This window comes from Theropithecus gelada, chromosome X, assembly GCF_003255815.1.
Source record: "Theropithecus gelada isolate Dixy chromosome X, Tgel_1.0, whole genome shotgun sequence".
NCBI lineage: Eukaryota > Metazoa > Chordata > Mammalia > Primates > Cercopithecidae > Theropithecus > Theropithecus gelada.
The window spans coordinates 133,035,856-133,093,031 of NC_037689.1; the positions used below are offsets into that span (position 1 = coordinate 133,035,856).

The 57,176-nt window shown below is 45.1% G+C and overlaps 1 protein-coding gene and 2 pseudogenes across 1 annotated transcript; 2 read left to right on the forward strand and 1 right to left on the reverse strand.

Annotated features, from left to right (window-relative positions):
• The first annotated feature begins 25,266 nt into the window (after positions 1-25,266).
• Positions 25,267-29,152, forward strand: SMIM10L2A (small integral membrane protein 10 like 2A). Its single transcript, XM_025372741.1, has 2 exons — positions 25,267-26,107; positions 27,024-29,152. Exon 1 carries the CDS (start codon positions 25,519-25,521, stop codon positions 25,753-25,755), a length of 237 nt encoding a protein of 78 aa, XP_025228526.1. The 5' UTR covers positions 25,267-25,518; the 3' UTR covers positions 25,756-26,107; positions 27,024-29,152.
• A 2,401-nt stretch (positions 29,153-31,553) lies between these two features.
• Positions 31,554-31,671, reverse strand: LOC112616797 (annotated as a pseudogene).
• A 4,445-nt stretch (positions 31,672-36,116) lies between these two features.
• Positions 36,117-41,921, forward strand: LOC112616201 (annotated as a pseudogene).
• The last annotated feature ends 15,255 nt before the right edge of the window (positions 41,922-57,176 follow it).

Here is a 57,176-nt window from a genome sequence, read left to right on the forward strand (position 1 = left end):
TTACACTGGAAGGGGCTTCTGTTCATCCTAACACACAGTGCAGGGGTGCTCAGACACAGAGCAGAGGGTGAGATCATGTTGCACAAAAGATGTCCCCCACCATCAAACTGAAAAACACTGTGAAGTCGTAGTGATGTAGTACTTGGCATTCAAAGAGCAAAGAGTCTTCTCCCTAGCCATTTTGGAGAGACAGCCCCGGTGTTCCCCTCTAAAACCTAATGCTTGTCCTAGTGAAAAGACATTGTTTAAGAGCAGACCAACACCAGGGCTGGGAGTGTGGGGTATGCTTTAACATTGCAGATATCATGTCCACAGAGCCTACCAGAGGCAATTGCCCTGCTCACTGTCCCCAGGAAAGTAGAATGTCCTGGTGGCTTTTTTTTTTTTTTTTTTTTTTTGCATGTCAAACAAACCTTCAGGCCACAGCCATTCAAAGAGAGTTAATTTTCCTGAAGGGAAGCCATCCAATAGTTCAACAAAACATGTGAGATGGCTCCCATTCAAAAAGCTCTGTCCCCAAGGAATGTGCTGAGCAAGTCAGATACTCACTCCAAGAAACCTGAAATGGGAATTATATGGGCAATTTGGTCACTAAGAAGTGACAGCTAAAGGTGAAGTGGGGACAGGGAGAGCAAAGAGGTCAGAGCAATGGTGGATATTGGCAAGCTCAAGTTAGGAGTAAGATGAAACTTACATAAGGTGAACCACAAAAGTGTTAACTTATGTAAAATCACAATGTATAAATTTATAAAAGGAGAGAAAGAGACTCTGTTTCTTAGAAAGGGTTGCAGCCTACACAGCAGCCATGCCACAGGCTGGGAAGAGTGCCTCTGGCCAAGACCACAGACTGGCACTTGGAAGGAGGAAGGGTTGGGGCAGGAGCTTTATGCTGAATGGGTTGGCTGAACATACAAATTCTACAAGTTACAGGAGGAGCTATGAATATTCACAAGGAGGATCTGACACATTCGTTTTCAAGAAACATCCCTGTAACATACCACCCGTGTTCACCTTGGAGTGCATTTAACTGTATCACATTTAGGCCCTATACAGCAACAGATCTTTCAGGGCACGTAGGCACATAAGTGCTCAATCTCTATAATCCAGCCAGAGCCAGTCCATGGTCAGTGGTTTCTTATTAGGAGAGAGTTACTGCAATCAATCTATTGCCCAGTGAAAGCTGTAGTTATGGCTATGGTACAGGAGACTGAGGGTCAGTTAGTCAGCATCTGGCAATAAGTGAGTTGCAATTGTTTCAATATTGCTTATCTCTAGGTCAGTGCTTGTTTAACTGCTAGAGAAAAAGAAAAGCTTGTGGCAGTGGGAACATACTTTATTCTTTCAGCGTAAGGGTGCATGACTTAACCCTTGCCTGACATCCTTCAATCCTATTTATAACTTTGTATCTTATTGCCTCAAAAAGTCTGTTCTGTCCTTATTATGATGTCTATTTGAACATTAATGCTGATGAGTTATGTCTAAACCATAAAAGAGAGGGAGTATAATGAGGCTTGTCTGACTACAATCTACTCATGGCCAGGAACTCAGTTCTAAGGTTCTTCTAGGATCCCCTTGGCCAAAGGAGGGTTAATTTTGTTGGTGAGGGCTTAGGATTTTATTTTATTTTATTTTTATTTTATTTTTTTTATTTTTTATTTTTGAGACGGAGTCTCGCTCTGTCGCCCAGGCTGGAGTGCAGTGGCACGATCTCGGCTCACTGCAAGCTCCGCCTCCCGGGTTCCCACCATTCTCCTGCCTCAGCCTCCCGAGTAGCTGGGACTACAGGCGCCCACCACCTCGCCCGGCTAGTTTTTTGTATTTTTTAGTAGAGACGGGGTTTCACCGTGTTAGCCAGGATGGTCTCGATCTCCTGACCTCGTGATCCGCCCGTCTCGGCCTCCCAAAGTGCTGGGATTACAGGCTTGAGCCACCACGCCCAGCCAGGATTTTATTTTTACTTTACTAAAGCCATCACAAATTCTAAGCATCTCTCTTGCCCTTTAATGTCCTTTAAAGATGCAAAATAAGCCTGTGAGCAGCCCTTCTGTCCTCACTTCCTCTCCTCTCCAATCCCCTGTGTTCCCACAGCCTGTTCAGCATTCCCCAAGGCCCTTCCTGTGTCCCCTCCCCTACATCTAAGGCTTAGGCTTATTGTTATCTTGCCCCTCAGTCAGGTCTCCTCCAGATTTTTTTTTTTTTTTTTTTTTTGAGACACAGTCTCGCACTGTCGCCCAAACTGGAGTGCAGTGGCATGATCTCGGCTCACTGCAACCTCCCATTCCTGGGTTCAAGTGATTCTCCTGCCTCAGCCTCTCGAGTAGCTGGGATTACAGGCACCCGTCACCACGCCCGGCTAATTTATTTTGTACTGTTATTAGAGATGGGGTTTCACTATGTTGGCCAGGCTGGTCTCAAACTCCTGACCTCGTGATCCTCTCACCTCAGCCTCCCAAAGTGCTGGGATTACAGGCGTGAGCCACTGCACCTGGCTCAGATTTTTATGGGGTAGAAAATTTAACCCCTCTATGTCCTTTTCACCCTCCTCTCTGTCCCTGTCGCCTTCTCTGTCCCTGTTCTGATTCAGCATTGCCGAAAAGGAGCCACCAACCTCTCCTCAGAGGATGCAGCTGGCTGTAGGATGGAGGGGATGAGTTAGAGGTTGCCAGGTAGAGGGGCCTGCTGGGTGCACTTTTGTGGGGAATGCTGCCTGGACACTCCTGCGTTGGTGACTGTTTACCTGCAGTCCAGCATCAAACAGTGGCTGTGAGGTGGAGAAGAGGTGGGGAATGGAGGCTGAAAAAGCAGCAGGTAAGGCAAGAAGGAGCCAAAGCCACAGGAGCAGAGGCTGATAACAGTCAACCTCCCACACTCCATGGCCACACAACAGAAGAGACAGAATTTAGGATACAGAGTTACATGCAGATAAATCTCACTATTATACTGAGTGAGAAAACAAGTAGCACAGAATTATGTACCAAATAGTTACTCAACTGTGCCAAGCAGTACTTGGATATATACATAGTCAGTAAAGTTATCCAAACTAGAGCAGCAGCACATTCAAGTGAAACTCTGTCCAGTCTCAGACTTGGCTAGTGCCCCAAAACAATTGATACCAACTAACTCCCATCTTGCAAGGAGTTGCCTAACAATGGAGCCCTGGTAAAGAAGGCAATCATAAACAGTCATGTGACCTCTGACCACTCACCCACCTGCGGGTGTCTACTCACACTGGAAGTCTGGGTGGGTTGGAGATCAGGAAGCCCACTTCACAGGAACTGCATGGTGTGCTGAGTTCTCAAGAGGAAAATCCACTACACTTCAAATTTACTGGAAGGTTGTGGCTACTCAGCATACCCTTAATGGGCTTGACTTGTGTCCCCAGAAGTCAGACTCACAGATAAATTTTAGAAGGGGAGTGACTACAGGAGAGCGATGAGATTTGGCCAGATTCTCCTAAAGAGATTTTTCTCAGATCTTAGTGGAGGCCATACGTAGCCTCCTCAGGGGGAAATCTGGACGCAGCTGACTGCCAGGGATTAGAGGCTGAGTGGAGAGTGCGCACACGGTGTCAGGAGACACTCTCTTCTTCTACTCTTTCATTTCTGGTTGCTGTCTCTCATTGCTCAAATCATCTACTAACCAGAAAGCAAGGAAGCCAAAGTGATGCGGTCCATGGTATCAGCATTCTGGAACATAGCCTTGTAGAGAAGCATATATCTGGTTGAACAAACTGAGAATAACCTAACCAATTCACCACTTTTTTTCCATAGCCAGGACCCACTGTTACTTTGATCAGAGAAAAAAATACTCTTGCATAACACACAGTTTGAGGTCGATTTGATTATAATAAAACACGGGTCCTAAATTGTAACTTTAGTGGTTACAGTAAAGTTTCCTACACATTCTCATGGAATGGGTGAAGGAAAAGTCATCTTATCTCCCTATGAAACTAATTTCTTATACTCTGTCAGCACCTGGAAATGTTGGTGGGTGGATGTGTACCTGGTGGGAATAACCTAGGAATTTGTTGCTGAAATATATGAATTTTTGGAAGTGATACCATTATGGAATTGCATCAGTTTTCTGTGGAACATTACAGCTCGACACGGAAGTGCTAGGTGGCTCCTCAGTGAATCCCCTCAGGTGCAGAACGAATCATCTTTCTCACATTAGGAAGCAGCAATCCAAACTCCCCTTGGTCACCTGGATCACTCACCCATTCAGGACAGTGACCTCTTCTCAACCCCAATTTTTGTTACCCAAAGACTTGAAAATGGACAGGGGACAAGAAGTAAATGTCAGTTTCCAAGATAATGGAACTGTGGATATTTTCCAAAGAAGAGGCATCTTAGCTCAAATATTTTAGCCTCCAAACTATCCAAGTCCTATTTTTGGAGAGAAGAAAGGGGAAAAATCTGTGAATCATTTTTTGGGGGGCATAAGAGTGGGGAGAGTCATTCTGTATCCCATCCTGGCAATGGAGAATGGCACTATAGGTTGCTTACAGGTCCAGAACTAGAGCCATATCCTATAGGACAGCCCTCCAACCTTGAAGATTTCTGCTTCCTACATAATGCTACAATTGACTTTTCAACAGGCCATTCCAGCACTGTATAAGGCCAGATGCTTCTGGGTGATGGTAAGACTGGTAGATTACATGGGCCGGAGCTCATGTACCATCTTCAGTTGCCATTAAAAGAGTTATTGGACAAAAGTGATATTTTTGAAGAAACCACGGTGTTGGGGAAGTAGATCAGCAATACAGAAATGTATAGGTAACAGTAGAGGAACTGCCTGTTTACTCACCTCCCAGCAAATAAAATGCAACTTAAAACTAAAGGACTTCATTTGTTCCTCACGTAAGCTCAATTCTGAATTTTGGACTTGTCGTTCTCATGTCTGTATGGCTGTTGTGTAAAATAAGTAGAGGCCAAATTCAAATTATTTTGTCCCATAACTCCTCCCAATGTCCAAACCACATCCATTCTGCTGGGTTCTTTCATCTCTGCTCCCTATTATCAATCCTAGAGTCAGCCCTACACATTGTTTGATCACTACTAGATAAGAATATGTCTTTTGTGACCTTAGTATTCCACTTGGTCAGTGTTCAGTAATTTGTACACCCTGTCCAAGATAATCATCACAACTCTAATCTTCCAATATCAAAGCTTCTCGCTTCCCCCAGCTCAGGCTGGGTCCGGGCTGCAGCCTGCAGTAGGAAAGGGTGGTGACCCTTCCACTTGTACTCAGACAACATCTGCACCCCTCCCCTTCAGCAAATACTTGTCCACCAGAGTCTGTTGAATAGGGGGAAAGGCAAGAGTTCCAGGTCAGTAAACATCTCCCTTATCTGGATGGAGTTTAGCAGCTGTTTAAATCTGATTTTGTTTTCTTCAGTGAGTGCTTTAATGGCTGTTCAGGGACTAAATCGCTAGGTCGCTAGGTCTCAAGTCCCTACAGTTCCCTGACATAAGGCCTCCACACAGATCTCTTGAGAAAACTTCCTTTAGAATACTCCAGACCAAACCAAATACTATTTTTCTCTCTCCCTTTCTCTTCCTCTCTCCCCTTTCTCTCCTCTCCTCTCTTTCTGCTATCCTACTTCCTGTTTAAATTTCTTTGTGATTCTATCTTTTGAGAAGATGATCCAAGGCCTTCTTGTGGCCCCTGTGAAGTGCCATCACTCCAGGAAGTTTGAGGTGAAGAGTATTTTCTTCCTGTAAGCTGAGGACACTGTTCAACCTCTGCTAAGTGGGCCCCTCTGCTCTCCAAGTCACCCAGATCCTCTAATGTGAGTACACACTCACACATGGGTGAGTGGTCAGAGCTCACATGATTGTTTGTGATTGCCTTCTTTACCAGTCCTCCACTGATAGTCAGGCAACTCCTTGCAAGATGTGAAGCACTTGGTACCAATTTTGGAAGCATTAGCTAAGTCTGAAACTAAATAGAGCTCCACTTCAACATCCTGCTGCCTTTTGGATACCTTTGCTATTCACGTGTGTGTGTATCCAATATATGCACACACACACACACACACACAGCTTGACAAGTTTTTCTTACTATTTGGTACATACTTTTATGCTACTTTTTTCCCACTCAACTATTATAATCATGAAATTTACCTACGTTGGTGTGTGTAGCTCTATATCCTACACTTCAGTTTTTCTCTTGTATGTCAATGTACTGTAGCAGGTTGGATATACCCATCTGTGCTTCACTGTATGTGTTGTCTGCACCTGTTACATCATTGGAAAAAAGAAGCTCAGTGATTGGTGGGTAAGTTTTGGATTTTGTAGGCAACATATACTACACTGGAGTGTGCTATGTTATCCCATAATCCCAGAGGTCTAAGTAAGACTACTACTTTTCACTGGGGACATTTTCTGTGCATGACAATCAATCTAATTGTCCATCTGTCCCACCTCTTGCACAATGGTCTTATGGGCACAGAAACATGGACTTTCCGTAGTGAAGGCTGATCTGGCTACCATTACTGGTGAGGTCCTAACCTGACAAATAGCAAAGAACAACACTATGCCCCAGATATGGCAACGTTCCCTGGGCAAACCTGCCAGCAACTTGGTGGCAGGACAGTTACATTGGACCTCTTCCACTGTGGATGTGTGTCACAGTCCATTCAGGCTGCTATAAAAAAATTCAATAAACAAGGTAGCTTATATAGAACAAAAAATATTTATCATAGTTCTGGAGGCTGGAAAGTACAAGAATAAGATGCTGGCAGATTCGGTGTCTGGTGAGAGCATGCTTTCTGGTTCAAACATGGTACTTTCTCACTGAGTCCTCACATGGTGAAGTGAGCAAGGGGACTTTCTTGGGTTTCTTTTATATGGACACTATTCCCATTCATTAGGGCTCTACCCTCATGACTTAATCATCTCCCAAAAGACTTCACCTCTTAATATTATTACCTTGGGGATTAAGATTTCAACATATGACTTTGGTGAGAGGGATGGGACACAAACATCCAGATTATGGCAAGGAGGCAGATATTTGTCATCATAATAGACACATATTCAGGGTATGGATTACCTTCTCTATCCATAATGCTTATACCAGCATCACCATAGGTGGACTCACAGAATGCCACATACTTCATTATGGTATTCCACATAGCATTTTTTTGATCATACAATTAATTTCACATCAAAGGCAGTTCAGTACTGGTCTTATATAATCCATCACCCAAAAGTGCTTGATACAATTGAAAGGTGGATAGACTTAATGAAAAACCAGGAATCCCCTGGATGACAACACCCTGAAAGGATGGAGTTCTATCTAAAATGATGCAATATATGCTTTAAAACAGAGACCATTATGTGGTGCTGTTTCCCCCATAGATAGAATACATGTGTCCAGGAATTAAGGGGTGGAAGAGGGAGTTACTTCTCTTACTAGGACTTCTTAACAGCCAACTCATAGACTTTTTGTTTCTTCTTCTTGCCACTTTTAGCTCTGCTGATTTGGAAGTGTCAGTTCCCAAAGGAGGAATGCTTCCATCAGGGATCATATGAGTGGTTCCACTGAATAGGAAGATAAGACTGCCACCTGGCCATTTTGAATACCTCATGCTATAGAAACAACAGTCAAGTAGGGGATTATGTTACTGGCTGAGGTGATTTACTCTGATTACTAAGGGGAAATCAGATGCAGCTACATTATAAAAGAGGGAATGGGGGAGGGCTATATTTGGAATCAACCCAGGATTTTCTTGGGTTCCCCTTGGTGCTTTTATGTTCAGTACTAAAAGGTAATGAAAAGCTACAGCAATTAAAATGAACAGGCAGTACCATGGATGACTCAGACCTCTCAGAAATGAAGATCTGTGTCACATCATCAGGCAAAGACCCCCAACAGCTGAGGCATGGGAGGAAAAAAGTGATGGCTAAGTAAATAAGAAAATTGTAATTACTTTTAAATGTGTCTGAACCTAATAATATTATATCCTTAAAACACACAAATGTGGCCGGGCACAGTGGCTCACGCTTGTAATCCCAGCACTTTGGGAGGCCAAGGCGGGTGGATCACTAGGTCAGGAGTTCAGGACCAGCCTGGCCAAGATGGTGAAACCCAGTCTCCACTAAAAGTACAAAAATTAGCTGGGGGCAGTGGCAGGTGCCTGTAATCCCAGCTACTCAGGAGGCTGAGGCTGGAGAATTGCTTGAACCCAGGGAATGGAGGTTGCGGTGATCGGAGATCATGCCACTGCACACTCCAGTCTGGGCAACAGAGTGAAAGTCCTTCAAAAAAAAAAAAAAAACAGATGTTGAGAGCATAACAAGTAGAAATATACAAATCCACAAATACAACAGATTATAAGACAAATATCTTGGGAAATGGAGAGAACAACCAGAAATAAAATATCAGGAACAGTATTAAAAAATTTAATGCACCCCAATCTCTGAGCACTTTGAACTTTAAGTTTATTCATTTTAGTATCCTGATTCTAACACTCTTTCATTCCCACTGCAAATTCCCATTCATTGATTCTATCACATTTACTCAAACCTATGATGTCCTCTCTCCTCTCCTTACAGGGCTGAAATTCCATGTTAATCATTGTAATCACTGGGTTGCTGACCATCTCAATTACTGACCCTTGTCTTTCTTGGTCATAGACCATTGACAAAAACACAACTCTGGTCAAACATAAGACACTACTTTTCTCTGTACCTGTATTAGGTAGATGAATTTGGAGGGGAACTAGCAAAAGAATATGCAGACTTGCCACTAATTCACATAGATGAATGCTTTTACTCCTATCTAAGGTCAAATCTCTAACTTGCACACTAGATGCGAAATCTTACCTTCTCAAGAGCATCACTCCACCAATTCTTTTTTCTCTGACTCTTTAGTCATCTATTCTTTTTCCCCTTTGCACCAAAATTTTCTTGTCTACATTTTGTGTCCCCAATTAACTGTTTCTCTTTTTTAAATTTCTTTTTGTTTTTCATTTTTAAAATTTTTCATTTCTTTTCTATGAAGCCCCATGCATGTAAAATTTAAATATTACACACATTTTGATTTTGTATCCCCAGTTATCTCTTTCTGTTTTATTCGTTTCTTTTTTGTTGTTGCTTTTCATTTCTTTTGTTTTCCTTTTTTATTGTTTTAATTTCTTTTCTATGAAGCTCACACACAAGTAAAACTTAAAGTATTAACATCAATAAAAACTGCAAACTTTTTCTCCTGTTTGCCTGTCTTTTGTCAGTTTAATTCACAGGCCCCAAAACAGAACCTAAGAAGATAAAAGAAAAGTTTGTCTTCCTCAACAATATCAATAGAACTTGAAACACATTTGACAAATTACAGCATTCATTCATGATAAAAAAAAATTTCAGCAAACCATAAATAAAAAGGAATTTTACCAACTTGATAAAAAGCATCTATAGAAAACCCGCATATAACGTCAGGCTTAGGGAAATGCCAGTTAAAACCAAGGAAATACCACTTTACCACAGTGAAATGGTTAAAGCAAAGGGACATTAAAAAATTTTAGGGAGGATGTGGAGAAATTAGAATCCTCATACACTGCTGGTGGAGCAACCACTTTGGAAAACAGTCTGATAGTTCCCCAAACAGTTAAACATAGAGTTATCATATGACCCCAAAATTCCACTCATATGTATACACCCATGACCAGTAAAACATGTGCACACACAAAAACTTGTGTAATAATCATAGTGTCATTAATCACAATAATATAAAAGTGGAAACAACCCATAAGTACATCAACTTATGGATGGACTAACGAAATGTGATCTATCCATACAATAGAATATTATTCAGCAATAAAAAGAAATGAAATAATGATACATGCTGCAACATGGATGAAATTTGAAAACAGTATGCTAAGTGAAAGAAGCCAGACACAAAGGACAACATGATTCCACTTGCACAAAAAAATCCAGAATAGGCAAATCTATAAACAAAAAAAGATTTATAGTTACCTAGGGCTGAGTTTACCAAAGAGAACCAGGGAAAGAAATAGTAAAGAAGATTTCTCCTGGGATTAGAACAAACCTCAAAGGCTTTCCCTAAAAACTACATTTCCAAAGGGACTGAAATTTAAATGGAACCTAACAGGTGTGATCATAGAAAAAGATAGTCAAAGATAGCCCTACTAAAACCACTGTCATCTCAGGATGACTGTGCACAAGCTTAAGTTCATGTGCACATGCTCAAGTTCAAGAACAGCCTCATGGGCTTTCTGCTAGGGGGTGGGGGACAACTTCAATAAAATAGTCTAGCCAAGTCACTAAACAATCAAGCAAGCAACACCAACGGTAAGTCCACAGGAGATCAATATTCAGTGTTACTACAATATATTATCTAAAATGTCTAGTTTTCAACATAACATAACATAACAAGGAGGGTGATGTCAGTGAAAATGGCAGAGTAACAACCACCAAAAGTTCTCTCCTCCAAAATATCAACAAGGATAATGGCAATAATGGTTAGAATCAACATTTTCAGAACTATAGACATAACCCAAAGGCTTATAGCTAGCCAGAAAATATTTATTCAAGAAAACATGGCTGAATCAATAAAAATAGCAAGCTTTATGGCATTTTAACTTGCCCTAGTTCCATTCTCCACTCTCTAGCTCTGGCATAACTTAAGAAACTAATGGGTCATGTTGAAGGTGAAGCCTGACAGCTGACAGAGTTGCAGAACAGAGCTGGAGCTCTTACAAAGCTTAATTCCCAAAGAATTGTCATTATTGGACCCATCTGTTGGCTCCCTGGAAGATCTCACTCACGAGACTCCTTGTTTTTGAACTGACTTGAGGTTCACCTAGTACAAAAAGCTTTTTCTCTAGTGACATTTGTAAGGGATGTTTTATAATGATAGAAGTGTCAATCCGTCAGGAAGATCAATGTATAAAAGCAATTTTATTTCTTTTTTTTTTTTTTTTGAGACGGAGTCTCGCTCTGCCGCCCAGGCTGGAGTGCAGTGGCCGGATCTCAGCTCACTGCAAGCTCCGCCTCCCGGGTTCGCGCCATTCTCCTGCCTCAGCCTCCCGAAGCAATTTTATTTCTATTAACTAACAATGTATCATTGGAACATGAAATTAAGAAAGCAATTCCATTTATAATAACATCACAGAGAAGAATATACTTAGGAATAAGTTTAACAGAAATGCAAGAACAAAGTTGAAATAATTACACTACCTGATTTCAAGTTGCAGCAATCAAGATAGCGTAATATTGCTTTAAGACTACACAAAGTTGTTCAACAGGAAAAAGAAAGTCTTTTCAACACACGCTGCTGAGATAACTAGATTTTTAAAAATATATATTTAAACAATGAAATGAACACCATCTCCTATCTCATGCCATACACAAGCATTAATTTGAAATAAGTAACAGACCAGAATGCTAAGCAAAAACTATAAGACTTCTAGAATAATACATGGGATAAGGTTTTGGTAACTTTGGAACAGGTACAGTTTTATTACAGAGGACCAAAAGACATGAACCATAAGGAAAACACTGATAAACGTCATCAAAGTTAAAATCTTCTCCTCTTTGAAATACAACATTGCAAAAATTAAAGGCAAGCCACAGACTGAAAAAACTATTTGCAAAACGTACATCCAACAAAGGCTTTGTATCTGAAATATATAAAGACCTCTTATAACTCGATACACAAACAACCTAATTGTTAAAGGGAATAAAAGATTTAAATGGACATTTTACAAGAAAATACATGTTGAACGGCAAAATATGTAAAGATACTCAGCATTATTAGTCATAAGGGAAATGCAAAAGAAAATAACAAGTTACCACTATGCGCCCATTATGATGGCTAAAATTAAAAAGACTCACTGCCAAGTGTTGCTGTTAAATGTCTTATAGTTGGAAACAAGTAATTAATGATGGCCCACTTTCAATGCCGGAGATGGCTCAAGGGAGTAATACCAGGAGGTAGGGATCACTGTGGGCAATCTTAAAGGTTCCCTACCACAATAAATACATGAGTAAACAAATTGTGGTGTATTTCTACAATGGAATACTCCTTAACAATAGAAAGGAACTAAATATTCATACATGCAACAACATGATTGTATTTCAAAAATGTTATTCTTAGTCGAAGAGGCCAAGCATAAATGAGTTCATTCTGTATGACTCCACTGGAAACCAAAGGGTTAATCTGATTAGGTCTGCCAAACAGCCTGCCCTACTTGCTTGTGGTTGCTTGCTTTTTGATATTTTTTCATAAAGCTGAAGGTCATGGTAGCTGAAGGCCACACTGCTGAAGGCTAAAACTTAACTTTCACTGGCTACCTTGTAGATAACATTTAAAAGTCACCATGGTAACGGTTGCTTCAGTTGTTTTTCAGGAACTTGGAGCAGCTCCTGTCCGGTTCAAACCAGTTGAAACTACTGATGCTTTAATTGGGCCTATGCAAATGCCTGAGAGGTGGCCTTTTTGACTTTTTTGTCAGAAGGCCAAAAACTCCAGCTACAGATCATGCTAACAGTAACATTTTCTGAACATACGTCCTATGAAATTCCATAATCCCCAAATACACTTGCATAGATCATTGATTACTTCATTTTTTCCCCACTACCAATCACCTTTCCCCATGCCTTAGACCACCTCGCTTCTCTAACCCATAAATATCCCTAAGCCTTATCTTTGGGGAAGTGAATTTGAGACCTATTCTCACACGTCTTCACTTGGCTGCCTCATGAATAAATTCTGTTTTGCAAAATCTGTCACCACAGTGATTGACTTACTGCACACAGGCAGCATGAACCTGCATGTGAATGATAACAAATGTATGTGAACACCTAGGAAAACAAATCCAATCATTAGTGACAGAAAATAGATAGGGGTGTCCTTGGCCTGGGTGCAGAGGAAAGGTGTTGATTAGGAGAAGCACAAGAGAACTTTCCGTTGTGATGAAAATGTTCTGTATCTTGATTGTGGTGGTGGATACACAAAGGTACAAATTTGACAGAACTGATCACAATATCTACTTGATATGGTTGCATTTAACTGTATTGTTATACCACAAGCATAGGGAAACTTTGAAAGGTGTGTTAAAGCAAAATAAGCAGGATGCCACTAGCCTGAAGTTGTCTCTGTAACCAGAGCTCTTATGTAAGCAAACTGGGACTTAGAAACATTTCTTCTAACTGACTTAAAAGAAAAACAAGCCTCAGCCAATCACAAACAGCCAACCAGCTGATTGGCTATGTAATTAGAGACTTCCCATCAGCCCATACTCAAATAAGACAAATACCTAACTGTATAGCCAATCAGGTGATTTCTCTACTTTGAGTCAGTGATCAGGCTATTAAAAACCTGCTGCTCACATTGCTGGGCAGAGCTCTTTGAACCTTTTCTGGTTCTAAGTGCTGCTCAATTCATAAATCATTCTTTGCTCAAATAAACTCTGTTAAATGTCATATGTCTAAAGTTTTTCGTAACAGTTGGAAGTAAGGATTGCCTATGGACCTTGGGACTTGAGGAAAGACATGGTAGCAGTGAGTTACCTGGGTGTTCTTTTCTGAGACAAGGTCTCACTCTGTCACCCAGGCTGGAGTGCAGTGGCACGATGTTGGCTCACTGCAACCTTCCCTCCTGGGCTCAAGTGATCCTCCCACCTCAGCCTCCCAAGTAGCCGGGACTACAGGCACATGCCACTGATATGGTTTGGCTGTGTCCTCACCCAAATCTCATCTTGAAATGTAGCTCCCCTAATTTCCATATGTTGTGGGAGGAACCCAGTGGAAGATAATTGAATCATGGGGGCAGTTTCCCCTGAAGGGGTGGCCTGCCCCTCCACACCTGTGGGTATATCTCATCAGGTGGGATGAGAGACTGAGAAAAGAAATAAGACACAGAGACAAAGTATAGAGAAACAACAGTGGGCCCAGGAGACCGGCACTCAGTATACCAAGGACCTGCACCGGCACCAGTCTCTGAGTTCCCTTAGTTTTTATTGATTACTATTTTCATTATCTCAGCAAGAGGAATGTGGTAGGAGAGCAGGGTGATAATAGGGTCAGCAAGAAAACATGTGAGCAAAAGAATCTATGTCATAATTAAGTTCAAGGGGAGGTACTATGCCTGGATGTGCACGTAGGCCAGATTTATGTTTCTCTCCACCCAAACATCTCAGTGGAGTAAAGAATAACAAAGCAGCATTGCTGCCAACATGTCTTGCCTCCTGCCATAGGGCAGTTTTTCTCCTATCTCAGAACTGAACAAATGTACAATCGGGTTTTATACCAAGACATTTAGTTCCCAGGGGCAGGCAGGAGACAGTGACCTTCCTCTACCTCAACTGCAAGTGGCTTTCCTCTATTACTAATCCACCTCAGTACAGACCCTTTACAGGTGTCGGGCTGGGGGACGATCAGGTCTTTCTCATTTCACAAGGCCATATTTCAGACTATCACATGGGGAGAAACTTTGGACAATACCTGACTTTCCAAGGCAGAAGTCCCTGCGGCTTTTAGCAGTGCATTGTGCCCCTGGTTTATTGAGAGTAGAGAATGGCGATGACTTTAACCAAGCATGCTGCTTGTAAACATTTTGTTAACAAGGCACATCCTGCACAGCTCTAGATCCCTTAAACCTTGATTCCATACAACACATGTTTCTGCGAACACAAGGCTGGGGCAAAGTGGCTGGGGCAAAGTGACTGGGGCAAAGTTACAAATTAACAGCATCTCAGCAAAGCAATTTTTCAAAGTACAGGTCAAAATGGAATTTCTTATGTCTTCCCTTTCTACACAGACACAGCAACAGTCTGATTTTCTTTCTTTTCCCTACATTCCCCCATCCCGTTCTCATGGTAGTGAGTAAGTCTCATGAGATCTGGTGGTTTTATATGGGGTTTCCCCTTTTGCTTGACTCTCATTCTCTCTCTCTCTTTTTTTTTTTTTTTTGAGACGGAGTCTCACTCTGTCGCCCATGCTGGAGTCCAGTGGTGCTATCTCGGCTCACTGCAAGCTCCGCCTCCCAGGTTCATGCCATTCTCCTGCCTCAGCCTCCGGAGTTGCTGGGACTACAGGTGCCCACCACCATGCCCAGCTAATTTTTTTGTATTTTTAGTAGAGACAGGGTTTCACCATATTAGCCAGGATGGTCTCGATCTCCTGACCTCATGATCCACCCACCTCAGCCTCCCAAAGTGCTGGGCTTACAGGCGTGAGCCACCGCACCCAGCCTGCTCTCATTCTGTCTTGCCTGCCACCATATAAGACGTGACTTTTGCCTTCTGCCATGACTGTGAGGCCTCCCCAGCCACGTGGAAATGTGAGTGCATTAAACCTCTTTCCTTTATAAATTACCCAGACTCAGGTATGTCTTTATCAGCAGCGTGAAAATGAATTAATACAGCCACCGTGCCCAGATAATTTTTGTATTTTTCATAGCGATGGGATTTTGCCATGTTGCCCAGGCTGGTCTTCAACTCCTAGGCTCAAGCAATTTGCCCAGCTCCTGGGCTCAAGTGATCCACACGCCTCAGCCTCCCAAAGTGCTGGTATTACAGGCATGAGCCACTGTTCCTGGTCTTCTGAATGTTCTTTTCGCCTCTCATATATCCTTGATTGGGCACTGGAGAAGCCAGCAACCAAGAACTGCCAACAAAGAAAACCTCCAAGAAAAGCTTATTTCCTCTAGCCAAAGGTTTTAGAGGAAACGGTGGCTTAACAGAGCAGAACATCTTTTTGACAAACCCACCTCACTTCAGTCAAAGTGACCCACTCCTCTGTGCAGTTTCAGTAGGGCTGAGTGGGCAGCTAATATTCAGTCCCCTACCTCCCATGTGGAAGTAAGTGGTGGTGCTCTGATGTCTCTGATGACTGCACCAGGAATCCAATCTTCCACTCCAACTCCCTACCCAATAGAAACAAGCAGCACTCTTCTGGAGTTGTGTCAACAAGGTCTAGAGGGAGTGGGACTTCTTCCACAAATCATCACCAAAGAGGGAGATGAGAAAGTCCAAGGGAGAGCTAGTTAGTTGGCATTCAGCTTTTCCATTCACCCAAGTGTCACTCCCATCTGGCACCAAGGAAATTGAAGGAGGTGGTTCAGTTGCAGACAAGACTAGGCAGCCCTCCACTTTCCCATCCATTGTCAACCACTAATTCTATATCTAGCAAATATATCCTTCAGGAATACAGAGGAAATAAAGACATTCTCAGATTAATAAAACCTAAGAGAACTGGTGATTAGCAGCCCTTAAATAATGGTTAAAGGAAATTATCTAAACAGAAAGGAAATGATAACACAGGAGGTTGGAACTTCCGGAAGGAAGAAAGAATAATGGAATGAGTAAAAGCGGGGGTGAACATAACAGGATAACTTTCTCCTCATGAGTTTTTAAGATCATGTTTGATGGTTAAAGCAAAACTTACAACATTAGCTAAGGCAGGTTCAATGTACATAGAGGAAATGCTTAAGCTATTTATATTTAGATGGAAGGAGGGTGAAGAAAGCTAAATGGAAGTTAAATTTTTCCACTTCACTCAAAGTGGTTTAAATGTTGATGCCAGGAGATTGTGATGTGTAATGTATATTGTAATACATAGAGTAGCCAACAAAAGATAATAATATAAAGAACTATATTAAAAAACACTACATATAAAGCAATGGCAACAAAAGCCAAAGTTGACAAATGGGATCTAATTAAACTAAAGAGCTTCTGCACAGCAAAAGAAGCTATGATCAGAGTGAACAGGAAACCTACAAAACGGGAGAAAATTTTTGCAATCTATCCATCTGACAAAGGGCTAATATCCAGAATCTACAAGGAACTTAAATTTACAAGAAAACAAACAAACAAACAACTCCATCAAAAAGTGGGCAAAGGATATGAACAGACACTTCTCAAAAGAAGACATTTATGCAGCCAACAAACATATAAAAAAAAGCTCATCATCACTGATCATTACAGAAATGCAAATCAAAACCACAATGAGATGCCATCCCACACCAGTTAGAATGGCGATCATTAAAAAGTCAGGAAACAACAGATACTGGAGAGGATATGGAGAAATAAGGACACTTTTGCACTGTTAGTGGGAGTGTAAATTAGTTCATTCCTTGTGGAAGACAGTGTGGCAATTCCTCAAGGATCCAGAACCAGAAATACCATTTAAGCCGGGCGCGGTGGCTCAAGCCTGTAATCCCAGCACTTTGGGAGGCCGAGGCGGGCGGATCACGAGGTCAGGAGATCGAGACCATCCTGGCTAACATGGTGAAACCCCGTCTCTACTAAAAATACAAAAAAACTAGCCGGGCGTGGTGGCGGGCGCCTGTAGTCCCAGCTACTCGGAGGCTGAGGCAGGAGAATGGCCTGAACCTGGGAGGCGGAGCTTGCAGTGAGCCGAGATCACGCCACTGCACTCCAGCCTGGGTGACACAGCGCGAGACTCCCGTCCTGAAAAAAAAAAAAAAAAAAAGAAATACCATTTAACCCAGCAATCCCATTATTGGGTATATACCCCCAAAACTGTAAATCATTCAACTATAGAGACACATGCACATGTATGTTTATTGCAGCACTGTTCACAATAGCAAAGACTTGGAACCAACCCAAATAACCATCAATGATAGACTGGATAAAGAAAATGAGGCACATTTACACTATGGAATACTATGCAGCCATAAGAAAGGATGAGTTCATGTCCTTTGCAGGGACATGAATGAACCATCATTCTCAGCCAAGTAACACAAGAACAGAAAAGCAAACACTGCATATTCTCACTCATAGGTGGGAGTTGAACAATGAGAACACATGGACACGGGGAGGGGAACATCACACACTGGGGCTTGTCAGGGGATAGGGGGTTAGGGAAGGGATAACATTAGGAGAAATATCTAATGTAGGTGATGGTTTGATGGGTGCAGCAAATCACCATGGCACATGTATACCTATGTAACAAATGTGCACATTCTGCACATGTATCCCAGAACTTAAAGTATAATAAGTAAATAAATAAATAGAAATGAAACAAATGACTATAATGACCACAGAAGAAATAGAGACAATGAAAAGTTACCTTTACTGAACTTTATATATATTTATACCAGTATAAAAAATAAAAATAGGCCAGGCGCGGTGGCTCAAGCCTGTAATCCCAGCACTTTGGGAGGCCGAGATGGGCGGATCACGAGGTCAGGAGATCGAGACCATCCTGGCTAACACGGTGAAACCCCGTCTCTACTAAGAAATACAAAAAATAGCCGGGCGAGGTGGCGGGCGCCTGTAGTCCCAGCTACTCGGGAGGCTGAGGCCGGAGAATGGCGTGAACCCGGGAGGCGGAGCTTGCAGTGAGCTGAGATCCGGCCACTGCACGCCAGCCTGGGCTACAGAGCGAGACTCCGTCTCAAAAAATATAAATAAATAAATAAATAAATAAATAAATAAATAAATAAATATTATAGTACAAAAAAGGAAAAAAAACACTACATGTGAATCAAAATGGAATTTTTACAAAATGTTCAAATATCCTACAGGAAGGCAAGAAAAGAGAAACAGAGGGATAAGAAACAAAGTGAACAAACAGAAAGCAAATAATAAAATAGCACACTTAAGCCCCAGCATATCAATATACTTACTTTAAATGTAAATAATATAAGAATAGCAATGAAAAGACAGAAATTGACAGTGGATTAAAAAAATAACCCAACTCTATGCTACAAGAACCTCACTTCAAATTTTTACGACATTTCAAAGATTTATTCATTTTCAAGCATGGTTTTATGCTTCTTATAAAAAAATATGTTTTCTGAGGACTACACTTAATTTTATTTTGTATGAATAAGCCAACTACAAAAAGACAAATATTGTATGATTCCACTTATATGAGGTGTCTAGAGTAGTCAAATTCATTGAGACACATAGTCGAATAGTGGTTTTCAGAGGATAAGGGCAGGAGGAAATGGGGAGTTGTAATTTAATGGGTATAGAGTTTCAGTTTTGCAAGATAAAAAGAGCTATTTTGATTGGGTGCAGAACAATGTGAATGTTCTTAACACTACTGAACACTTAAAAACAGTTAATGTGATCAATTTTATGTTATGTGTATTTTACCACAATTCTAAATTTTTTAAATAAAGGAAACAAAAAATGAGACAACAGAGAAACTTCTTTTTCAAAAAAACAAACAAAACTCCCTACAGTTAACATTGTATCTAGTGGTGAAAGACTGAATGCTTCCCCCCAAGATCTCAAACAAGGCAGTGATGTTAGCTTTTCACCACTCTTTTTCAACGTAGTACTGGAAATTCTATCCACTGCAATAACACAAGGAAAGGAAATAAGGATTGGGAAAGAAGCAATAAAAGTGTCCCAATTTGCAGATGACATGATTATCTAGTTAGAAAATTCCAAGGAATTGACAAAATACTCCAAGTGATACTGGTGGGCTGGGGGAGGTCCCCAAACACTGGTTAGACTTCAACCCCAGCTAGTGTCCAGGCTCTTGACACCATTGCGAGAAGGAATGCAAGGATAAGTCAGAAAAGAGTGGAAAGTACAGTGATTTATTGCAAAGCAAAAGTACACACTCAAGAAAGGGGAGTGCAGGCATACTCAGAGTGAGTCATGCAATGGAATTTGGGGCTTCTACCTTTGCAGGTTTCTTTAATCAAGGGGTGGAATATTCACAAAGTTCCTAGAAAAGGTTAGAGATTTCTTAGACCTGTGGCACCACCCATTTTTACACCAAATATGGGTGTTCCTGGAACTGTCCTGGTGCTAGTGGGTGTGTGATTTACTATGTTAATGAGGGTATAATGACATCCTAGGTAACACCTAGGTCAAATCCAGCACCATGTTGTGTCCAGTTGATCTTATCCAGCTTGGTCCATACCCTGGTTTTTTAGGTTCTTATCAGCCCCTAGCTGCCGAGACCAGCTCCGTCAGGGAGACCCTAACCCAGCGGCGCTAGAGGAATTAAAGACACACACACAGAAATATAGAGGTGTGAAGTGGGAAATCAGGGGTCTCACAGCCTTCAGAGCTGAGAACCCTGAACAGAGATTTACCCACAAATTTATTAACAGCCAACCAATCATTAGCATTGTTTCTATAGATATTAAATTAACTAAAAGTATCCCCTATGGGAAATAAAGGGATGGGCCGAATTAAAGGAATACGTTGGGCTAGTTAACTGCAGCAGGAGCATGTCCTTAAGGCACAGATCACTCATGCTATTGTTTGTGGCTTAAGAATGCCTTTAAGCGGTTTTCCGCCCTGGGCGGGCCAGGTGTTCCTTGCCCTCATTCCCGTAAACCCACAACCTTCCAGCTTGGGCGTTAGGGCCATTATGAACATGTTACAGTGCCGCAGAGATTTTGTTTATGGCCAGTTATGGCGCCAGTTTATGGCCAGATTTTGGGGAGCCTGCTCCCAACACCTAGCTTCTGCTGCTATTTCAACAGTTTCTTTTGCTAGTCATCTGAAACTGCTGTCTGGAATTTTCTATTCTTCTGCAACCACACCGCATTATTCCTGTCTCACAAGAAATAAGAAAAAAAGTTCAGCTAGGTTGCAGGATACAAGATGAACACACAAAAAAATTATCATATTTCTACATACTAACAACGAACAAGCATGTGGAAACTGAAATTAGAAACATAAAATCATGTATAATTGCTTCAAAGAAAGTGAGTTCTTAGGAGTATATTTAACAAACATATATAGGATCTGAATGCTGAATATTCTACAGTTTTGATGAAATAAAGAGTATCTAAATAAATGAAGAAACATACTGTGTTCATGGGTTTGAAGAATTCACACAGAAATTATGTCAATTTTCCCCTAAATTGGTCTGTAAATTTAACACAATTTTCAGCAAGACTTTTTGTACCCATAGACAAGTTTATTCTAAAATGTATATGGACAGGCACAAGCCCTAGAGTAGCTAAAGAAATGTTCAAAAAATAGAGAAAAGTCATGCTACCCCATTGATATGGTCTGGATGTGTATCCTCACCGAAAACTCATGTAAAATTGTAATCCCCAATCTTGGATGTGGGGCCTGGTGGGAGGTGATTGGATCATGGGGTCGGTTTCTCATAAATGGTTTAGTACCATCCCCTTGGTGCTGTTGTCATCATAGTGAGTGAGTTCACACAAGATCTGCTTGTTTAAAAGTGTGTGGCACCCCCCAACCTGTTCTCTCTCTTTCTCCTGCTCCGCCCATGTGATGTGCCTGCTCCCCCTTTGCCTTCTGCCATGATTGTAAGCTTCCTGAGGCCTCCCCAGAAACAGAAGCTGCTATGCTTCTTGCACAGCCTACAGAACCGTGAGCCAATTAAACCTCTTTTCTTTATAAATTACCCAGTCTCAGGTATTTCTTTATAGCAGTATGTGAATGGACTAATACTCCCATATTAACATGTACTATATCCAAACAATAATAAAGACAGTGTAGTACTGTATAAAGAATAGACACATAGGCCAATACAACAGAATAGAGGACACAGAAAGAGACCCAAGTCTGATTTTTGACAAAGATGAAAAAAAAATTCAGTAGAGGAAGGATACCCTTTTCAACAAATTGCGCTCTAACAATTAGACATTCATAAACAAAAATTGAACCTGGACCTAAACCTCAAATATCATACCAAAGTTAACTCAAAGGGGGGCACAAATTTAAATGTGAAATATAAAACCATAAAACTTCAAAAAGAAAACACAGGAGAAAATCTTTAGGACCTAAGGCTTGGTAAAGAGTTCTTACACATGACATCAAAACCATGATCCATAAATAAGAAGGACCAATAAACTGTATTTCATCAAAATTTAAACCTTTTGCTCAGATAATACCCTTAATAACAGAATGAAAGGACAAACTACAGAATGGGAGGAAAATATTTACAGACCACATATCTGTTAAAGGACTCGTATCTAGAAAATATAAAGAAGTCTTGAGATTTAACTGTAGAAAACAGTCCAACTAGAAAACGGCAAAAAACACTTTACCAAAAAGGATATACAGATAGAAAATAAGCACATAAAATGATTTTTCACCCTCATTATTGGTATTTGCCTAATCAGATATCACTATATGCCTATCAAAATGTTTAAAATAAAAAATAGTGATAACATCAAATGCTGGCAAGGATGCAGAGAATCAACATACTCATAAATTACTGGTGGGAATATAAAATGCTAGAGACACTCAGGAAACAGTTTGGTAGAGTCTTACGAAACCTAACATGCACCTTATGACCTAGCAAATCACACTTAGACACTTATCCCAGAGAAATGGACATTTATCTTCACACAATAAGCTGTAAATTAGTATTCATAGCAGCTTTATTTCTAATAGCCAAAACTGGGAATACCCTGAGTGAATGTTTAGACAAACGGTGGTACAACCATACCAAGCAGTACTACTCAGCAGCAAAAAGAAATCAAGAACTATTGACACTTCACACCCCCTACAACTTGGATGACTCTCTAGAGAATGGTATTGAGTGAAAAAAGTCAATTCCCAAAGGTTGCAATGCTATATGGTTCCATTTGTTTAACATTCTTGAAATGATAAAATTACAGAAATAGACAACACATTAGTGGTTGCCAGTCATTAAGGAGGGAGAGCGGGATGGAAGCAGATTTGGTCAAAAAAGGGCAGCTTGAGGGAATTCTGAATAGGATAGATGGATTGTGTCAATATCAATATCCTGGTTATGTTACTGTACTATAGTTTTGAAAGATATCAACCAGTGGGACTGGTTAAAGGGAACATGGGATCTCTGTATTTTTTCCTAAAATTGCATGTAAATCTACAATTATCTCAAGATTAATAATGTAATTAAAATATTAGTTGCAGTTCTATAAATTAACAATGAACACATGGAAACCAAATGTTTGACATGTAATCAAATTCACAATACCACTAGCAGTCACTCCAAAGAGGATGAAATAAATCTAACATAATATGTGCAGAGTGGCTGAAAGTGAGTGCAAAGAGGTAAGCCAAAGGAGGTTTTTTTTTTTTTTGGGAAATGGAATATTTTTGTATCTTCATTGTAGTTGTGGTTACACAAATCTTTAGATGGCGTAAAATTGTTAGGACTATACATGTACACACCCACACATTAATGAAGGTTTAAAAAAATATTCCAAGCGAAATCAGGCCTGTAGTCTGCTGAACAGTAATGTATCAATTTCAATTCCTGATTTTGATATTATATTACATCAACAAAAAATGTTACTGTTGAGGCAAGCTGGATAAAAGGCACAAGGTCTTTTTTGGTATTATTTTTGAAATTTCCTGTGAGTCTATAATTATTTACAAACAAAATGTTAAAAAGTAAACGAGATGAGGCCAAGGAGAGGTTTCAGAAATGGCTGGAAGCAATAGGGTCTGCAAATGAATGGGTTTCTATGTGGCTTAAGTCTATATTTCTGTGGCCCTTTCTTTTTCAAATATTACTAATTTTTTTCATTGTATTATACAAGGAATATGTATAGACATACATTTGGATATACATACATATACAGCGGAGTAAAAAGTTTAAGTCTCCCATTGTCTTAACCAGAACAATATGAAGCAATTTGATATATCTGCCCTGGCTTTTTCCTTTTTGTAGTAGAGGCAGTCTCATTCCATCTCACCCCATCATAGAGTGGCAGCATCATAGCTTACAGTAATAACGAACTCCTGGGCTCAAGCGATCCTCCCACCTCAGCCTCCTGAGTAGCTGGGACTAGAGGCATATGCTACCACACCCCACTAATATATTTTATTTTTTGTAGAGACGAGGACCTTGCTATGTTGTCTAGGCCCAGCCTTAAGTGATCCTCCCATCTCGGCCTCCCAAAATGCCGAGATTGCAGGCATGAAATACCGCACCCGGCCGGGGCGCAGTGGCTCACGTCTATAATCTCAGCAATTTGGGAGGCCGAGGCAAGTGGATTACCTGAGGTCAGGAGTTCCAGACCAGCTTGGCCAACATGGTGAAACCCTGTCTCTACTAAAAATACAAAAATTAGCCAGGCGTGGCGTCCCGCGCCTATAGTCCCAGCTACTCAGGAGGCTGAGGCAAGAGAATCGCTTGAACCTGGGAGGAAGAGATAGCAGTGAGCTGAGATCATCAGCCTGGAAGACAGAGTGAGGCTTAGCCTCAAAAAAAAAAAAAAAAAAAAAAAAAGACTAGAAAACAGAAAAAGAAAGAAAAGAAAAACCATGCCCGGCCTCCTGCCCCAGCATTTTTTTGATGCATGTATACCCATGCATGGATGTGTTGTGTTGTTGATAAAATCGTGATGTCCACACAATAACCTAGTGACTCTGGAACTGGCTTTTTTTTTTTTTTTTTTTTAACTCGACCATGTAGGTAGGACAATTGCCCAATCAGTGCATATGGATCCGCTGCGTTCCTTAAACAGTTAGTGGGATACCACAGAGATGATCAGGCGTGACGGTGAACAGGTATTTTGAGAGTTCTTAAATACCCACGTCAATCTTTGTTGTGAAAACTGGGATGGGGTCGGGTGAACCTACTTCTTGCTGACAGTTTTTCAAAAGTCATGACCATAACGGAGTGCGAGCATTTCCCCACTTCATTAAAACAGTCTGAAAAAACGCTACTGGGTTTTGATTGGGTTACCTTTAACAAGCATTGAATGAAACCACGAAAGGGCTTTTAAGCACACCGGCAACAAACAAACAAAAAGGCCATAAACAAGAGCAAATGAAAACCCGAGACGACCTTGTGCAACCACCGGGGCAAACAATGGATTAAGAGTGCTTGGAAAGGGAAGGACAATGGGGAAATTCGCCAATAAAGAGATATACGTGACCAGCAAATATACCAGAAAGGGAAAAATGCACGCGTGTGGGCTTGATGGCACTCTGTAGCGCAGAGTTACTGCACCATGCTGATTAAAGGTACAATGGCTTGGCTGATCAGTTTTCAGGGGAGACCGTGGGAGAAGGGAAGTGATATGAACAGGCAGAGGCTTCTACATGTGCTTTCTGTACAGAATCAGCGTAGCGGTCCAGATTGTCCTCCTCCACTCCCGCTCCACCCTGGGAAATGGTATCAAAGCGATCCCTGGCAGCTCCACCCTTCAATCCACTCCAGCCTCGGGAGGTGCCCGGAAAGAAGCGGGGCCGTGTGGGCGGGACCGGGCAGTGGGAGGAGCTGAGCCTGCGGGGCCTGTCTAGTAGGCGGGGTCGCGACGCTGACGGCCTCTCTGCGGCTCCCGCTTGCGGGTGTGGCTACGCCCGCGGCGGAGCTATGGCGGGGGCGGGGGCGGCCCACAGTGAGGAGGTGTGGAGGGGGCGGAGCTGTGCGGGATCGTGGAGGAGGGGCCGAGGCAGCGGCAGCCTGAGCCCAGCTCCGCCTGGGGAACACGAGGGCGGGGCGCGGGAGCGGGCGCGGGGGCGGGGCGGACGGGGCTCCGGGCGACCCGTGGGGTGCGCTAGTGCTCGGGTCCCGGTGCCCTGAGGCTAGCGCTCGTGCGGGTCAGTCGGTCGGCGGGGCCTGCGCGGGGCCCGGGCCCATGGCGGCGTCGGCGGCTCTGTCTGCGGCAGCGGCGGCGGCCGCCCTGTCTGGCCTGGCAGTGCGGCTGTCGCGCTCAGCGGCGGCCCGAGGCTCCTACGGCGCCTTCTGCAAGGGGCTTACGCGCACACTGCTCACCTTCTTCGACCTGGCCTGGCGGCTGCGCATGAACTTCCCCTACTTCTACATCGTGGCCTCGGTGATGCTCAACGTCCGCCTGCAGGTGCGGATCGAGTGAGCACCCGCGGCGGTGGCGGAGGCCCGGCTGGAGGGGCGCCCGTGTCCCCGCCCGCCCCCGGCCGGGTCGCCGGCATGAAGGACAGCTGGGCCGCTGCGAGGGGTGGAGGCGGGGCGGCTCGGGCCCCTGGACTCTAGACCTACGCCGTCCGGGCAGGACTGCCCAGCCCTGGCCCCAGCCGCTGTCTCAGCCTGGGGAGCCCGGATCGCGCAGAAACGCACTGAACGGGCATCGGGCTCCAGAAACTACCTGGGCTCGGCCTACCTGTTGCCTCACATTGGCCAAAGAGGGGGAAACCAGAAGGAGGGAATTCTGCTGCGGCGACTTGTCTTTCCAGGCCCCGAGCAGAAAGGTAGGAGGCGACAGGTTGGAATGGGGGAGGGGCGGTGGCTCTGCCCTCCAGATGTCAGGGCGCCTTGGCGGTCAGGGGGAAATATAAATATGGAAGGCACCGGGGCAAACCAGCCCAAAGAGCTGTGGAGCGCAGCTGAGGAAAGGAAAAGCAGCCGCAGGCTCTCCCCTCCTCCCCAGTCATGATTGCTGGATAGGGTGAGGGGCGGACCCCTCCCGCCCACGTCCCAGTGCCTGCCTCCCTTTCCACAGAGGCCCCCAGGGTGTCCCCTGAACCCTGAGGAATGGAGGGTAATGGGCTGGGGGCGGCCCCGGGCAGGCCCTAGAGGAGCAACGATGCCCCCACCCTTCTCTTCCCCACCAGTCTGTGGGCATAGGGAGGACTGTTCTCTTCTAGGCTGAGCCCTGTGTCTGGTCTGTTCTCAGCCCTCAGCCCTGGGACTCTCTGCAGCTCCTGCACAGCCCTTGGCAAAACTGCCTCCTGCCCTGTCTTTGGGGCCAGGGGACTGGTCTCTGCCTGCTCCTGCTGTCCCTCATGTTCTCCTGCCCCTACCTGAGGGCACCCCGCAAGCTCTGTATTTGGAGACAGGGAAGAGTGGGAGAGACGCATTCCTACCGTCCCCTCCCCCACAGTCTTGCTCTTCCGCCATGTCAGCCCATGCTCCCTAAGGCCCCTAGCTAGCAAGGCCCTCCCAGGGCCAGAGTCGCATCCTCCAGCCCCAGACGGCCTCTAGAAGCCTACCGTGTACTGAAGTGATCTGGGCAAAGGAAACCTCCCTGAGCACACAGCAGCTCTCAGCCTGGGGTGGGCAGAGCAGATGGAGAAGAGGGTTGCAGAGGAGGCCATTCCTAGGGGAAGCAAGGACGTGTCTGGTGGCCAGGCAACTGAGGTCCCCATCTCTTTTTTTCTCTTTCAGGCATTGGCGTTTGTAGGCGGTGACCTGCCCCTTCTTTGGCCTTGCCAAGAGTCTCATCCCTGCCTGGGGGCACCTCTGGCCCTGGACTTGCCTGGGAAGAGGCAGCGTGAAGGACGTGAACAGAAGAAGAAGGGCCTTCCTAGTAGAGGCACAGCATGGACAAAGGCTCACGGGTGGGGGTGCCCAGGGATCGAGTCCTGGCTTGGGAAGGAAGGTCTGAGTTCCCTGGGAACTGAGATCTGCTGGCAGCACTGTGAGAGGTGTATTTCCCCCTTCTAATGACAGAGGAAACTGAGGCTTGGGGGGGGGGGTTTACCCTTGACACGCAGATAGGAGGAGGAGGAACTGCATGTGCCCCTGGGCCTGCAGGCCCCCACACCCCTCCCCAGTCTTCTCCAAGACCTGGCATGGTGGGAGGAGGGAAGGGGAAGTGGAGAGGGAAGCATAGGGCTCCTGGGGCACCAAGGGAGAAAGGGGCCTAGGGTATGGAATCTGGGGATCTCACTTTCTTTGGAGCAGTACGGAAGGTCACAGGGAAGATCAGGAGGACAGACAGCTGAGATGGGAGACAGAAGAGATGGGCCCCAGGACCCCTGGGGAGCCAAGCTCTCCCCCACAGCCTAACTTCCCCACCCCACCTGGAGCTTCACCAAGGGCTCCTCAGCAGTGCAGTGGCACAAGCCTCCCAGTTTGGTGGGCAAGTGGGGGTGATCTTGGTGTTGTGGCTCCTGGAGACACACATAACCAGGAGGGTGAAAGGATAAACTTGGGGTGTGCTGGGGCTGAGACCCATGGCATGACCCCAATTCTCTCTCCTCAAGTTCGACCCCCCATCCCCAGGATCACACAGGAGAATCTCATCTCACGGCTTGGATTGGTCCTGGGGGCCCCCGGGTGTGCTGCTAGCCCGTGTACAATGGTCAGGAGCAGCCCAGAGGGGAGCCAGGAAGAGACCCTCGCCCTCACCCTCTTTCCCCATTTCCCCATCTCTTGCACTGGTACCCTGAGGGCCACGTTCTTAGTTCCTGGGACTGAAAACTGCAGCAGTCTGGCCAGCTCCAGGGACAGAGTGGCCCAGCCACCTACCATGTACCCTCCTCAGCTGCCCACTGGACCCAGGTCCTGCGTGAAGCTGTCCTCCTGCCTCACCCCAGAAGAGGCTGGACAGTGGCTGCCTTGTGCCCCTTGCAGTCTTCCACATCCAGGGCCTGATGACGTGCCTCCTTGTCCCAAGTTTCATGGGAACCCCTGACCCTGCTGGCCCCTCTCATCTACCCCAACCCTGTCCACCCTGGACCACCTCCGGGGGCCTGTCAGCCTGCTGGTCCCCCCAACAGATCTTTGGGGGCAGCCTCTATAGGACAAGAGTGACACAGGGCTGGAGGAGAAGAGGAGTGAGGAGCCTCCTTTTGTCTGATGCACAGATGTGGCCCTTTCAAACCCTGGTGTCACCCTCTGGGTGACTGGATCCCCAGCTCCACCCTCTTCCTGGACCAGCCAGGAAGGATGGAGGAAAGCTCTTTGCTGAGTGCATGTGTGGGAGTGTGGGGGGTGACTGAGCCCTCCCCATGCAAGGGGCTCGGCCTGGGACCCTGGAACCTGCTTCCCTACTGGGAGAAATGTGCATCAGAGTTGCAGGGGTCCCTACCCTAAGAGACCCCCGACTGCAGGGAGCCCCACCCCATAAGAGGGGCACGGAAGTCCATGTCCACCCACCCCCGGTGGCTCCTGGTGTGGCTGTATTGGCCTAGAGGGGCTGGCTCTGGAGGGGCAGGGCCAAGCCCTCAGCATCTGCTCCTGTCCCTGCTTTTTCACCCCTGCTGCCTGAAGTGGTAGCCCCGCCTGCTGCTTCTCCACCTCCCCTCCCCACCTCTTCTCTCCCCGATGGGGCCCTTGCTGCGTGATGGGGTCTCCATGCACTTTATTTATTTGCAGTCTGTTTTCCAGGCAGTGGAGCTTCTAGACACCGACCGGAATGACATACTTTTCTGTGCGTGATTCACTGTGTACTGGTCAGCACAGGCTGGCCAGAGACATGTTCTTGTTTCTGGTGTTGTCACGTCTTCTTGTTTTCTCTAAGTTAAAAAAGAAAAAAAAAAAGTCCTCGGTTTAATACACTAAAATCCCAACTGGAGGCCTCCCGTGTCTGGTGGGGGTGATGCAGTGGCCCTGCGTGGAGAGAGGCCCCATGGTGAGGTCACCGGCTCCCATGGCCAGGAGCTGGCAGGGAGAAGCCTCTGGAGGCTAGGGCTGGGGGAGGCTGTAGCAGGCTGTGGCGGGGACCATGTTTCCTGTTCAGAGGCTGTGCTGAGACCCGACTTGACCCGGGCCACTGCCCCATGAGAAGCAGGCAGCAGCCTATCCTGGCCCCGAGAGGTAGCTGCTTGTCCTGTTGACAACCTTTGTTCAAACGATCCAAAACATAAGTCCCCTTCCGTTTTAGCGTCTGGTGATCAAAAGTGTCTAAGTCAGTAGAATCCTGAGGGTGGACTAAGGTGAAGTGAACTGAAATGACGCAGGTCATTTTGTGTAGCACTGAGACTCCTCTCCTTGCCTGAGGCCACCTCCCACTGCCTCCCTACCAGCAAGGTTACTTCAGAATCTTGGAGAAGATAAAGGACCTGGCCCTGGAAGCCTGCTTCCCTTTCCCAATGTTGGAGGCAAACTCTGGCCCATCAGAGCCCCCTTTCCTAGTGGCTCCCACCGGAGAGCGCTTCCTAGTGGCTGCTATAAGCGTTGGCAAACAGGCAGAAGGCGGGGGAGGAAGGGCGGAGGGTAGTATTAGAGGAAGCCCCACAGGGCCCCGGTGGGGAGGCATCCTGAGGACACAGGGCTATGCTCAGATTCAGGAGTAGCCTGGGTTTACAGGCCCTGGGGGCACTCCTGTTGCCAAGGGCTACCCAGGGGTCAGAGCACCCTGACAAGGAGGAGTCGTCCAAAAGCACTGGTGCTAATGCCCTATGGCATCTGCCACCACAGGAGAAATGGACCCCAGTCCTTAAGCTTCCCTCCCCTTTGTCTAGATGGTCCTCTTCATCCCCACTGCATGGATCACATGACTTGGCAAACCAAGATGGGAAATGATCCCCCCAGAGCCTGACTCCAAGGCCTCTTGAAGAGGGAGGACCACCCCTCCCATCCCTCCTACAGAGGAAAAGAAGGCAGGAAGGCCAGTTCTGCTCCGATGGGACCCCAGGAGACCTGAGCCCTGAGCCCAGCTCTTCCACTTACTACTGTGTAGTGCCAGGCAAACAGCACAACCTGGAGTTTTTAGTAAGGCTCTGTTGGGATGCTTGTAAGCAGTGAATACAATGTCTGTTCATTGTCATCAGGTCTCACCTGGAGCAGCCTTGTTACTGTGGGGAAAAGGAACCAAGTGAAGGGAACCGACCTCTGATGAGAGCCTGTCATGTGCCAGGCACCATTCTAGGTGCTTTGCATTCCTAATCTCATCATAATCCCACAACTACCTAACCGTTATCTCCATTTTACAGAGAAACCAAAGACAGTAACCAAGTCTGAAATAGAACCCCAAGAAGAAGCTCTTTTCCTGAGCTACCAATGCCCCCTGGAGAGGCAGGGAATTGGGCTGGAAGAACGGTGGAATGGAATAGCAAAGATGGAAGATGACCCTGTCCTTTCTGGGTGGGGTCCAGAAGAAATCCAGGGCTTGGATGAGGGGTAGACCTGGGAGCCTTCTCCAAATCGAGCTCCCCAGTGGGAGCAGCTGGGGCCACCCTGAGATGGGTCCACCTGTCTTTCTTCCATTCCACCTCTAGAGATTGATTGGGACCTAAGAGACTGAGTCAAGAGAGGGCAAGAGGGCAGCTAAGTAAGCGGGAAGTTCCAGGGGCAGCAGAGCAAATACATTGAGAAATGGGAAATATGAAGAGCATGCAAAATCCCATCCTACTCCTACCCACCCTACTCCCAAGGGAAATTGCTGGGTTTTGGACGAATTTTCACTTCGTGTGCATCTTTTATGTATGTAAAACTACAAACATACTACTTTGAAATCTGATTCCACTATTTTACGTTTGTCTTACCGTGTTATTATGCATTTTCCTACATCCAAAGCTACCTAGTATCTCTTTTGTATGAAGGTTTCATCATGTATCCCCCAGTGCCCTTTGGTTGTTTTTCTTTGTTGTCATTTATTTTGGTGGGGGTTGGTTTGCTTTTTATTGTTGTTTTTCCTTGTTTTTATAAGTGATACAGTGACAGATGTCGTTGTGGATAAATGCTGTGGCACAGTCATGATCAATTCCTTGATACATATTCCTAGAAAGTACACCAAAGGGTATGCATGGCTTAGGGCTTTTGATACTCTCCAGAGTTGGGATACCAAGTTACACTACTCACTCCAGTCAGGATGAGAGTTTTTTGAGACAATGGTGGCGATTCTGATTCAATAGATTAAAAAACTTATTACTACCTTTCATTGCCTCAAACTGGGTGTATTTCCCTTCCTTCAAGATCAATATAATATTTAACCCATCACTTTTCTAAAATGTTTCCCTTAAAAAAAAAAACCTACAGCACCTGGTATTCCTGGCAGTTTCCCCTCCAAGCACTAACCAGCCCCAACCCTGCTTGGCTTCCAAGATCAGACGAGATTGGGCACATTCAGGGTGGTATGGCTATAAATGCATATTTCCTTCTTGACCATCTCTATTTTAAGGCTAGAGCTAACTCTTTTTTCTAGGAGAGAGAACTTGATCCTTTCCTTCTACTCTACTTTACCTATCCCTGAGTCTCACAACGGGTTTGTCAGTCTCTCAGTTTGATAGGTTAAAATAGTTTATTTTGATCTTTTATTTTGTATTCCTTTGAATACATAATGAGGATTAAATATTTTCATAGGCCTATTGCTTAGTTGTCCTTCTGTTTTCAACTATAGAGAGTAATTTTTTTTTTAAAGGAAACGAGATATGCCTTTTATCATTCAGCGATGGGTAGCAACTTCAGGTGAGGATGTCAGTTTGAACTAGCTTGAAAGAACACCACCCTAATCCACTGTTTCCCCACCTTCTTTTCCAAACACACCATAATGATGGATAGCATATTTTAAAAATATTTTAAAAATAGTAGCCATTCTCAAAAGTGTAACAAGAAACCTCTAAGACCCAGAAGCAGAAGGAATGCAGAGCAGTAAATGGGACCTGAAGCTTCATAGCCCTTGGAAGCTAGCAAGGGAAACAGGTCTGAGAAGCTAGGAAAGAGAGCTAAACTGTGGGTAGGTACTGCATGTGATAGCGAGCCAGAACTAGGTGTTCTGTATGGGTCTAGGTGGTAGGAAAATGTTTCCATCATGAATGAAAACTAGAATATCTTGATCTATCCACCTCAGGTCTCTCCTGAAAGTGAGTCCCCTGCTTAAACCATGGTTTGAAATGAAGTGAAACATCTAGACTCTCAATTCCTAATTCTGCACTGTGCTCAGTGCAGGGTCTGGATTTGTACCAATATGCCAAAAAAACAAACAAACAAAAACAAAACCTAAAGTGGTGAGTAGGATATGTATATACACAAAATATACCGCTGGGCCCCTTCAGTTAAATTAAACAACACTGAAGACAAAGGAAATATCCTGAAAGTCACTAGAGAGGAAAGACACATTATCCATAAAAAGAAAAACAAGCATCATCCACAACAATGGGTGCCAGAAGACAATGCATCAATAAGGGTTCAGTTGCAGGAAACAGAACTCACTGTAGCTGTTTTAAACAGAAGTTCAATTGAACCATGGACCAGGTCCTTACAAAATTATTTCAAGGCCGAAAGAGAGAAAGGTAGGTTGGGCCTCTAAAACCACTCCCAGGGTACCACAGCAGAACTGGCTCATTAAGGTAGGTAACACTTGTACTCAATTCAGATGGTAGGAAATTGGGAGCCCAACACTGAAGCTATTAACTTCAAGAAGACATTCCTGTAGCTGTGATTCAGAGATCAGAAATCTGCTGTCATATCACAACCACCTTTTGACACCATGAAGCTAGTTACAGCACAAAGGAACACTGAAGCAGGAAAACATAAAGTCTGCATGACTGTGTTCACAAGCAGAAAGACCCAAAGAAGCAGGAAGGTGGCTGCTGCTTCCCATCCATCATTTCAGTTTCACCCAAGAGTACCTAACTGGTGGGATATCATTCATATTCAGAACCTCCTACTACAGGGTAATCTGAGAAATACAGATTTGGACTTTTCTGACTGTGAAGTCCAGGAAGGTACATTAGGGGATTGGGATGGTTACTTAGTCTCGATTTTCCATGTGTCACAATGTCTTCAAAGCATGACAAGAAATCCATAAGCCTAGAACTTATGAAAAAATGTGAAATGAACACCTTCGGACACATAGAAGAACTTGGACATTTTACTATCCATCAACTCTTGCTGAAACAATTACTGAAAATATGTATGTTAGCAATAAGAACAAGAAACCCACAAGGAAGGAATGGAAGTCAAGAAATAATAGCAAGTAAATGGTAATTAAAAGGGGTTTAAAAATATCAACATACATTGATGGTTAAGCAAACAAAGAAGGAGAAAAAAATAACATATTTATTGAGAACTTACTTTGTGTCAGGTACTGCTCTAAGCACATTACATGTACTAAATAATGTAATGCCATGACCCTAAAACAGAAACTTACATTATCATTCTTTGTAAACATGAGGAAACTTGGGCTCAGAGCAGTGAAGAAACTTGCCCAAGGTCACACACCTGGAGGAGCAAAGATTTGTACCCATATAGTTTTTCTCCTGAGTCTGTACCCTCAGTGTGTACTCACACTTATAAAAAGAGGGATGGGTAGAAGGAAATGTATGGAGAAGGGGAGGAGAAAAGTTTTCTGTGCACTCATAACAAGCTTATATTAAAATTCAAAACAATAACATGAGAATTGTGGAGATAGAGTGCTGGGGGAAGATAACATGGGTAAGGCTTTTGTTTTGTCAGGAAAAGAATTGAGCTGCTGAATAACTCGAAAAAATATAATTTTTAGTGTGCATGTTTAAAATTTAAGGTTAGGAAGATCCTGGGAAGGTGGTGGAGTAGGAATCAGTCTCCCCACTGAGATAAAAATTGCACTGACAGACCCCGATATAGCTATTTTGGAACTCCTCAGTATATTGAAGACTTGCAATTTCCATGGGAAAGTTTGGAGGTAAAGTGTGTTCTTGGTCCACTAGCAACTATCCATCCAGCAGCCCCAGCCCTGTGGCAAGCACAGTGCACATGTTAATGGAACAGTTTCCACATAGCTTACATGAGCAAGAGTGGGCAAAAAGGAACTTGCCCTCCCAATATTGCACATCTGTACTCAGATAGCTGATTGCTGCTCGTGATCACAGACTTGCAGACAAAGAGGAGGGTGACCATTATTGTTGCACCTCTCTTCATTGTTGCAAGTCCCTCCCGCTCTGGCTGAAGCAACTTCCCAAGATTTAAAGGGTTAGCACCACTTTTCCTTTTCCTTCCTTCATTTTACCCTTTTCTCCTTTTGGAAGCCAGAGATTAAAGACTAGGACGTTCAAAAACAACTGCACATATGGGGGAAATCAGAAAGTGACTGCACATGCACAGGGAAAGCTGCAGGCTCAGAAAACACCTGAGAAGATCTTAAGTTTACACCCCAGGCTAATCTTTGGCAAAGAAAAAACCTACAGCAATAAAAAGAAACACAATAAATAAAAACAATAACAAAATCAGCAAACACCAAGGAAGGGGAAGAATCTGGTTTCCAAAATTCTCACATTATTAGATTCAAATGTCTAATTTTCAACAAAAAATCACAAGGCATACAAAGAAACACGAAAGTATGGCACATTCAAAGGAAAAAAAATTAAATCAATCAACAGAAACAGTCCCTGATCTAGTATATATGACAGCAGATCTACTAGACAAAGACTGTAAAACAACTCTCTTAAAAATGCTCAAGAACTAAAGGAAGATGTGGAGAAAATCAAGAAAGTGATGCATGAACAAAATGGAAATATCAAGAAAGAGATAGAAAGCCTAAGAAAGAAACCAAAAATAAACTGTGGAGCCAAAAAGTACAAAAGCTGAAATTAAAAAATCAGAAGAGGGGTTTAAAGGCAGACTTGAGCATGGCAAAAGAAAGAATCAGCAACCTCGAAAATAGGACAATGGAAATTATCAAGTCTGAGGAACAGGTAGATAAAAGATTGAAGAAAAGATGAACAGAGCCTAAGGAACTTGTGGATACCACCAAGCCCATCAACATATGCATTGGGGAAGTCCCAAAAGGGAAAGAGAGAGAGAAAGGGGCAAAGGAAATGTCTGAAAAAATAATGACCAAAAACTTAACAAATTTTATGAAAGACATGAATATAAACCTCCAAGAATCTCAATGAATGCCAAGTAAGATGAACTGAAAGATGCCCCAAAACCAAGGCACCTTATAATGAAATTTTCAATAGACAAAGACAAAGAGAAAAATCTTGAAAGCATCAAGAGAAAAATGACTCATCATATACAAGTGATCCTCAATGAAACTGTTAGCAATTTTATCTTCAGAAACATTAGATGACAGAAGGCTGTGGGCTGATATATTCAGCATGCTAAAAATATGTTGACTAAGAATGCTATATCTGGCAAAACTGTTCCTCAAATGTGAGGGAGAAATTAAGATATTCCCAGATAAACAAAAGCTAATGGAGTTTGTTACCACTACACCTGTCCTGCAAGAACTGCTCAAGAGAGTACTGCAAGGTGAAATGAAAGGATAATAGATAGGAACTCAAAGCTGTATGAAGAAATAAAGATTCCCCCCTTCTTTCCTCCCCTATTCCCTCTTCTCTTTTCCTTCCCTTTCTCTCCCTTCTCCTTCATCCTTCCTCTTCTCTCAGATCCCCCCTGCCTCTGCTTCCCTCCTCTCCTGTGCTTTCCCATCCCCTCCCCTCTCAACCCCCATCCCGCTCCTCCCACGGCTGTGGTCACATGGGGCGCGGCGGGATTTAAGCTTAATCTGCCTGGTGCTCAGTACAGCAGCCTGACTGTGGGGTGTGCTGACTGAGCTAGTCTTGGGGTCCTGCAGAAGGGAGCTGAAGGGATGCCCACAGACACCCCACCATGAGTTTGGGGCTGTAGAGGGCACAAGAGGCCCAGCTGACGCTGGAGACAGTTATCCAGACACTGGAGAGAAGCGTCCTGGGCCAGGAGAAGGGCTTGGGCGCACGGGACCTGGCCCAGGACCCTCAGACCATCATCCTACCTGTCCGCATCAGGGAGATTGTCACCTGCAACCTCTCCCGGCCTGAGCGCCTAGTCCCACTATGGGCCACAGAGATGGCACTGCTGCTCTCACTGCAGGAGAAGAACCAGCTGCAGCAGCAGGAGCTATCGCACGTGGAGGACTTGCTGGCCCAGAGCCACGCCAAGCGTGATGAGCTCACCATTAAGTACAACGCGCTGGAGCAGCCTGTGCGTCTGGAGTCTGGAGAGCTGGAGATGCAGGAGCCCAGGGGGCTGCTACAGCAGAGTGTGGAGCTGTGGAGGCAGCTGCAGGAGGAGCAGGCCTCCTCCTGGCCACAAGCTGCTGGCCTACCAGGAGGGCCAACAGCGGCAGGCCCAGCTTATGCAGCAGCTGCAGGCCAAGATTCTCCAGTACAAGAAGAGGTGTTCGGAGCTGGAGCAGCAGCTGCTGGAGAGATCGGGAGAGCCTGAGCAGCAGCGACTGAGGGACACAGAGCACAGCCAAGACCTGGAGAGCGCCCTCATCCGGCTGGAGGAGGAGCAGCAGAAGAGTGCCAGCCTGGTCCAGGTGAATAGCATGCTCTGAGAGCAGCTGGACCAGGCAGGCTCAGCCAGCCAGGCTCTGAGTGAGGACATACGAAAGGTGACCAGCGACTGGACACACAGACACAAGGAGCTGGAGCAGCGGGAGGCGGCATGGAGGCTCAAGGAGGAGTCCTTCAACGCCTACTTCAGCAATGAGTACAGTCGTCTGCTACTCCTCTGGAGGCAGGTGGGGGTCGGGTGGCTGGTCAGCGAGGTGAAGATGTCCACCGTGAGGGACCTGCCGTAGCTGGGAGGTGAGCTGGCCTGGAAATCATTCGCTGTCCAGGAGGGGGGCTGGTACAGAGCACGGGCCTGCGGCTGGCAGAGAGCGGGGCTGAAGCGGCCCTGGAGAAGCAAGTCCTGCTGCAGGTCCAGCTGGAGGAGCAGCTGCGGGACAAGGTGCTCCGCAAGAAGGACCTGGCCCAGCAGCAGATGCAAAGCGACCTGGACAAGGCCGACCTCAGTGCCAGAGTGACAAAGCTGGCCCTGGCAGTGGAGCGTCTTCAGAAGCAGAATCTGGAGTAGGATTAGATCAACAAGGCTCTCGGCAAGCCTGAGGCCCTGGAATCCCTGTGGCTACAGGAGCCTGAGGCCCTGGAGACAGAGGATGGAGAAGGGCTGCAGCACACCCTGAGGGACCTCGCATTGGCCGTCCTGTTGGACACTGAGATGGTGTCCAGCTGAGCGGCTCCAAGCACACCACGGACGCATCCGATGGCAGCCTGCGGAGCTCTGGGGCCAGAGGATCCCGTCCCCACCACAGCGCTCCTGGCCGGGTAGCAGCCCTTCGCCCCACCGAGGCAGGTCGGTGGCTAGCTCAAACTCCTCCAGGCTCACCCTGATCCACTCTGCCCTACACAAGTGCCAGCTGCAGGTCCAGGACACGCGTGGGCACTATGAGGCAAACCAGGACCTTCTGGGCACCCTGTGGAAGCAGCTTAGTGACAGCGAGGTTGAGCGGCGGGCCCTAGAGGAACAGCTCCAGCACCAGCGGGACAAGACCGATGGTGCCATGCAGGCCCATGAGGACGCCCAGCGCGAGGTACAACGGCTGCTGAACGCCAATGAGCTACTGAGCAGGGAGAAGAGCAACCTGGCCCACAGTCTGCAGGTGGCCCAGCAACAGGCCAAGGAGCTTCTGAAGGAGCGGGAGAAGCTGCGGGCTGCCCAGGAGGAGCTGCAGCGCCATCGGGACCGACTGAGGAAGAGCAAGAGGATGCGGTGCAGGATGGTGCATAGGTGCCTCAGGAGCTTGAGCGCAGCCATAAACAGCTAGAGCAGCTGGAAGGCAAGCGCTCAGGCCTGGCGAAGGAGCTGGTGGAGGTGAGGGAGGCGCTGAGCTGCCCCACACTGCAGCGGGACATGCTGCAGGCCCAGAAGGCTCAGGTGGCCGAGGCGCTGACCAAGGTTGAGGCTGGCTGGGTGGAACTCGAGCTGTCCATGACCAGGCTGAAGGCAGAGGAGGCATCCCTGCAGGACTCCCTGTCCAAGCTGAGTGCCCTCAACGAGAGCCTGTCTCAGGACAGGCTGGATCTGAACCTCCTTGTCGCCCAGCTGGAAGAAGACAAGGCAGCCCTGCAGGCCCGGCTGAGGCAAGCGGAGCAGGAAGCCACTGTGGCGCCGGGAACAGCAGGAGCGGCTGCAGGAGCTGCGGCTGGAGCAGGAGGTGGCGCTGCAGGGCTCTGGAGGGCCTGGAGGGCTGGAGTGGCAGAGGACCTCCAGGAGGCGCTGGAGCAGCAGCTCCCCACGCTGCTTCATGAGCTCAGCCGGCTGCAAGAGCAGCTAGCTCAGCTCTCCCAGCAGCTGAGCGGGCAGGAGCAGGAGCTGGAGCAGGCCCAGTGGGAGCCACAGTGGCAGGTAAAGGCTCCGGAGAGAGTGGCCCAGGAGAAGGAGGCGCTAGCCAAGGGGCGCACTGGCCTGGCTATGCAGCTGGCTGCAGCAGAGCATGAAGGCATCACCCTGTCAGAGGAGGCCACACGCCTGCGCTTGGAGAAGGAAGCCCTGGGGGCAGCCTGTTTGAAGTGCAATAGCACCTGGCTCAGCTCGAGGCCCGTCGGGATCAGGCTGGAAGCCGATGGGCAGGTCCTGCTGTTGGCCAAGGAGACCCTGACTGGGGAGCTGGCGGGGCTGCGGCAGCAAATAATAGCTACACAGCAGAAAGCCAGCCTAGACAAGGAGCTGATGGCTCAGAAGCTGGTGCAGGCTGAGCGGGATGCCCAGGCCTCTCTGCGGGAGCAGTGGGCAGCCCAGGAGGAGGACTTGCAGGGAGTCCAGCCCGAAAAGGAGGCAGCATGGCGGGAGCTGGAAGCCAAGAGGGCCCAGCTGCAGAGTCAGCAGCAGCGTGAGCAGGAGGAGTTGCTGGCCCAGCTGGAGATCGAGAAGGAAGGGCTGAGCAAGGAGATCGCTGCCCTGCAGCAGGAGCGCGATGAGGGCCTCCTCTTGGCCCAGGGCAAGAAGCAGCAGGCCTTGTCTCTGAAGGGGTCTGAAAAGACTCCGTCAGAGAAGTTGTCAGAGAAGTTGATGGGTACAAGGCACAGCCTGGCCACCAGTTTCAGCGGGAGCTGCTGGAGGCCCAGCGCAAGCTGCGTGAGGGCCAGGAGGGCCTTAAGGTGCAGCGCCAGGAGGCGGACAAGCTGTGGCGCAGTCTGGGCGAGGGCGCCAAGGAGCGTGAGGCACTGCGGGCCGCTGGGAAGAAGGTAGAGAGCGAGTGCATCAACCTGAAGTTTACCGATGAGGACAAGGAGCAGAAGCTGGCACTCCTAGAGGAGGCACAGGCAGCCATGGGCAAGGAGGACGGTGAGCTTCAGACTGGGCTGCAGGAGGTGGAGTGCTCACGGCTGGAGGCTTGGAGGGAGCTACAGGAACTCTGGCGTCACATGAAGATGCTGGACAGTGAGAATACCAGGGTGGGCCGCGAGCTGGCAGAGCTGCAGGGCCGCCTGGCGCTGGGCTAGCGGGCAGAGAAGGAGAGCCGGCGGGAGACCCTGGGCCTCCGGCAGAGGCTGCTGAAGGGCGAGACCAGCCTGGAGGCGACGCGGCAGGAGCTCCAGGTAGCCCAGCGGAAGCTGCCGGAACAAGAAGGCGAGCTCCAGATCCGCGAGCGAGGCCTGCTGGGCTCCCTGGAGGAGGTGCGCGGCACCGAAAACCAGCAGCTGGACCACGCCCGTGGCCTGGAGCTCAAGCTGGAGGCTGCGCAGGCCGAGGCTGCGGAGCTGGGCCTGCGGCTGAGTGCGGCCGAGGGCCAGGCACGAGACCTGGAGGCCGAGCTGGCCCGCGTGGGGGTGCAGCGGTGCGCAGTGGAGGCCCAGCTAGGTGGCCTGCGCTCCGCTCTTTGCCGCGGCCTCGCCCTCGGTTGCGCGCCCAGCCCAGCCCAGCCCAGGCCAGCCCCGCCACCGGTGCCGGGCTCCCCTACCCGGGATGCGCCCGCCGGAGGAAGCGGGGAAAGGCTCAGCCGCCCCAGCACCTTAGAATGCAGCCCTGGGTCCCAGCCACCATTTCCAGGACCTGCCACCTCCCCGGCTCCTCCAGACCCGGACCCAGAGGCAGTGCGCGGGGCCTTCCGGGAATTCCTGCAGGAGCTGCGGAGCACCCTGAGAGAACAGGACGAACTTCGGACCCAGAGTGCCCTGAATCGCCAACTGGCCGAGATGGAGGCCGAGAGGGACACCACAACCTCGAGGGCCAGGCAACTGCAGAAGGCGGTGGCTGAGAGTGAGGAAGCCCTGCGCAGTGTGGATGGGCGGCTGAGCGGGGTCCAGGCGGAGCTGGCGCTGCAGGAGGAGAGCGTGCGGCGCAGTGAGCCGGAGCGCCGGCCCACGCTGGACCAGATGGCCACACTGGAGAGAAGCCTGCAGGCCACAGAGAGCGAGCTCTGGGCCAGTCAGGAGAAGATTAGCAAGATGAAGGCCAACGAGAGAAAGCTGAAGGACGACAAGCGGTGCCTGGAGGAGATGCTGGACGCCTCCGAGAGCCGCACCATCAAGCTGGAACTGCAGCGGCACTCGCTTGAGGGGGAGCCGTAGCGCAGCCACCTGGGCCTGAGCGACCGCGAGGCCCGGGCCCAGGCCCTCCAGAATCAGATGGACTCTCTGCAGAGACAGGTGGCAGACAGTGAGGTGAAGGCAGGGATCCTGCAGCTGAAAGTGGAGTGGTTGAATGGGGCCCTGGCCAAGGTGGAGGAAAGGGAGGGGCTCCTGCGGGTCAAGATGCGAGGCCTGGCAGAGGCCCTGGCCTAGAGCAGTGCCAGCCTCAGCCGCACCCAGGACAAGAACCTGCATCTACAGAAGGCTCTGACCGCCTGTGAACCTGACCGCCAAGTGCTCCTGGAATGGCTGGACGCCGCCGGGCAGACGTTGTCTGAGGCAGGGAAGCAGAGCAGCTCCCTTGGCGAGCAGGTGCAGACGTTGCCAGGAAAGGTGGCTGACCTGGAGCTGCAGCGGGCGGAGGCCGAGGGCCAGCTACAACAGCTTCGGAAGGTGCTGCAGCAGCGGCAGGAGGGCCAGGCTGCAGCCCTGCACACGGTCCAGAAGCTGCAGGACGATCAGAGGCTGCTGTAGGACGATCAGAGGCTGCTGCAGGAATGCCTGGGCAGCCTGCAGCGCGCCCTGTATCAGCTGGAAGCCAAGAAGCGGGAGGTGGAGCGCTCAGCCCTGCGGCTGGAGAAGGAGCTCGTGGCCCTCAGGAGGGTACTGGACAAGGTGGAGCGAGAGAAGTTTCGCAGCCATAAGGACACAGTGCCGCTGAGCGCAGAGAAGGGTCGCCCGAACCGGACCCTCATGGGGGCTGACCTGGAGCTGGTCGAGGCCCAGAGGCAGATCTAGCAGCTGGAGGCGCAGGTGGTGGCGCTGGAGCAGAGCCACAGCCCAGCCCAGCTGGAGGTGGACGCGCAGCATTAGCAACTGGAGCTGCAGTAGGAGGTGGAGCGCCTGTGCAGTGCCCAGGCTGAAGGCACCCTAGAGGCATGGGAGCGGGCCCACCACCAGAGGGTGCGCGAGCTGGAGGATCAGGTATCCACACTGAAGGGACCAAAAGTTGCAGCAGGAGCTTCCAAGGAGCTCAGCACCCTTCTCCCCATCCTCAGGCCCCCCAGAGAAATAAGCCCCTGCTGGCATCTGGAGAACGGCCCTGTGCCCAGGACAGGGGAGGGCCCTCCTCTTGGACACCCCACCCAGAGCCCGGTCCCTTGGGGGCCTCGAGCTGAGGTGGAATGAGGAGGAGCCCCACTGGCAGTGCTGAGGAGAGGTACTCCAGCTCCAGGCCTGGAGAGGCTTCCCGGCATCGCCTGCGGACCCCACCTCTGTCCAGCCCCCCTCTTCCAGGATGAGCCACTGTAGATTGTACAAGGTCTTCTTTGAGAGGTTGAGCCAGGGTTGGAGAGAGCCCTTGTCTCTGGTCAGCCCTGGAGCATGGGTTCGTGGGAAAGAGGAAGGGGACCAGGCCCAGGGCAGGGGTCAGAGGCCCAGGCTTCCAGAGATCTCTCAGCCTTAGTTCAGAGTGTGTGTCAGGAAATTCTTCAGAGAGCTCAGAGCCCCTACCCTGTATTTTTACACCTTTTTACAATGTTAACTGCTCAGAACTGTTTTCTGTAACAAGAAGACCTCTTTTTCTTAAAAAAAAAAAAAAAAAAAAAAGTCTCAATAAATACATGGGCAATTATAAAAGATAGCATTATTATAACAACAATTTGTAACTCTACTTTTTGAATTGTGCATGGCTTAAGAGATTAACACATTTTAAAAATTATTAGTCTAAAAGATTGTATTATTGTAACTTTGATTTGTAACTCCACACTTTGTTTCCTACATAACTTTAAGAGATGAATGAATTTAAAAGAACTATTCGTTTATGTTCTTGGGAATACATTGTGGAAGGATGTAAGCCTGTGATGTCAACAACTGAAAGGAGTGAAAACCAAGTTGTAAATAAACAGAGTTTTAATATGTTATTGAGGTTAAACTGGTATAAATTCAAATTAGAGTGTTATAACTTTAGGATGTTAAATGTAATCCCCATGGTAAGCATGAAGAAACTACAATATGCACAAAAGGAAATGAGAAAAGAATAAACTGCTCACTACAAAAGAATCAACACAAAAGAAGACAGTAATGCAAGCAATGAGCCCCCCAAAACTATAAAGAATATTAAAAACGAATGCCAAAATATCAGAAGTCCTTCCTTATTCTTTTTTTTTTTTTTTTTTTTTTTTTTTGAGACGGAGTCTCGCTGTGCTCCCAGGCTGGAGTGCAGTGGCGTGATCTCGGCTCACTGCAAGCTCCGCCTCCCGGGTTCACGCCATTCTCCCGCCTCAGCCTCCCAAGTAGCTGAGACTACAGGCGCCCGCCACCACGCCCGGCTAGTTTTTTGTATTTTTAGTAGAGACGGGGTTTCACCATGTTAGCCAGGATAGTCTCGATCTCCTGACCTCGTGATCCACCCGCCTCGGCCTCCCAAAGTGCTGGGATTACAGGCTTGAGCCACCGCTCCCGGCCCTTCCTTATTCTTAATTACTTGAAATGTAAGTTGATTATACTGTCCAATCAAAAGGCAGAGATTAGCAGAATGGATAAAAACACATGATCCAAATATATTCTTTCTACTATCAACAGAGTAAACAGACAATGTATATAGTGGGAAAAAATACTTGCAAACTGTGTATCTGACAAAGATCCAATATCCAGAATCTATAAGGAACTTAAATCAACAAGCAAAAACCAAACAACCTTGTTAAAAATGGGCAAAGGACACAAACAGACATTTCTCAAAATAAGACATACGAGCAGCCAACAAACATATGAAAAAATGTTCAATATTACTAATCATTAGGGAAGTGCAAATTAAAACCATAATGAGATACCATCTCGCACCAGTCAGAATGACTATTGTCAAAAAGTCAAAAAATAACAGATACTGGTGAGGATGCAGAGTAAAGGGAATGTTTATACGCTGCTGGTGGGAATGTAAATTAGTTCAGCCACTGTGGAAAGCAGTCTGAAGATTTCTCAAAGAACTTAAAATAGAACTGCCATTTGATGCAGCAATCCCATTACAGGGTATGTACCCAAAGGAATATAAATCGTTCTGCCATAAAGACACATGTATGGATATGTTCATTCCAGCACTATACACCATAGCAAAGACATGGAATCAACCTAAATGCCCATCAATGGTAGACTGGATAAAGAAAATGTGGTACATTTACACCATGGAATACTACACAGCTATAAAAAGAATGAGATCATGGCCTTTGCAGCAACATGGATGGATCTGGAGGCCATTATCCTAAGTGAATTAACACAGGAACAGAAAACCAAATACTGCGTGTTGTCATTTATGTGTGGGTGCTAAACACTGAGTACACAAGGACACAAAGAAGGGAACAATAGACATTGGGGTTATTTGAGGATAGGTAGTAGGAGCAGGGTGATGATTGAAAATCTACCTATCACGAGTTATGCTGATTACCTCTGTGACAAAACTATATGTGCATCAAATCCCTGTGACACACAATTTACCCATGCAAAATACCTGAACATGTACCCCTTGAACCTAAAATAAAAGTTGAAAACTATATGTATGTGTATATATGCATATGCATAAAATATATGTGTGTGCATATATATGTGTGTGTGTATGTGTATACATGTCTACTTTCTAAAGGAGACTCATTTTAGATCCAAAGACACAAATGGGTTGAAAGTGAAAGGATGGAAAACTACATGGTATGCAAATAGTAAACAAAAGAGAGCAGGAGTGATTATACTAATATCATACAAAATAGACTTTAAATCAAAAAAGGATTCAAGAGACAAAGCCATTATACATAAATAGATGGTTCAATACAGCAAGAAGATATAACAATTATATACACAATTATAATAACAGACCATCAAAATATATGAAGCAGATATTGACAGAATTGAAGGGAGAAATAGACAGTTCTGCAATAATGGTTGGAGACTTCAATATCCCACACTCAGTAATGGATAGAACAACCAGAAAGAAGAGAAATAAGGAAATAGAGGACTTAACACAATAAACCAACTAATTCTAACAGACATACACAGGCCACTCTACATAACAACAACACACACATTCTGCTAAAGTGCGCATAGGACATATTCCAGGATAGATTATACGTTAAGCCACAAACTTAGTCCTAATAGATTTTAAAGGATAGATATCATTCCAAGTATTCTCTAATTACAACAGGATGAAGTTAGAAATTAATAACAGTAGTAAAACTGGAAAATTCACAAATTTGTGAAAATTGACATATTCTTAAACAATCGATGGATCAAAGAAGAAATCACAGGAAAATATAAAAATACTCAGAGATAAAAGAAAAGACTATTCTCTGGGGAAAATACATTCTTTTCGACAAATGGTGCTGGGAAAACTGGATATCCTATGTGAAAGAATGAAGATGGAACCTTACCTAACATCATACACACAAATTAATTCAAAATGGATCAAAGACTTAAATGTAAGACCTAAAACCATAAGACATTTAGAAGAAAACAGGGTAAAAGCATCATGATATTGGATTTGCCAATTATTTGATGGACATGAAACCAAAGGCACAGACAACAAAAGAAAAAATGACAAACTGGGCTTCAGAGATCCTGCCATTTGCAACAACATGGATGGAACTGGAGGTAATTATGTTAAGTGAAATAAACCAAGCACAGAAGGACAGACTTCATGTGTTCTTACTCATTTGTGGGGGTTAAAAACAAAAACAACTGAACTTACGAAGATCAAGAACAGAAGGATGGTTACCAGAGGCTGGGAAGGGTAATGGGGAGCAGGGAGGAAAAGTGGGGATGATTAATGGGTACAAAAACATAGATAGATAGAATGCATAAGTTCTAGTATTTGGTACCACAACAGGGTGACTACAGTCAACAATAATTTATTGTACATTTTAAAATAACTAAAATAGTACACTTGGAATGTTTATAACACTAATAAATAATAAATGCTTGAGGTGATGGATACCCCATTTATCCTGACATGATTATTACACATTGTATACCTCTATCAAAATATCTCATATACCCCATAAATATATATACCTACTAGGTACCCATAAAAATTTAAAAATGTGTGCATCAAAATACACTATGAGCAGAGTAAAAATGCAACGTACAGAATGGGAGAAAATATTTGTAAATCACATATCTGATAAGAGATTAATATGAAGAATATATAGAGAATACATACAACTCAGCAACAACAACCAACAACCTGATTCCAAAATGGACGAAGGACTAAAATAGACAATTCTCCAAAGAAGATATACAAATGGCCAATAAGCACATGAAAAGATGCCCAAAATCATTAGGAAAATGCAAATTAAAATTACAAGGAGACCCAGTAAGATGGCTACTATCAAACAAACAGAAAACCACAAATGTTGGCAAGGATGTAGAGAAATTAAAACTTTTGTGCACTATTGGTGGGAATGTAAAATGGTATAGCTACTGTGGAAAACAGTGTAGCAGTTCATCAAAAAATTAAAAGGAAAATGACCATATGATCCAGCATTTCCATTTCCAGTATATGCACCCAAAAGAATTAAAAACACTGTCTCACAGTCTCAAAGAGATATTTGTACGCCCATGTCATAGCTTTATTCACAATATCTAAACAGTGGAAGCAATTCAAGTCTCCATTGATGAATGTATTTATGATTGTATTTAATTCCAATGAACTATACACTTAAAATGGTTAAGGTGATAAATTTTATGTTATGCATGTTTTACCACAGTAAAAACAATTGAAAAAAAAAGTACCAGGGATTCTTGGAGAAATCACTGATAAAGTCTCATTTTTAAATTCTGACAAAATAAATTTTAAAACCACCCACTAAACATGAGAGAGGGTTGTTTATACTCATAAAACATATCCATAAGGCAGATATATAGTCAAACTTTTATGCATCTCATAACAACAGCAGTGAAATAACAGACCAAGTAGTATATTACCACTATATAAGTAGTAATAGATGAAACCACAATTATGATGAAGACTTCAAAGCACGTCAATTAATAACATCCATAATCATGATGACAATAGTAAGTACAATATACTAGGTCCTAATTAAATTCCAGGTACTTTAATAGAACTTCAATTTTTAAGAATCATTTCAGCCATCAGGACAGATTTGACACAACGGCCTTAGCTTTCCACCCCTGCTCAAGATCATTGTCTTATTTCCTTTTCTTCATTGCATGTAATCCTGTGTCAGTCCATTCTCACATTGTTATAAAGAAATAATTGAAGCTGGGTAATTTATACAGAAATAATTGAAGCTGGGTAAATAAATAATTTATGAAGAAATAATTTATGAATAATAAATTAATAATTTCTAATTTATGAAGAAATAATTGAAGCTAGGTAATTTATAAAGAAAAGAGGTTTTATTTGGCTCATAGTTCTGCAGCTATACAGGAAGCATGGTGCTGACATCTGCTTTTGGTGAAGGCCTCAGAAAGCTTACAATCATGGAAGAAGGTGAAGGGGAGCCAGTGTGTCACATGGTGAGGGAAAGGAAGAGAGAGTGAGGAGGTGCCATGCTGGAATTTAAGGTGAATTGTTGTGTCATTTCCAGGAACTCCCTACCTACAGTAACTTGCCAGCTTTAGCATGCTTTTTAATTGATAAGGCACTTCACTAAAGTGGGCTCATGGTCCAAGTGAACCAGCCAGTATCTTAATTGAATTTACCAGAAAAGTCATATGTAAAATAATGTTTTGGTTTACTAAGCTAAGCTTAGTTAAAAAATTGGATTCCCTGAAGGGAGAAAATTTCAGACTTAGAGAAAAGAAGGGCATTTCTTGGAGGAAGTCAGATTTGAGCTGGGTTGTGAAAGAAGACAAAGATTTAACCTGGCAAATGTGGGGTTTAGGCAAGAGCAGAGAGAAAGGAAAAACAACACAAGTGAGGGGAAGAAGAAGCAAAGCCATGACATTCAATCTCCAGGCCTGGGGAACAAGCATGAAATAAAGTTGTAAAAATAACCTCAACTGGGAAAAGGGTCTAAAAATATCAAGTCAAATTAGGACTTTAATTTATCTATGATAGGGAGGCATACAAACATTTTTGCTTATTGGAAGTGCAATAGTCCTTATTTGATCATTTATAATTACAAAAATAATACATGCTTGTTATAGAAAAAGTAGAAAAAAAATAAGCACAATGCATAATCTGAAGACAACCATTGACCACATTTTCTTTCTTTTTTTTTTTTTTTTTGAGGCGGAGTCTCGCTCTGCCGCCCAGGCTGGGGTGCAGTGGCCGGATCTCAGCTCACTGCAAGCTCCGCCTCCCGGGTTCACGCCATTCTCCTGCCTCAGCCTCCCGAGTAGCTGGGACTACAGGCGCCCGCCACCTTGCCCGGCTAGTTTTTTTGTATTTTTTTAGTAGAGACGGGGTTTCACCGTGTTAGTCAGGATGGTCTCGATCTCCTGACCTCGTGATCCGCCCATCTCGGCCTCCCAAAGTGCTGGGATTACAGGCTTGAGCCACCGCGCCCGGCCCACATTTTCATATTTACCCTGCTCCAGGTGTTTTTTTTCTGTGCAAAAGTATATATGCCTTGTTCCAAAAGCAAAATTTAACATTGTATATAGTATTCAAATAACACATGGTGATCACAAACATTTTTATAGAGCAAAAGACTACTGAAAGGGAAATACATCATTTAAAGTATTGGATGTGCCATAATTTATTGACCTAATTCCACATTGTTGGGCATTTAGCTTTTATCCAAATACATTGCCTATTTGCCTGATTTTATTTCTGTAGGATAAACTTCTAGGAGTGAAATTTCTTGTTCAAAGATTTTTTATGGGAATAAGCCATCGAGCTGTAAATCAGCTTTCATGTTTTTTTAAAATACCTACTTCATTGGTATTCATTTCTCAATTGGCATCTTCCAACTGTCAATACCTGTACCACTCTCATGGTTACTTCCCCCTCATTCACTTTCATTGAGGAATGAAGCACCAGGCTCCCATCTGTCTATCCAACATCACTTCTGTCAGTATTCAAGTAGTGATCTATAGCGCCCTCTGACCTCTCTCTACCCTGACTCCAAACTAGTGTACAACCACACACTGACTAAACCTTACCCCACATTCCGTGTCAAATTCCTACTCTCCCAATTCTGTTTATTTTCCCCTTCAAATAGTATTCAACACAGCAGTGCAGACAGATTGAAATGCTTGTATTGTATGATAGAAGGCATTTCGATACAATAGGGGCAGAGTGGATTATACAATTAATAGTAAGGAACAAGTAGGTAGCCATTATTGAAACTAGATATAGATCCCTCTCTCAGTTTGTGCACCTCAATCAATTATAGGCAGACTGGAAGTTTAGATATAAATAAGTAATAATGTCCATAGGAAAAGCTAAGTGAATACTCATGTGAATTATGAATTAGAATGAGTTCTTACTGAACCCAAAAACCACATGGACAAGATTGGCATATTTAATACAAAAAATTGAACAGCATGAAACAAAGCTAAAAGACTGTCCTGTGGAAATAACTGCAAAATATTTATATACTAATTTTCCTAATAAAGTCTTAATTTTCCTAACATAAAAGTAGCTGTAATGCCACTAACGTATAAATAGTTCTGAGAAAATAAAAGTTGCAGTGATCTCATTAAGACTTAAAGAAATTCCAAATAAAATTATGAGACTGCTTTTCATTTCTAACATTGGCAAAGATTTCAGATTGATCATATTCCTATCCTTGCTAATGCTGGCAAACAGGCAGTCTTGCGGTCTGTTGCTAAGAGTATCAAATAGTACAATACAGCTAAAGGATAATTTGATAATATCCATGGAAATGGTAGATATCTGGACTGTGATGATGGTTACATGACTCCGTAAATCTACCAAAAAGTCAATGAATTATACCCTTAAAATGAGAAAATTTATGGTATGTAAATTACACCTCAATAAAGCTTTTTTTTTTTTAAGTTTAAAATGCACATCACTTGAGATAGCAATTCTACTTCTATGAATGCATAATACTGGAAAACGGTGGGGTTTTTTTAACCTGAAAAAGGAAGTTACAGAATTATATAGAGTCCAGTAATTATCAATGTTAACCATATTATTTAAACAGTAGAAGAACAAATATATAATTTTTACTCTTTTTTTTTTTTTTTTTTTTGAGACGGAGTCTTGCTCTGTCACCCAGGCTGGAGTGCAGTGGCCGGATCTCAGCTCACTGCAAGCTCTGCCTCCCGGGTTCACGCCATTCTCCTGCCTCAGCCTCCCGAGTAGCTGGGACTACAGGTGCCCGCCACCTCGCCTGGCTAGTTTTTTGTATTTTTTAGTAGAGACGGGGTTTCACCGTGTTAGCCAGGATGGTCTCGATCTCCTGACCTCGTGATCTGCCTGTCTCGGCCTCCCAAAGTGCTGGGATTACAGGCTTGAGCCACCGCGCCCGGCCAATTTTTACTCTTTTTGTTTTGTTTTGTTTTGTTTTGTTTTGTTTTTGAGACATAGTTTCACTCTTGTCGCCCAGGCTGGAGTGCCGTGGTGCCATCTTGGCTCACTGCAACCTCCGCCTCCTGGGTTCAAGCAATTCTCCTGCCTCAGCCTCCCAAGCATCTGGGATTACAGGTGCCCACCACCATGCCTGGCTAATTTTTGTATTTTTAGTAGACATGGGGTTTTGCCATGTTGGCCAAGCTGGCCTCGAACTCCTGACCTCAACAATTTTTACTCTTAGCAACATAAATCACTATTGATATTAGAACAAGAGAACCTGCACAGTCAGGAGAGTGGGACTTCAATTTTCACTCTACATCTACTCTACAGATCACATTAGAGAGGCTGGATTAACACAAGAAAAGCAAAATTGAAAGCCCACAAGGATGAGACTATCCCCAAACTCATGCAAAACTTACTTTGATAGCTTTCAAACCATGAAATGTTTTATCTTCTTCCGCAACTGCAGTAATTTTTGTCCAACTTTCAGAGCCACATTGTCAGTGACAACATCACTACTGAAGTAGATCAATTGATTAATCAAGCCGTAATCACTAGAGAAACTTGTCACAACTCCCCGCACAGTTTTCAATGTGGTGTCACCTATGGGATTAGCAAACGACAGTTTACATTAATCTCGAAAGCAAACACCCATTACAAATAAGTCCTACCGGAGGAAGATATGGTAGACAATCATCTACTTCTAGAAACAGAATGACCTGGATTTGAGATACAGATTACAAAAAGCGTAATGATCACCCACGCAGGATTCGGGAGGCAGAGTGCCTAGGTTCACATCCTGCCTGGCACCACCACTTCTCTGTATGGTACAGTGGCCTCATCCCAGGCACCGGGGGGCCATGGTTAAGAACGCTGAGTCTGGAGCCAGATTGCTTGGGTTTCAATTCCTACGTGTACCATCTGTGTAAACCTGCATACATCTCTTAACCTCTCTGACTTTGTTTTCCTCTGTCAAACAAAGACAGTTAACAATTTATGCATGATTTCTGCAGTGAAAGTTAATGGACACATACAGATCAACTGCTTAGAACTGTGAGTGCCTTGCATAGGTTAGAATGTAAATGTTGTTGCTATCATCGTATCTGCATATGAAGAGTCCTTAAATGACCACTGTTATTATGTAACTTCATCATTATCATCAACACAATGAGCAGTAGCATCTGCAGATTCTTAAACATCTCACCAGAGCACTAAAAGATATCAGGAATTTAAGCCTAGCCCCAAAGTGCATCTGAATCACCAACAACTGTGTTTTGTTTTTGTTTTTGTTTTTCTGAGCAAGCATAGCTAATAGGTGATATTTGGGGATCTAACCCCAGGCAGTCTGCCTGCAGAATCTGAGCTCTGAACCATAATGCCATAACTGTCTATCCCACAACTTGGGTAAATTGACAGAATGACTGGGAAATGTGATTATACAAGATTACAAAAACAGAAACCAAGAAAATCCAATGATTTTTTTAGTGGGTCAAATTTGTTTGTTACATCATATCACAAAAGAAAGAGGGAGGGCAATGGAAGCAACCACCACTCAGACACACGAAGACTTGTGGAAGACTCTTCCATGTGTCCCTGTTGGCACAAATAGAGCTAATAGTGAATGAATGCTGCAGTGAGAAATTTCACTCAAAAGCTAAGAAACAGTGTTCTCTGAACAAACTTTGCTAAGACTTAGCCACCTCAACAGGGATTCAAACTCAGCTAGCAGAGACGCTACAGGGAGATTTCAGCACCAGGAAGGCAGGTCCCTGCTGACAGAATACTACTGACCAAAGAGGATGGTGATATATGCCACCCTCTTGAAGACATCGTGATTCTACTCTTGTGGAAGGAGGTGAGGAGCTTAGAGGATAACAAATGACTGCTGGACCTGAATGTCCATCTTTCCTATCTGTGTCTCCCTGACTCCGCTATAAAATGGACATCACAACAATAGGACTTCCCTCACTGGAATTTTTGTGAGAATTAAATGAAATGAATGACGGTAAAGCCGTTAACTTGGGGCCTGGCACATGCAAGCATTCAACAAAAAGTAGAATTAATATAATTCAGAGCAGGGATGCAATCCACTCCAGCAAACCTTCTCACATGTTATGGATTCACACCTGACAAATGCAAATGCCTTCACACTTCTCCCCTGAGTGTCCACTCAGTGCTGGGATTTTAGGATACAAAGGAGAATAAGTTAAATGTGACTCATGACTTCCTATGGGCAACAGATATATGACTAATCCATTTGGCTTCAAATACATGCCCTTTTTGGATACATGGCCAAATTCACCCTCAAATTAGGGGGTTTCATGCCTACTGTAAATATCAGAAGAAATCTGCTGCAGGAAGCACATGGGAAAACTCAGGGTTAGGGAGATGCAGGTGAGTGGGAGGGTGGAGAGGGAGGTACAGCCCCCATAGCCCTCTCTGTCAATAACTTCCCGCTTTGGACCGACAAGAGAGTTTGGGGCTTGGGTTGATGCAAGCCTAGCTCTCAGGGGCTTGTTGGGGACTCGGGACACATCCACTTCCCGCTTTGGACCGACAAGAGAGTTTGGGGCTTGGGTTGATGCAAGCCTAGCTCTCAGGGGCTTGTTGGGGACTCGGGACACATCCCCCTGCCCAATGCACACAGACACAAGATGGAGCCACCTCCATGGGCAGTGCCTGCTTAAGTCTCCACAGCTCCATTCTAGGGGTGAGGAGAGCCCCTATTGGGAGGTTTCTGGGATGGAGGACAAGAGGACACATAGAGGAATACCTTTTGGGAGCCCCTGCTGCTGTGGGCCCTGCTGCTCTGCAGGGTCTTCCCTACTCTAGAAGAAGGCTAAAGCCTGTCTCAGAAGCCTGAGCATGGTCCTGTTGTTACCACCGGCCTGGGTACCACTTGTGATAGATGAAGCACGAGGTCTTTTTGGTCAAGAACCCTTAGGTCACAGCGTCTCCTCAGGGACTCACCTCCTCAGCCTCTATGGGAGGGGATCCAATTATTAGTGAGCAGCCCTCATGAGAGCCAGGGCTCTTCTCTCTCAGCATGTGCTCCTCAGGGCCCGCCTCGACCACTATCCAACAGAGGGGCATGCAGTAGGTGGGAGGGCAGGTTCCTGTGGCCACTAAGAGGTGGTGAGCAGGAACATCGTGGCTTCTCCCATCAAGGCTGAGGGCGCCATTAGGATGGCCTGGGGAAAAAGGCTTGGGAGCTTGGGTTCTGTGTGTACTCAGAGGGTACTGGGGCTCTTCTATGGTGTTCCCGAGGAGGACGCGTGCCTGAAACACAGGGTGTGCAACCAAAAAATCCAGCTCTTGCCCTTGTATTCATGGTGCTTAGCATAAAGACTAATCTCGTAGTAGGTGGTCAATAGTTACTCCTCAGCAGGGATCGTGTGTATACGTACGTATATGTGTGTGTGTGTTCATGTGTTCATGTGGGTATGTAACATTTTAGGGATGACAAGTTCTTCTCTTTTATGTTATGATATAAAACATTATATTATAAATTATTAGATTATGATATAAAAGAGAAGGACTTGCCATCCCTAAAATGTTCACAATGATGGTTCATATTATAATTTATCATAGAGTTTTTTGAAAATCATTGCTACCAGTTATTCATTGCTTACCTAGTGATGCCAATCATTCTGCTATACATATTACATTTATTCATTCATTTAATGAATATTTGTTCAGCACTGACTATGAGCCAGATACTGTTCTTGGCACTTGAATTAATCGCTGAATAAAAGATGCAAGTATCTTGGCCCTGTGGAGGTAATTTTCTCACAAAAGGAGAGTAAGGGAGAAAACAAAACTAAAAAGTAATAAAATACATGATACGTTAGGAGGCAATAAATGCTACAGAAATATTTAGCAAGGCGAGGGGGATCCACAGTGCTGGGGAGGGGGATTGGCTCGCATTTTAGAATAGGATGGTCAGAGTAGGCTTCATTGGAGAGCAATAGTTGAGCAAATATTGAGGAAGATGTTGGAGTTAGTGAGGCAGCTATTTCAGGAGGAGTTATCCAGGCAAAGGGAGCGGCCTGTGTAAAGATTGTGTGGCAAGAGTATGCCTGATGTGTTTAAGGGAAAACTTAGTGATTGGAGCAGAGGAAGTGAAAGCTAGAACAGGAAATGTAATCAGAGAGGTAATAGACATTCAGGTAAGAGACTTGTGGGGTCTTGTAGGGCAGTGAAAGTTCTTTGTCTTTTACTGTCCATGATGTGTGAAGTCTCTGAAGGGTTTGGAGCCTTCCAGGGATACCTCCAGCTGCTTGCTTATGAGCACGCTGGAAGGGGCCAAAGCAGGAAGCAGGAAGAACAGTTAGCAGGGTCCAGCTGTAATCCATGGTTGCCATGGATGAAACTTGATTGTCCTTCCTCTTCTGCAGAGAAAACAGGCAAGACAGCTTCAAAAGATGATCAGCTGATGGAGGAGATGGGTAAGGAGGGACTCAAGTACCAGGTCGGAGCGGTGCTGGGGCATAAGGGGAGGCTTACAAGGAGGGGGACAAGAGTGCCCCGAGAAGTGGGCTGGAAGTGTTCCTTGGACTTCAGGGATTATTGTGGGGAGGGGCACGTGGGAATGGATTAGGGAAGCTATAGGTCATGAAGAGAGCATAGAGTGGGGTCTGTCCTTTCAACAAGCATCTGCCTGAAATACATGAGACAAGGGAAGAAGGATGAAGACAGGGTCCTTCCTTGTGGCATTCGTAATAGCTAAGACTTATAGAGTGTGTACTCTCTGCTGGGCACTGTTCTAAGTCCATTAGGTGTGACAACTGATTTAATTCTTAAAGCTTTGCAAGGCAGGGATAATTATCATTGCCTTTGTGTAGATGAGGAACCTGATGCCAAAGGAAGTTGAACAACTTGCCCGAGGGTTCCAAGTGAGGGAGAAATGGGATTTGGTGCGAGTAGCCTGACTGTGTCACTACAGCCCATAAGCACAGTGTCATATTCAGCAGCCTGAGTGGAGTTAACTGCTTAGTGCAGACACCCATCATTCTACTCCCTTCTTCCTCCCTTCATTCAAGAAACACTCTCCAGGGAGAGGTAAAGACCCCAGAGAGAGGGGGTGGTTAACAGATCAGGATGAGGTCAGGTGTGTGACCGTGGCCATTCAAAGACATGGTGGAGGCATTAGCTCCTCACAGAAGGAGGTGATGGGATCCTTAACTAGGGCATCATGACTGCACTTCTGGGGATCTGTGGATTGCATCAGACATGTGGGTGTGGGCATCTTCTGAGGAGAGGGTTCACTCCTTCATCAGATTTTCAAAGACATGGAAATCCCACCTGCATCCCAGCCCCCCGGAATAAAAGTGTGAAGCTCCACTGCTCTGAGCTTTGGAGACATGGTTAGAACAGAGTATGCTCTTTAAAGGTACATATATACATACACACATAAATATACATATATATATGTTACAATGCAATAAGAAGACAATCCAATAAAAATGTGCAACAGATTTGAGCAGGCACTTCACTGAAGAAAATACATGAATTACAAATGAGAATATAAAAACATGCTCAACCACCATTAGTCATTAGGGAAATAAAAGTTTGAACCGTGAGGAGATACCACTCACTATATATGGATAAAATTGTCTAAAAATTTAAAAACCCACTATACCAAGTATTGGGTAAGATGTAGAGCAATTGAAACTCTCATACCTTGCTGCGGGGAATACAAAAATTATACAATCACCATGGAAACCAGTATTTCAGTTACTCAAAAAGCTAAACATACACTTCCCATGCTACCCAGTCATTCCACTCTTAGATATTTGCTGAAAAAGAAAAGGAAAAAAATCTACAGAAAGGCTTGTACATGAATGAATGTTCAAGGCAGCTTTCTTTGTAATCGTCAAAAATTGAAAACCACAAAAATGTCTATGAACAGGTGAATGGATTGACAAATTATCGTATACCCATACAATGGAATACTCTTCAGTAATATATATAGAAAGAATTATTGATAAATACAACAAATCAAGTGAACCTCAAAATCTTTAGGGGGAGTGGAAGAACACTGGTGAAAAAGAAGTACATACTGTATGATTCCATTATATAAAATTCTAAAAAATCTCAAACTATTCTGTGATGACAGAATGTAACCATTGCCTGGGGATGGAAATGGAAAAAGGGATGAATTACAAAGGAGCAAGAGGAAACTTTTGGTGGTAATAGGAATATCCGTTATCTTGACTCATTGTGTATATGGATGTCAAAACTGACTTCAAATACATGTAGTCTATTGTACATAAATAACAAAATTGTACATAATTAACAAAGCTGTTTATAAAAACCAATGTTGACTTCAGGAAGATGGTGGAATAGGGCTCTGCAGCACTCATCTCCCCACAGAAACATCCATTTGAACAACTATCCATGCACAAAAATGCCTTCACAATAGCTAAGGAAACTAGGTGAGAGACTATGGCACCTGAATTTAGCTCAAAAACAAGAAACCCTCATTAAAAGAGGGTAGGAAGCACAGTTTCATTTTACTCACATCACTCCTCCCCAAGCCTCAGACAGCACAGCATGGAGAGAGATACTCTCTGCTTGGAGGAAGGAGAGTAAAGTGAGCACTGGACTTTGCCTTGGACCTTAACACTGGGTCTGCCCTCAGTAGAAGGTAGTGCCAGAAAGACCCTGATGGCCCAAGACTCCAGACTCACCTGGCCTCATGCTTTAGAAAATGATCAGAGCATTCCCCTCCCACCCCAGCAGGCTCACCTGCATTGCGTTTGGGCTGGGCTCTTGGCTCTGACCCTGAGGTCTTCTCCTTGGACACAGATGTCCTGGCCTTGTGGGTACATTGGATGC

Coding starts and splice junctions, on each gene's coding strand:
- SMIM10L2A (XM_025372741.1), top strand. CDS start 25,519: ATGGCGGCGTCGGCGGCTCTGTCTGCGGCAGCGGCGGCGGCCGCCCTG.